The sequence below is a fragment of the Centruroides vittatus genome, unplaced genomic scaffold (genome assembly GCF_030686945.1).
Source record: "Centruroides vittatus isolate TY-2023 unplaced genomic scaffold, ASM3068694v2 contig_549, whole genome shotgun sequence".
Classification (NCBI taxonomy): domain Eukaryota; kingdom Metazoa; phylum Arthropoda; class Arachnida; order Scorpiones; family Buthidae; genus Centruroides; species Centruroides vittatus.
The window spans coordinates 6,399,227-6,471,315 of NW_027122325.1; the positions used below are offsets into that span (position 1 = coordinate 6,399,227).

The 72,089-nt window shown below is 32.1% G+C and overlaps 3 protein-coding genes, 1 long non-coding RNA gene and 1 pseudogene across 6 annotated transcripts in view; 2 read left to right on the forward strand and 3 right to left on the reverse strand.

The window, feature by feature from the left end:
• Positions 1-1,554: 1,554 nt before the first annotated feature.
• LOC136978752 (zinc finger MYM-type protein 1-like) lies at positions 1,555-4,994 on the reverse strand. Of its 2 annotated transcripts, none has more exons than XM_067274557.1 (2): positions 4,625-4,994; positions 1,555-4,237 (listed from the first exon to the last, which is right to left on the reverse strand). In XM_067274557.1, the coding sequence occupies exon 2, from the start codon at positions 4,235-4,237 to the stop codon at positions 1,697-1,699; it is 2,541 nt and encodes an 846-aa protein (XP_067130658.1). In that variant the 5' UTR covers positions 4,625-4,994; the 3' UTR covers positions 1,555-1,696. The 2 variants fall into 2 exon arrangements, with proteins under 2 accessions (XP_067130658.1, XP_067130657.1); XM_067274556.1 differs by lacking the exon at positions 4,625-4,994 and adding an exon at positions 4,352-4,481.
• Positions 4,995-5,350: 356 nt separating this feature from the next.
• Positions 5,351-6,202, forward strand: LOC136978619 (uncharacterized). The gene has a single exon (XM_067274359.1). The coding sequence runs from the start codon at positions 5,351-5,353 to the stop codon at positions 6,200-6,202; it is 852 nt and encodes a 283-aa protein (XP_067130460.1).
• An 8,378-nt stretch (positions 6,203-14,580) lies between these two features.
• On the forward strand, positions 14,581-60,459 carry LOC136978766 (probable citrate synthase 2, mitochondrial). The gene is made up of 10 exons (XM_067274590.1): positions 14,581-14,716; positions 29,926-29,976; positions 33,507-33,614; positions 33,951-34,148; positions 36,747-36,935; positions 37,672-37,871; positions 40,829-40,958; positions 46,874-46,975; positions 53,457-53,666; positions 60,098-60,459. Exons 1-10 carry the CDS (start codon positions 14,669-14,671, stop codon positions 60,260-60,262), a joined length of 1,401 nt encoding a protein of 466 aa, XP_067130691.1. The 5' UTR covers positions 14,581-14,668; the 3' UTR covers positions 60,263-60,459.
• LOC136978658 (protein GVQW3-like) lies at positions 44,304-45,394 on the reverse strand (annotated as a pseudogene).
• An 875-nt stretch (positions 60,460-61,334) lies between the features above and the next one.
• The window catches only part of LOC136978659 (uncharacterized), a 14,479-nt gene continuing 3,724 nt past the window's right edge, over positions 61,335-72,089 (reverse strand). The window contains exons 3-8 of one of the 2 annotated variants that reach the window (XR_010881264.1): positions 71,946-71,967; positions 71,754-71,778; positions 68,115-68,173; positions 67,923-67,958; positions 61,522-61,641; positions 61,335-61,414 (exon numbers count right to left, since the gene is read on the reverse strand). This is a non-coding gene — a long non-coding RNA (uncharacterized lncRNA). Of the gene's footprint in view, positions 61,415-61,521; positions 61,642-67,922; positions 67,959-68,114; positions 68,174-71,753; positions 71,968-72,089 lie in introns of both variants that reach the window. The other variant, XR_010881263.1, reaches the window with a different exon arrangement.

Below are 72,089 nucleotides of genomic sequence, written 5' to 3' on the forward strand. Positions count from 1 at the left end.
ACATCATCCAGACCCCACCACCCTCCTAACACTGCTTCAACAGGCGGAAGCACTAGCCGACTTCTTCGGGAGGACTCGCCCAATCGGAGCTTTTGCTCCCCTCTCGGCACCCTTCCAGCTTACAACGACAAGCGACGACCGCCCTTTTCACATCCGGAAACTGGTCCGCGCACTCCGCCAGATTCGCAACACCACACCTGGCTTGGACAGCATCGGCACCTGGGCCCTAAGGGCGCTCCCGATTGCCGGCCTCCACACCCTTCTGGACCTCTTCAATGAGTTCTGGATTTCCAGGACCTGTCCCCGATTGGAAAACTGCTACAATCATCTCCATCGCTAAACCGAGCCGGCCCGCTACAAGCTGCGGCTCGTACAGACCAATATCCCCGACGTCACATCTCGCCAAGATCTTTGAACACTTTGTCGTGCATCGCTTTCAGGCACACGCAATGCACACAAACCACTTCCATCCCCACCATTTCGGTTTCTTATCTTATCGCGGCGTCCAGGAAGCTCTGATCACCATACATCACCACATTGCTGTAGCTCGGGCACAGCGCCGATGGACGTATTTGATCGCCCTCGATCTGGAGGGAGCGTATGATTCTGTCTGTCACCATGGCATTCTGGCAAAGCTGTCTTCCTTGGGCGTTGGAGGCCGGACGTCACACTGGCTTTCCTCTTTCCTACTCCAGTGCACTTTCCGGGTTCGCTGGAGAGGCGCGCTGTCATCGTACCACACTCTCATACAGGGTGTCCCGCAGGGCAGCGTTCTAGCGCCTTTTCTGTTCACCAGCTACATGGCGGACCTCTGGGAGGGCATTCCTCTGAACGTCAAGGCAATCCTATACGCGGACAACCTCTTTCTTCTCGTTACGAGTACCAGCCTCACTCAGGCCACCATCCGCGCGCAAAGTGCGCTTGACCATTTGACCCACTGGGCGGCCAGATGGAGCCTCTCCTTCTCCGTAACCAAAAGCGCTGTCATGGACCTGTCACCTAAACATAACCGCCCGCCAATAGCGCTGACACTGCCTTCGGGGAGAATCCGCAACGCACCATCTATACAAGTCCTGGGTATGCATTTCTGTCATACGTTCATGTGGACGGCCCACGAGACTTTCATACGCACAAAACTGACCAGAGCGGGATCTTTCCTGAAATACTTCACATACCGCCGTGGCGGTGCTCGCACAGCAGAGCTCCTCAGGCTTTTCTTTGTGGTTCTCAGCCCAATGGCAGAGTTTGGAGCACCGCTCCTGGATGGCGCTCCGCCCACCACCATCAATCGCATTGAGAAACCCCTCCACGCCGCATTACGAATGGCGCTAGGCATGCCCAAGACGACCCCTCTCCTATCACTTTACACAGAAACTGGTTACGTGCCATTATGGCCCAGGCTACGTCTCAGAACACTCTCCCATGCGGCGGCTCAAATGTCGAGGGCAGGGCCGTTCCTAGGGTATCTGCCGCCCGGGTGGGAGAATAATTTTGCCGCCCCTTCCCCCAAAGTTGTTGAAAATTTACAAATAAAAAAGATAAAGTAAATTTAAGTTAAAAAAAAATTGTACAAATATACACAGTTTATTTAATAGAATATAATGTTACAACTTATTTGTAATGTAATAAAGAAATAAATACATAATTCATACATACAGGCAAGGATGCTAACATATCTACTATTTCTACTAATAAGTTATACAGTAAAGTTTGCTTTTCTAGCCTTTTTTAATGCAAATGTCTTAACAATGTTAGACACATCTATATTTTCTGACAGCTCTTTTTCAATACTAATAATGGATAAGTCTGAAAGCCTTTCTTGCCCCATTGTGGATCGTAGATAATTTTTTATTATTTTAAGTTTGGAAAAGCTTCTTTCCCCACTAGCTACTGTGACAGGTAATGTTAAGAAAATTCGTATAGAAATTACTAAATTTGGAAATAGATAGATGAGGTTATTTGTGAATAGGTAGTTAATAACATTCAATGCGTTCATTTCAGAGGAAATATAGGGTGCAACATTGTCAATTTCATCATATAAATCTTGAGCTAAAATATCTTTTTGATTTTTACATGGATCACATAAACTATTCTCTAGAGCTTTACATTTTGCAAATCTAATTGATTTATCCATTTGAAGGAAATTATATAGGTTGTTAAGAAAATTAAACAATGTATCATGCTGCTTTATTTGCTCGAACCTTTCTTCCAATTTTGATAATGCGGTGTCCAATATTACAAAGTAAAAATTAATTTTGAATTGGTCAGCCGGGTCTTTAGGTGCCTCGTCTTCACACTCGTAATCAAATAATCGCTTTTTTGTTCGGGGTCTCACAATATTAATCGGAGGAAACGAAGGGTCACAGTCGATATCATCGGCAATTTTTTTGGCCTCTTCTAAAATATCATTAAAACCTTCATTTGATCTAATATTAGATAAATAAGTTTTCGTCTGCTCCAAGATTAAAACGATATTAGGTAGTGTAGAATCTGACTCCTGCATCACTTTACTTGCAATATTAATTTTTGTTAACACAATATTCCATGTAATAATAGAACAAATAAATTTAAACGACTTGATTTTTAAGAGTAATGAATTTGCCATATTTCTGGTTTCAGGGTCTCTGCTATTATCAGAATAAAGTGCAAATAAAGCGTCATATATTTTTGCCAAATTGTATCTAAGAACTTTCAAAGCATCTATTCTACTTTCCCATCTAGTACTAGAAAAAGGTTTTAATGATAAAGTTGGGATTTCATCTTTTAAAACTTGCCAACGTTTAGTCGATGCAGAAAAGAAAACGTAAAGTTCCTGCACAATAGCAAAGAAATTTGTAATTTCTAAAGACGCTTTTGCAGCGTCATTAACAACTAAATTTAAGCTATGGGCCGCACAAGGCACGTAAAAAGCTCTAGGGTTTAATTCAAGAATTTTTTTTTGTAAACCATTATTGCGACCCTTCATATTCGCACCATTATCGTAACCCTGCCCCCTTAAATCTCCTAAACAAATGTTGTGAGTCTCCAAAAAATCCAATAAAACATTGGTTAAGCCTTGTCCTGTCGAATCTGATATTGAAATGAATCCCAAAAAATGCTCCCTAATTTCTATTTGCTTTGATTTATTATTTAATAAAACAAACCTTACTACAACAGTAAGTTGGTCTTTGTGACTTACATCAGGAGTCGAATCTAAAATAATAGAAAAATATTTACTAGCTTTTAACATAGATATAATTTCATGTCTTATTTTCTCTCCCAGAAGGGAAATTAGTTCGTTTTGAATATGAACACCTAAATAATGAGGCATATTTGATGGAGTTTTTCTAATCCTGTTAATATGATCGGATATCGTATCATTAAAGTTTGCAATTGTTTCAATTAATTTTAAAAAGTTTCCATTTTGTTGCTCATATATCTTGTTATTTTCACCCCTAAAACTCAAATTTTGACCGGCTAAAAATTTAACAACATAAATTATAATTTTTAAAACAGAAACCCATCTATCTTTTTCCATGTTTATTAATTTCTCATTTAGTGAATCAGTTGTCGTTTTAGAAGAAATTGATTGTTTTAGATCAATCCAAGATTTTGTATTACAAATGTGACCTTTTGATTTTTCATGTCGTTCTATAACCTGACTTAAATGTCTCCAATCATTATAACCCTCAACTAAACCACTAGAAAAAGTTTTAAATATTTTGCAAGGAAAACAATATACACAGTCTTTTGATTTAGAATACACCAGCCAAACTCTTGGAATTATTTCCCCATTACACAGTTTTTTTTTATAATAAATAGACGAGAAACCTCTATTGTATTTATTTAAAGGAAACGTTATATCAGCTTCTGTCAGTTGGGTAGGCCCTAACTCTATCAGAGTTAATTTAATTTTATCCAATAAAACACCAGGCCAATAGTTAGGATCCTCATGAACATGAAGATTTTCATTTTCAAAACTTACTTCTTCAGGACTTTGTTCTTTTAATAAAACACCTGCTTCCATTGTAGTTTTGGTATTCGACGAGTCCTCCTTTTTTTCCCCGCTACTGACCACTATGAATTCGGTCTCCGTCACATTTACATCTCGAGCTTGGGAACTTGATGGTGCCTCCTGTGATGTTGTTGAGATTAAAAACGTTTCGAGTGAACCACTAGCCTTTTTAACTAATTCTTCCTTTTCACGCTTTCTTTTTCTGTACTGTGCGCCAGAAAGCCTTTTTCGATTATCAGACATCTACCAAAAAAAAAAAAAAAATGAATCCAAGTTATGATTCGTCGAAAAAATTTTGTTTTCGAAGATTTAAAGAAGCATAAATTAATTAAGCTTTGTTTTTCGAAAAATACCAACTTTTGAAAGGAAACTTTACAAAATTTTTTATTTTGTCTGAAAATTTCAACATTTTTAATCAAAACAAAAAAATATTAAGATTATGCTAATCTTTAATTAAACTATATTTTACTAATAAAAAAAAGAAAAATGTTTTACTATTGTTATTATGTTGGTATTATTATTTAAGTTATAAATTTGTTACACAATATAAATTTAATTTAACAAAATATTATTTAAATTTTATTTAACCGCGCAAAAGCAAAATATAATCAAATTAATGTATGTACTCACCTTTAATTTTTACTGTCTCTCTAACCACGATATCAAACAAAAACTTTTTAAGCTGTTGCGATTTACACGATTACACGTTTAAAATTAAAATAAAAGAAATTATCCCGGTGCGTGCATTTCTATGCTTTGACCACAGACGAGTATTTTCCTGTAAAATCTTCCTCGCGACCGACGTGAAAAATAGCTTAAGACGAGTTAAAACAAGAAACTGTTATACTTGCCACTTGTTGTGGCCTGAATAAGTTGTGTATATAAAATTTGAATTTGAAATATAATTAATAATATTTAGAATAGTACATATATTCAAATAATATTAGAATAGTAGTATTTTAATGATAATATTTAGAATAATATTTATGTATTATATTAATTTAATGATAAATTAATTTTTCCCTTTTTTTTAAGGCGGCTCGCGCCGCCCCCTAGGCTTGCCGCCCGGGTCGGAACCTACCCCTCGACTCGAGGGGCAGGTTTAGCCCACTTCACGACCTCTACCAAAACGCCTCCAGTATGGACTTTTATCGGTGGCGCCGTCACCAGGAACCTTACGTGTACCAGGTCATATCCCGTTACCGCCGGGAAGGCCATCTTATGTTACTCATCTATCGCTAGCGTTGCGTGCCACCAAGCACTCCATTCACACATCAGTCTAGACGACTACCCCACTTCGTCCACCGACCCACCAGTTGTCACGAGCGTCCGTTTCCAGGAGACTGTCGCTGAAAAATGGCCGGCTGGCTCTGTCTAGGCGCGGACGCATCCAAGTCCAGTACTCGGAACGCCATCGGCGTGGTCTTCTCGAACACAAACAAAACAGAGACCTGGTCCCTGCACAATTACTGCTGCGTCTTCGGGGCAGAAGCCCAGAGTATCCTGCGCGCAATCCACATAGGCGCCCCGCTTGCCAAACCCACCATAATCTTCTCTGACAGCCGCTCGGTCATCCAGGCCATGGCTAGCGTCTCGTTCTCATCACCACCTATCATCATCGATCTCGCGGCCATGGTCAGCGCCCACACGGTGCCCATCGTCATCGGTTGGACACCGGGCCATACCAACATCCCGATCAACGAGGCGGCCGACAAAGCGGCCCGCCGCAACCCGCTCTGTGGCTCCATCTGGAAACCTCTCACGCCACACGACCTCACCCGGGCTTTGCAGGACACCACCATCAGCACCCTGACGGATTCCTGGTCAGTGGTGCTCCGCAACAAAGGACGGGACCACCTACGCCCTTTCGCCCCCTGGAGGTACAGTTGCGCGTCATCTCGCCACGCAGAGACGCTTTTGGCCCGGCTCCGGACCGAGACGGCCCCGTTACATGCTTTCCTTTACTCACGGCATCTACACGACTCCCCGGGGTGCCCCCATTGTGGCGCAGCGGAAACTACACTTCATTACTGGCTACATTGCCCCAAATACACTATAGCCCACAAGGACCTAGGCAACACGATGACCCTAAACATGTCTCTGGTGCGCACGCTGACACCTATCTACTGGCCGCCGGCCTCCATCACTCCTAGTCAACACGTGGCGGCGCTGGAGCGCTACATTAGCCTCACTAGCCGTTTCACTTAGCAACTGGCAACGTCGGTCAGAGAAAGAGCCGCAAAGGCTACAATCTCCATATTAAATTAAATTGAAGAAGAAGAATTAATCTCCACTCTTTTCTGACGTACGGAGGCTAGAAATTTTACAGTACTCTAATCTGTTTACTTAAAAACAAACCCGAATAAAATTAAAAATTGTAAGGCAAACAGGTAAATCTTGAGAAAGAAAAATATTTTTTATTATTCATATTATATTACCCCAAATGCATTTCGCCGTAAACGTCCTCTTCAGTAGGGCTTTTTTCCAAAGAAACTTTGATGCAAGTCATCCAACAGCAACAGAAACATCATCCACACAGTCAATACTTCGCGTACAATCTTTATATCCGATTCAGCTATTCCAACATTCCGCAGTAATCACACCATTATTCAAATTCATTATGCTGGTTTGCATAATGATTGCGTAATGTTATTTAAATTTTCGCTTAATTACATTTTTTCCCGATGTAATATTTTAATATTATTAATATCGATAGAACAATTATTAGCCCGACAATGTAAAAATATTGGAGAAGTATTAATTTTAAGACGTATCGAGGCCAGGTGTTCCCACAACCTTACTTGCAGTTTCCTTTTCGTTTCCCCCACGTAAAAGTCAGGAGTTTCACAGGAACATGGAAGTCTGTAATGTCATGGAAGTCCACACCATCTTCTTCCAATAATTCTTTTTTCACATTAGGTCTTGTCACAAGATATTAATATTTAGATAATTCTTATGTGTCAATGTTAATCAATGGGAAACTATTGATATATTAAAAGATTACTTGCTTTATCCAGGTAACACCGGGTCTGTCTGCTAATTATTTATAAACCTAGAACTGACATTAACTTTAAACTAAATATTAATAAAATTCATTTTAAAAAAATCTATTAAACTATAAATGCTAATATCTCTCCATAAATATTATATATACAGTGATGCCTATTACTTCGAATTTAATTCATGAGGGCCGTTCGAACTCCGAATCGTTTGAAGTCAGAAGCAGTTTTTCCCATTAGAAATAATGGAAATCAAATTAATGCATTCTCAGAGCCTTAGCAATATATATTTCGATAAACTTAAAATAGCAAATACATGTAATTTAAGATAAAAATAACGCAATTAAGTGACCGATAATAAATAAAAATACGAAAGCAATAAATAAAATACGTAAATAATGTATAATAAAATAAAAATTGCATTTACTGATCACACGCCGTCGAGTTTGGCATCTTAGACATGACCGCCAGATCCGCCGTACTGTACGTGTACTGCTTTCATGCTTCTCGTAAATTCCTTTTTGGACTGCAATTTGAAAATAAATGTAGACGTATAAATTCCTAGTCATCGTCAGTCCGTCTGTCATTCCTTAATCTCGAGAATGGAGTTAGATAGATGAATGCGAGACCAGATATGGAAGGATTAGAGACAGGAGACCCGATTAACTATATATGACGCAAACCCGAAGTCACGTTCTTTAAATTCAAAAATTACCCCTAAAAAGAGTTAGATGACCGGCCCGGACAGCCGGATGGTCGAGCGGTCAAGGTGACAGCCTACCACTCTAAGGAACCCGGATTCGAATCTGGACGGGTCGATAAATCCTCAGGAATTTTTGAGGTGTGGTCCGTCCAGATATGTCGGACTCTGTCCTTCACCACGTTTTCTGCCGAACCCGTAATGGGCTTGCTAAAAGAAGCCCTCTTAGTCAATTTATATGCCTTTGTGTCCTTAATATAATAATTTAATCTCGTGATAAATAAAGACTGTTTTTTCTGATATTGTTTACTTAATTTGCAGAACCAGTTATCTAGTATAATAAGTCCTAATAATAGATATGTCATATTAGAAAAAAGACCGGCACGATTCTATTGCTAATGGTAAAGTATGATGTATAGGGACAAATCACTACTAATTTGAGGTGGAGAACATATACTTTAAATCAAATAAATTAAAAATTATGACGGCATTATGACGATGTCACAATAAATTGTTGCTTATCTATTTAGCCTTTTCCAAGCCTTTCTCTTTCCAGTTAGACTTCGTTGCTTCCACACACTTCTCGGATGCCATGATTAATGTGTTTTCTTTTTTAGCTCTTTCCGCCCTGTGGGCACTACAAGGGCCTCTTTTTAGCAGACCCATTATGGGTTCAGCCAGGACCACAATGGGGCGGCCGGGTGGTGGGGGACGGAGCCCGACATATCCGAACGGACCCCCCCCCGAAATATCCCCATTCCTAGGGATATTTTGAACCCAGGTCTCCCAGAGTGGTAGGCTGCCATCTTAACCGCTCGGTCATCCGGCCCCAATGATTAATAAGTTTGTCATTCGATCCTACTGATCTTTAGAACTAAGCAGACAAACACGAACAGTAACAAAAAAACTTTATTAAAAAGGTGAGAACTGTCACCGACATCCTCGGCCAACATCCAGGCAAAAACCCGCGAACTTTCGCGCTTCTTTTTCTACAAGTTGCCAGCCAACTCTCGTTGGCAAGTGTTGCCAGGCAGTGTTCGGGATCTCTGGCGCTGGCGGCCACAGCTACTCCCCCACCAGTGTCTGCGACACGAAACGAGCGGGAAAGGTTACATGTCGGCCAGAGCGTGTGGTAGTTTGTCGCGTTGGGGCTGGATTGTCTGTGGTACGTTTAGTTGGCGCTGGTCTTGGCATTGGAGACGTTGGGGGTAACTGGTCCGACTCACTCGCTGCGAGAATAAAAGCCGGTTTCAGTCGATCAATAGAAACTACAGTTTCTTTTCCTTTTATGCATAGAGTGAATGTCTTGCTACCACGTGACACGACTTCGTAGGGTCCATCGTATGGAGGCTGCAAGGGCTTCCGTACAGCATCATTGCGAAGAAATACGTGGGAACATGACTGCAGTTCTTTGTGGATAAATGGGTTGCGGTAGGAGTGGTGCACCACAGGCACTGGTTTTAAGTTTGCCATCATCGTCCTGAGTTTTTCGACGAAAGAACATGGATTGACGTCCTGAGAACCTGGGACGAAAAACTCTCCAGGCAGTCGGAGGCTGGTGCCATAGAGCATCTCAGCCGCGGTAGTATTGGTGTCTTCACGGAGCGCAGTTCGCAATCCTAACAAGACTGTAGGTAGCACTTCCGTCCATCTTTCAGTAGAGTGACACTTGATGGCAGTTTTAAGTGAACGATGAAAGCGTTCAACAATGCCATTTGCAATTGGATGGTATGCTGTTGTCCTAACTCTTTGGGTACCAAGAAGTTGAGTGAGGGATTTAAATAAGCCAGATTCGAATTGCCGTCCTTGGTCAGATGTTATTTGGGCAGGCACTCCAAAGCGAGATATCCAGCCTGAGTACAGGGCTGAAGCTACTGTTTCAGCTGCTATATCTGGCAACGGGATTGCTTCAGGCCAACGAGAAAATCTATCGATGATTGTGAGGCAATATGTTGAGCCGTTGGAAGGTGGCAATGGACCAACAATGTCAATATGAATATTTAAAAATCTAGCGTCTGGAATAGGAAAGGTTCCCAAAGGGCTAGCGACATGTCTCTGGATCTTCGATCGTTGACAAGAAATGCAGGTGCGAGACCATGTCTGGCAGTCTTTACTGATGGATGGCCAAACAAATTTTGCTTTTACCAATCTTGTTGAGCTCCTTACACCTGGATGGGACAGGTTATGGACAGTGTTGAAAGCAGTGCGACGATAACTAGGCGGAATGTATGGACGAATGCGACCTGTCGATACATCACAGTAAATTTCGACATCACTATCAGGAAGTTTAAACTTCTTAAGTACAAGTGATGAGTCACTTGAAGTCAGGAGAGACTGGAGCTCAGGATCTTGCTGTTGGTCTTTTGCAATTTTGCTATAATCTATAGATGGGCTACTAATTGATTCAATACGGGAAAGAGCATCAGCTGGAACGTTATCGATCCCCTTTATGTGTCTGATGTCTGTTGAGAATTGTCCTATAAAATCAAGATGTCTCAACTGACGGGGTGTACACTTATCGTGTCGTTGCTGGAAGGCAAACGTTAATGGTTTATGGTCTGTGTAAATGGTGAACTGTCGTGCTTCCAGCATAAACCGGAAATGTTTCACAGCCAAATACACAGCCAGAAGTTCTCGGTCGTATGCAGAATACTGACGCTGAGAGTTACTCAGTTTGCGGGAAAAGAACGCCAGTGGCTGGAGACCTTGTGCTGTAACTTGATGAAGGGCAGCGCCCACAGCAGAATCGGATGCATCGACGTGAAGTGCAAGGGTAGCACTTGGTGAAGGATGATGTAGTAAGGTGGCATCTGCTAATTGTGACTTACATGACTCAAATGCCTGAATCGAATTGTCAGTCCATTTAATCTCGCGCTGGTCGTTTTTCTTTGCTCCTTTAAGTAGGTCGTGTAAAGGAGCTTGGTGATGGGCCGCATGGGGTAGGAACCTACGATAGAAGTTCAAGATGCCTAAGAACCTTCTCAGTTGTTTGAGGGTCTGTGGTCGCTTCTGTTGAGTTATGGCAGATACACGTTCTGGAAGTGGCATAACGCCGTGGGGAGACACCATGTATCCTAAGAATGATACATGTGGAGCAGCAAAAGTACACTTGGATGCATTGATTTGCAGACCGTACTTGTCAAGGCGTTGAAACACTTGCCGCATGTGCATCTTATGTTCCTCCCACGAAGTGCTAGCAATGAGGATGTCATCTAGGTATGAAAAACAAAAGTTTAAGCCTTTCAAAACTTCGTGCATGAATCGTTGGAATGATTGGGCTGCGTTGCAGAGACCAAAAGGGAGGAAAACGAATTCAAATAGCCCAAATGGCGTTGTAATGGCTGTCTTTGGCACATCATCTGGGTTAACTGGTATATGATGGAAGGCTCTAACCAAATCGATCTTGGAAAATATTCGGGCTCCGTGTAGACTTTGACCAAAATCGTGGATGTGTGGCACTGGATAGTGATCGGGAACAGTTATCCTATTCAGGGCACGATAGTCTCCAGTAGGTCTCCAATCGTTACAGCCCTTCGGCACCATATGGAGGGGAGAAGCCCAGTTGGACTTTGATGGTCTGCATATACCTAACTCCATCATGTGCTGGAATTCTTGCTTTGCTACTTGCAGCTGAGCCGGATGCAATCTACGGGGTTTGGCAAATACGGGTGGACCGTGTGTCTCGATATAATGCACTGTGTTGTGCCTGACTTTATCTGAAAACGGTCGAGGACGAGTGAGATGTGGAAAGTCCTTGAGGATATCCTGCATTGGGGAATTTCTGATTATAGTTTTGACTGTAGTAGGTGGTCCTGTATAATATCTTCCTCGTGTAGTAAGGGAAGTCAGGGGGTCGACCAGTAATCTGTTTCGTATGTCGAGAATGAGTCCAAAGTTGGCCAAAAAGTCTGCACCGATTATAGGCTTCTGCACATCAGCTATGGTAAATTCCCATCTGAAAGAACGTCTTAAGTTGAGGTCAAGTTCTAGCACCTTTGTTCCATACGTCGAGATTTTAGAGTCGTTGGCAGCATACAATTCAACCTTTGTAGGCTGATTCTTAGTGCGATTGGGAATGATCGATAAATCTGCTCCAGAATCAATTAAGAAATTTAGGCCAGTTTTGTTGTCATACACAAACAGACGGCTATATTTAGGAGCCAGGCTGGACCCACAGGCTGTTACTGCGGCTGGCTGCGCTCGTTTCCCTGATCAGCAGTTCGGTCGAAGGAACACGGCGAACGACATTTCCTAGCGGCTGATCCAAACTTATCATGGTAGTAACAATAATACCCCTGACGGTTGAGGCTTCTTCCTCGAGGGCGTGAACTAATGCGATACCTCGAATTCGGGTCATGTTGGTTTCTCTCTCTACTACGATAACGGGGACGAGCAGTACGCGATACATTAAGTTCTGTAACCTTCGTTGTGAGTTCTAAAATCTGCATTTCGAGATTTTTGATTACGGGATTGTCGGCTTCTAAGTTGATGCTGGCCAGTTGGGTTGGTTCTGTAAGTTCAGCAACCTTGTCAGCAAGGATGGCTAGCTTGTCTAGTTCATCACAGCTAACAGCCAGAACTGTCTGAATATTTTTGGGGAGACGTTGGAGCCACAAGTTTCTAAGAAATTCTTCGATAATCTTGCCCGCTGAAAGCTCCCTCATTTTACGGAGTAAAACGCTGGATTTCTGATCCCCTAACGCCAGATCTTCAAGCAGAATTTTAGCCTCTCTAGCAGCGGAGTTCTGAAAAATTTCGAGGAGTCGATCTTTGAGTTTAGTAAACGGAGCCTCGGCTGGACGGTCAAATACTAAGTCACTGATGTTTTTTTTTTTTTTTTTTTTTTTAACTCTTTCCGCCCTGTGGGCACTAAGAGGGCCTCTTTTAGTAGGCCCATTATGGGTTCGGCCAGGCCCACAATGGGGCGACCGGGTGGTGAGGGACGGGGCCCGACATATCCGAACGGACCACCCCCCGAAAAAATTCCTGGGGATTACTCGACCCGTTCGGATTCAATCCCGGGTCCCCCAGAGCGGTAGGCTGCCACCTTTACCGCTCGGCCATCCGGCCAGTCACTGATGTTAGATAGAATCTCCGCGTCCAGGGAATTGATTAAATAGTTATACTTAGTGTTCTCACTTGTAATCCGATTAATGGCAAAAGCTGCGTCTAGCTGCACAAAAAATAATTTGATGTTGGTTTTAGTGAAGATAGGCATTTTTGCCTGTACACGTCCGATTTCCAACTCGTTCTGTTCCGCCATTTCGGGCGCCTAACTATGCGGGTACAAGGAAAGCGGGATAGTCTTTGATTAGGCTTAGCCCGAGTCACGCACTCTTAGTCGTCTTATTGAATTTACGATTCAGAAACTGATCATACCTGCATGTCCTGTTAAAAATGTTCCTTCATAGACACAGAGTTGTTCACTATCCAATTCAGTCGAAAGTCCAGGTAGTTCGTTAATCGCATCACGTTCGGGTCACCACTTTGTCATTCGATCCTACTGATCTTTAGAACTAAGCAGACAAACACGAACAGTAACAAAAAACTTTATTAAAAAGGTGAGAACTGTCACCGACATCCTCGGCCAACATCCAGGCAAAAACCCGCGAACTTTCGCGCTTCTTTTTTCTTACAAGTTGCCCGCCAACATCTCGTTGGCAAGTGTTGCCAGGCAGTGTTCGGGATCTCTGGCGCTGGCGGCCACAATAGGTTATATTGGGTTGAACAGTTGTGAATTTTAACACATTATTGCTAATTTGAGATGATTTTCTTTGTTCATAAATTGATTTTAGGCTTTGAGTGCATTTCTGCACGCAGTTCGAAATTTGAAGCATCGTTCGAACTCCGAAGTGAATTTTTGTCGAATTTGGCGTTCCAAGTACGAGGGGCCACTGTATTACTTTCCTGGATGTTATATATAACAGAGGGGAGATATGGCAATCGGTCAAAAAATAACTCCCCAAAATTTTTACAGTTTTGAATCGTCGAGAAATGCAAAAAGTTTGGGGGGTTTTTTGTAGGTATGGATGTGTGTATTTGGGGGGCCCAAATTTTATTCACTCCTTTTGAAGCTTAATAACGCCTGTGTTTCATGTCAAAAATTTTAAAAATTTTTCAGGGAGGTTTATGTATTAGGGGAATTGATGCTATTAAATTTTGGAGGTTAAAGGTTGAGGGGTGGGGAGATAAAGCGGTGTGTCGTATCTCTAGTAGAATCTGACCTAATGGAGATTTTACTCGTTATTAGCATTTACAAGTTTACTTCTTTTTATAAAATTCATTCTAAACCTCAAAATTAAGATTTTTGCCATTTTATAACGATTAATTATATAAAAAGCTTTTTAAAATAAAAAAAAGAGAGAGAGAGAGATATTATATAACTTTATCGCCGAATAATATATCAATAAAACACTGAATATATTATGCAATGATAAAAAATAGAATTCTGGAACATGTTTTTATGATTAACCTTATTTGCGCCTAGAAATTGTAACTCCAAATACGCAGGACACATACAAATTAAAAACAAATTTAATATAGGCTTATATTACATAATAATTACTAAAATATTTCCAATATACATTAGTATACAATCTATTCCTATAATAGCTTTATATTAACAGGAAAAGAAAAGTAATTATATATTATGCATAGTCTCTTTTTTTGAATGGTTGTTTTATATTTATTCCAACAAATAATATAAATTTCTTGTATCTTCAGTGAGAATAAAATTATTAATTTTTTCCGTTTTCCGTTTTTCCTCCTAAAAAAAAATAATTGAATTTTATTATTACAATATAAAATTTCAATAAAACTATTTTATAAATAACCTTTATAATTAATAATTTTAAAAAATGATTTCAAAGTGATACGATAAGATTTGAATTGTGGGAAATGTTCGTATCGGGTATTAGAAAAGACTTTACACGTTTATCACTTGTTGATTTTCAGTAGTTCATTCCGTCGAGAAAAATGTCCATTTTACGAATAATTTCTAATAGATATTTTGTTCAATGTCAGGTAATATCGTTTTTATTTTTTATAAAAGTTATTTATAATTAAATACATTTTAATTCAAAATTTTTTTTTTAAATATTAGAAGAAAAAAAATTAAAAACATGTATGAAATTTTGTATTTAATAAACATTTTAAAGAATTTAATTATATTTAATTAATTTTGTTATTAATTGATTGTCATAAAATTAAGAAAAAATTTAAATTATAATATAATTACAATAAGCATTATTTATTTGCAATGTATTATCTCAATTAAGAATATATTTTTCTGCAGATGTCAATGTTTACTGAAGTGATCAAGTAAATTAATGGAAAACAATTTAAATTAACTGTTTCATTATATTTATTACAGGAATTATCGGTTATTAAATAATAGTAAAACTGTTTGATGTTTATAAACTTTATAGAACATTTTTGATGTACTGAAATAAAAAAAAAAATAATTGCAATAATATAGTGTGTTGCCCGAAGAGCTTTAATACGGCTGGATGAGCAAAACAATAATATAGTTCATTTCGAATAAAATGAGCTGTGTCGTTGGCTTGCTCGTCCGGCTGTATTAAATCTGCTTTACTGGGTGACGTGCTTATAATTAAACAGGTATTAAATCTGAAATATGCAATTATTATGAAACGCAATTGAAAATACAATAGAATATTAATAAATAAATGCAATCTTAGTTTGTTTTTATCGGTTACATTTTTAAATGTTTAAATTAAAGAATAAAGATTTTTTGTAAATTTTGATGTTTTAAATCATTATATATTCTTGATTTAACTTATAAATCAAAAATATATAAATATATGGTTAAATTTTCAAATTGAAATATTTAAATGTATTTTATATAGTTTAAAGTAAGGTATTTTAGAGATTTATATTAAAAATGTAGTTTTAAAGTTTATAAGAATTTTAGAGTGAATAAATTTTATAAATACCTTTTCATAAAAACATTTAAAGTGTAGCCTTCGAAATATTTTGTTTATAAACTCTAATTTTTATCTGATAAATTGAAAGAGACTAAAACTGGATGTGCATTTATATTCAAGTCTAATCAATTTCCATGTGTGACATTCTATGTTATAACCATTCAATTTCTTATGTTTTGAACCTGAGGATAGTAAATAAATGCAGCAAAGATCTTTTGCTATTTAATTATAATTAATTGTTGGATTAAAGGTTGTTGCTTATTCCAGTCAATATCTATTTTTAGACTAGCAAACGTTTATCTTCTATCTCTTTACTCATAAAGCAAATAAAGTTGAAATAACCACTTTTGTTAATTTAATGAAGTAATACATTTTAACAATAGTATGATACAATAAGTGGCTAAGTTTCCAGAAATGCTAGCATTACTATTTCTTCAACTTTAGTCACTTTAGTCACTGCATACTTTGTCATAAAACAAATTAGTATAATTCAAATCCACTTCACCTTATTTGTTTTAATAAATATCAGATTAAAATTTTGAACTGAAAATAAAACTAGATGAACTGAAGAAACTTTCTTCTTATGAATTCATAAACAAAATCACCATATTTCTTTTATCTTATTTTTTTTTAATGATATAACAATTAAATAACTCATTAAAAAAATATTTATTTAACCTGATGTTTTCATATGTTCAGTTGCATTGCCAGCTGTTACCTAAACCTCCATCCAATCTTTGCTTCCAGACGAAAAGATATAACCATACTGGTCACTTTAATTAGCCTGAATAAAAGATAGCCTGATGATAAATCTGGCTTGTTATTTGATGACTGATATTTTAATTTTTCAATCTCTTTAGGTTTAATTTTTATCAATATGGTTTCTCTTAAATACAGTTGGACTTCCATATTAAAAAGTTCCATAAAACAAATTTCTTATTTTAGAAAATTTTTTGGCTGTTGAAGTACATTATTCAATTAATTCAACTATTCAAATTGGGTATACATAAATATATTTAATATAATATTCAAAATACATTTTTGTTTTTTTTTTAATATTTGCTACCAGTGCATTATCTATATAATGAATTATTCACATTTCCTACAGGTTTAACTGTATTTCTACTTTTCAGCAATCTTGATTATCTGTTAAATTTGACTTTTTTTTTCTTTCTGATAATCTGTTCAGATTATCAAAGAAAAAAGTCAAATTTGTGTGTAAGATGTATGAATGTTTGTATCTATTAAAATGTGAAAAATAAGTGATTTTTATACATAAACATTATTTGATTTATTAATAGATTATTAACGATTAGGTTATTCGTTATTGAAACTTCCACATACCGAATGAAAGAACTTTTTATTAACCTTATCATAGTATTATTTTCTATCAATAGGTTGATAGCTCATTATTTCATAAACTTTTTGTCTTAAAAATATATTAGAATTTAAAAATTCTTTTGCTGTTCAGTTATGTTTCAATGTAAAATACTTTTAATTCAAAAAATTTCTGTTTTGTTCAGATTAAGATTATAAAGTACTTAAATTTTAGTTTTGAAAATGTGTTGCTAGCTATTATGTAATATAATTTATAACATAGGGAAATTATGGAAAGTATCTGGGGACTTCAAAATTTGACTGTCTTTTTGCATTTCTCAATGTTTTGACACTCCATGAGCCAAAAATGTAAAAACAAAAACCTCTTATAAAACTGTTGTCATCTATTTTGCATTATTTCTCAGGACTGAAGGACAGGAGGATTAAACCAAACTTTTCAAACTTGATAGGTTTATTTCTATATATAGGGCACTGATATTAAATTTTGGTAATTAAAGGCTGAAGGGGTGGGGAGATGGGTCATAGGTTATCTCAAATGGGATCAGACTTAAAGAAAGTTTCATTTGTCATTAGCATTTACAGTTTCTTTAAAAAGTCACTCCTAACACCAAAAATAGGCCTTTTGTCTTTTTATTAAAAAATCATTTTTATATTATTATTAATTATTATAAAATATCAACAGATAATTTACAAAGTTAAAGCTATATGTAACACTATGAGTGCTGGGAAAGTCATACATGAGTCCTTGTCAGCCTTTTTAATCAATCCATAATTAAAGTTTGTTTATTGATCATGGTAGCAAAAGTATCAAAATATCTTTAGGAAATTTATTCCATCATAACTTTCCAACTTATAATTAAAGAATTAAAATTGATAAGAAGAGATTTACTAAAGTGATTTAAAATAAGTTATAATTTGTCATATAACTTTTAAAATCTTGTAAAAAAATTTAATATTTATTATAATTTAAATTAACCTACCATTACTCGAGTGAATGTTGCACAGTGCTCACCTTTCATTTTCAAACACTTGTAACTTGGGCTGCTTGGAAGTTTTGTGGCCAACTTCTCATCTACCTTCTTTCCTGAGTATCATCCCCTTCAACAAGATACTGGAATCAGAAATAATAGTCATTGCTAATGCTTTCGGTGCCTCCTTTGTTTCATTTGTGTTGGACAAGTTAGTGCAGTGCTCACCCATGAGTAATCCTGTGCAGGGGCGGATCTACATAGGGACTAATAGGGCTTAAGCTCTAGGTCCCCAAGTGTCAAGGGCCCACAAAAATTGAATTATCATCATAAATTTTTAATACTTTTCCATTAACAATGAGCACTTATCAATATAAAGTTTGTCATTCGACACTATTTTATAAATAAATATATTTCAAATCTGATTTTGATGTTGTTAAAATTGAATTTTAAATCCCAATTTAAAGATTCTTAATCTAACAAAAAATAGGACCCCATTGGACTTCAATAAGCCCTAGGCCCCAAAAAACCTAGATCTGCCCCTGATCCTTGTCTTTTTTTTTTTTTTTTTTTTGAAGTGGTACAATTCTAATTGTGAAGTGATATTCTATATATGTACTATCACCAAACATTATGAAATGTTTCTGAAATGGCTTGATAAAGAATCTGAGGAAGAAAATGTAGGTTCCTTGCAGACAATGAGAGTGATCTTTGTATGAAAATACTAGAAGTGTTGAGAAAGAAACCAGATCCTTCAACAGCAACATCAGTATATCAAGAGAAAAGTGTATATTGCCCAAAAAAAAGAATAGAAAAACAGCATCCAAGAGTGTAACATGTAGCCTACTCCACTGATCTGCAGATATCACATAACAATCTGCAAAAATATTTTAAAAATCCGGACTATACGGATTCAGAACTTGTATAGAAATTATAATTAAGTTTAACAATAGTTTCAGATACCATATTTGTTTTTACATTGATATCTGATCAGATATAAATTTTCTGTTTCTATATCAAAATTACTTTTAATGGATTCTAGCTAAAGTAAAGTGAAGTAAACATTAAAATGTGTTATTCATAACAAAGCTTCCTGATCTAACAAGGGGATGGCATGATGTTGGAGTCACTGATTTTGATCAAACTTGGTGAGGTTCTAGTCATCCTTAACAACTGACATGTGCTAAGCAGTAAGGTATAATACTCAAAATTAAAGGAGAAAATTGAGGATGAAATGCAAATCACTTAAAACCTTTAGAATTTTTTAGACAAAAGCATTTTCAGCTTGCACTGTGATTGATCAAAACTTGCCATGTCCAAACTGCTATTGAAGAGTGCTAAAACTGTTTAACTTTTAAACAAGCAACTACTTTATTTACAGCTAGCTGTTACCTGCAACTTCACCTGTGTGGATTTTGCAAGAAAACGCCATTTATATTCAGTATTTCAACAACCATAGTAATTGTTATATAACACCTACCACTGAGAATGATAATTGCTGAGAATCAAATGAACTGTTTTCAATTTGATCAATTTTCTGGAATGTTTACAATTGTTCTATAATCGAACCAATATGCAATAACAAATTTGAATTTAAAACAGTTCGAACATTTGGTTAAAAAATAGAAATATATATAAAAAAATTTTATAACAACGTCTGAAATGTTATCAATTTAATACTCCTAAGTACTCAATGAAGACTAAATGTAGTTGAAAACAAAAAATTGCGTCTAAAATAGTACAGTTCTTCAGGTTAATGCTATCCCTCTCACCCCGCGAGGGAATTTCGAAAAATCCCTTCTTAGTGTGCATTTTCCCGACATACCCTAACTGTGTACCAAATTTCATCTCTTTAGGTTCAGTGGTTTGCTCTGGGCGATGATGAATCAGTCACTCAGTCAGGACAAGTAATTTTATATATTTAGATTTATATTTTTTCAAATGCATCATTGTTTTGTTTGTAAGAGATCTATCACTGAAATGTTTACAAATTTTTTTAATGAGTTTTATATTAAATTGTTATATAAATATAATATATATTTATGTTTTAATTAACGGATGTTTTACAAAATTTTATAAAATTAAAAATAAAAGCCATTTTTAATTTTGGGAATTTATACTGGTATACTTAATATGCACAAACTTCCATATATTCAATTTTATTTTTATGATTATGTAAAACTGACAAAGCAAAGCTGAATCAGCCATGCAATAATCAAAATATTGTAGCATTTTTATCTAATTACAAAAATATAATTTTTTCAAGTAATTAAGAAATGCTTATCCAGTAAAAACAGGATAAATTATATTAAATATTTTCCACTATTTTTCATAATTGTTTAATTTTTTTATGACATAAATGTCTATCCACTTTTATCTGGTATTTATATTTATAAGCAAACACACTGATGGATTTTTTTATTTTCTATCTTTACAATTTATCTTATTTTATACTCTAATATTTAATTAAACTTACTCAATAATTTACAATACTTTTTAAAATTGTATTTGCTTATTTTTAATGTATTGTGGTGATAATGTTAAAACTATATAACCATGTGGCCAAGCTGTGGCTCATGAGCCACATGCATCTCTTCTATCAATAGACTTCTATTGTTGCTTTTATGTATAGAACACACTCCTAAAATCAGACCCCTACTCCTTATATATATTTGCTACATCTATATGTGTTTATGGAGGAATAACACCAAATCCCTAATATATATATATATATATAGTATAAAGGTTATATAAAAGAACAATCCAGGATGTGACTCTTGTGTATTTCTGATAAATGATTCATGGCTCCTATTGTGACAAGGTTTGGCCATCCTGCTATATAAGATGATGCCTGCAGGTTTATCTAATGATTCTTCATTTTTAGAATACTAAGTTTTATACTTTTATTATAATGCTTTTTAATTAAGTATTTTTGAAAGTGGACAGGCATGGCACTTTAATAAAAAGTAATAAACATTACAGATGGATACTAGTCCAATCTTCTCTGCTTGCCATGTCCAATCACCAGGAACAACTATTTCCATTACAGAGACAACCTTTCTTTAGAGGCTATGCCTCTGCACAAATATGCAAAACAGTTTAAAATGTCCACAGGTGACAATCCCAACACAATTAAAAATATAATTTTCTTTGTACAAATGGGCTGGTAGAATTACAATTTTTAATTGTGTTGGGATTGTCACCTGTGGACATTTTAAACTGTTTTGCATATTTGTGCAGAGGCATAGCCTCTAAAGAAAGGTTGTCTCTGCAACGGAAATAGTTGTTCCTGGTGATTGGACATGGCAAGCAGAGAAGATTGGACTAGTATCCATCTGTAATGTTTATTACTTTTTATTAAATTGTAATTCTGCCAGCCCATTTCTACAAAGGCATGGCACTTCTTTATTAAATACAATTTATAGACAAAGTATAAAAAAACAAGCTATGTGTGAATTTATTTTTATTTTTTTTTTAATTTTCTTTTATACATAAACATTTGTTAAATTTAAAGCAAGTTTATGTAATATTCAGTACCTAAAATAAGATTTATGTGTTAAGCGTATTCTGTTATGATGTGTGGATTAGGGTTTCTCATTTCCCGGTCTTTTGCTTGTCCCAGATCCCGGGATATAATTAATTATTTTTAAAATATTAAAAATATCTTGAAATTGAATAATATAATTATTTTTCATTTTTAAAATTAATTTAATATGTTCTTTAACCTCCAAAAATCATAGTATTAATAATGCTGTGTGAAATATATATTAAGCAATCAAAAAAAATAATGATGGACCATCAAAAATTCGGCAATTTACGACATGATGTCAAATGCATAAATTCATTTATTTATAACTGAAAATATTCTTGAAATTTCATAAAAAAAATGCATTTGCACAATACCTAAATGAAATTCTTACGCAAGAAACAAAAATTGTACAATTAGTGCAATTTGTATTTGCAAAATTAATTTTGAAAATTTTTGTCGCTGTTATTTCTCGCGCGTTACAACATAACTTCTCGCAGAGTATAATGAGACTTTGCTAAGTTTAATAATCAGTTTCAATATCTCTCTTCAAAATTGGGCTAGAATCAATCTTTTTCATGAAATAAAAAAAAAATTATTGGGAGAAAAGAATTGATAGCGAAAAAGATGATCACGATCGACGATAGTGGTTTATCGCGAGCGTGTTTTTCCTCCGAATTTTTCCTACCCGAAAGCTCGTGGAGTCTGTGAGACGCCATCACTTTTTCGACTTTTTTTCTGAGTAAACTTGGCACGCAATAAAAACGTTATTTATTGCATTTTTCGCAGCTCGAAGAAATTAGAGAACTTGAATTTTTTGAAAAATTTCGGAAAAAATGTGACTAAAAAAAAGCCATGTGACTAACAAAGGGTTTTAACTTAATGCATTTAAGAGAAGACAGATGCTGTGTGTTTTTCACCTGTAGCCTGGAAGATTTCTAGTTCGTTTTTGAGATTATAGTACTTCTTTTGCTCTCTAGTATTCTTAATTTGTCTACCTCAGCTGCTTTAATAGCAGTGTCAAGCTTATAGCCCAATAATTCGGAGGTTCATTTAGCTTTAATAATCATGTTTATGAAGAAAAACTTCATACTTGCAGACTTCGTACTTATTTCTATCCTTGCCCAATTCACACAATCTGGCATAATGCAGTTATTGAAGCTACTGGGCATAGTTAAAATTAAGACAGCATCTGTGCAATTATTCAAGATATTACAGGTTCTGACAAGTAAAGAATTTTCAGAGTCCTGCCACAAATACATATTGATTATTTCATATACCTGTGAGATGTCATAACAACCAAAAATTTGAAAAACGAATAAGCAGGCTTAAAATTAATAAATACAACTGTATTCTGATAGTTTATGAGTTAATTATACTTTCTATTTGCAAAATTTCCTCAACCCTAACACAAAATAAGAAAAAAGTGAATTTTTAAAAAATTTACAGGATTTCCCAGGTTAAAAATACAGCAGGGATCCTGAGATCCTGTTTGAGAAACTCTAGTGTGGATCTGTAATTTTCAATGAAAATCTTTATTATTTATAATAAAAATTGATTTTAGTGTCTAAAATAAATAGTAAATTTTATGAATATTGATTTAGATGTTTACAAGGAAAATAAAAATAAATAAGGGAAATAAATTACACATTGAATATTATTGGATATGGAAAAAACTTTTTGAACTTTAATTTGGTTTACTCTTTATACAATAAATATTTCTTAAATAATGTTTTTGTAATTGTCATATCATTTATAGATGTACTATATTTTTAAAGTATTCTTTTGTAGACAAATGAATTCATGTAACCTGTATGTTAAATTAATCTAGGTTTTATTTATTTATTTATAAATTATTTAAACTTTTTAAATAATGTTATCTCCATGTTGTTTAATAATATAGATTTGTTTCCATTTTTATAGATTAAATTTTTCTGATATCAGTTTATTACAATAATATTCAACTTGAGAGAATTTATTAAAATCAAATTTTTCTAACTAATTATGAAGGGAAACATTCTAAATTTAGTTCTAAGATAAAGTAATCTTATCATTAAGATAATGAATTTTGTTACAAAATTTAAGTTTTTGCAATAGTAAGCTTGAATTTAATCATAAGTTTTAATTAAATTATTATTTTATTTGTGAATGTATTTGTGTAATTTCTGCTAAAAAATATATGTAAAAATTGACTCATAAATGTTAGTATTCATTTTATTATTGTTAATGATTTACCTAAAAATTTATTTATCTTTAAAATAAAATCTAATTATCATATGACAATTGAGGTATTATTATAATTAAATATTTATTTAATTTGTTAGTCATATTTTAGGAATATCACTTATAATTATAGATTTCAAATGCTATAAAAAAAAATTATCATAAGTTTTCAGATTTGTACTGTTTGACTTCTGAACCATTCATGATTTTAATGTTGTTACTATTATTTTAGGATTGCTTTTTTCTGAAAATTTTAGAAATATTTAAATAAGTATAATTTTAAGCTTTTTCTTTTAGTTTTCTATATTTTCTCTTTCAAATAAAGTAGAATACTGACATCAATTCATTTCATTCATTTACAAACATAAATATTATTTCTTGTTCATTAATGTTTCTTAGTTTATCATATTATCTATTAAAAAGTGATTCAAAAAATTTTTTTTCTTCATACCTATAATCTCAATTTTCTTCAGCTTTGATTTATAACAACAGTACTGTAGGTATGGGTGTGTGTGATAGTTATATATTTAAAATAATATTATATACAGTAAAAGTAAATAAAATATAATACACATGTGTATATATATATTAAAAGTTAAGTTACTTTTTTTATTCCATTTTATCATATTTCATAAAGTAAAACGATGATTACCTATGATATAAAATGGCTATAGAAACTTATTGCTAAAGTGTGTGTTCAAAAAGTTCCAAGAATGGGCATGCAAGATCAAAAAAGTATCAAGGATACACTTTTTTGTGATTTTATACATGATCATTCTCATGTATTTATGTAATATTAATCATAGAACTCACTCACCTGCATGTTTGGGCTGCAATTTGAAAAAATGTAGACCCATAAACTCCCACTGTTGTCTATTTCTTTCCTTAATCTCAAGAATGGAGTTAGTTAGATGAAAGACAAGACCAGATATGGAAATATTAGGGACAGAAGGCCTCGATTAACTATAGGCTATATGAATTTTTAATGTAAACTAGAAGTTATTTCAATTCAAAAAATTTTTCCTTAAAGGTGTTAGATAAGTGACTGGCATGACTGTGTTGTTTAAGGAAAAGTATGATGTACAGGGGCAAGACACTACTAATTTGAGATGGAGAGCATATATTTTAAATGAAATAAATTAAAAATATGACTAAAAATTGCAGCCTGGCATTGTGATGATGTCACAATAAATAATAGCTTGTTATAATAGTTTTTATTTTCATAAAAAGATCAGATATTGAAACTTTTTAAAATTTGTCATGGAGGGTTTATGAAGAATAGAGAATGTGCATCAAATTTTATGATAAATTGCATTTATCACGATAAAACAAGCTTTCTAGGAGGGAGCTCTACTAAGATCAAGCTGTTATGAATGGCATAAATCTAGATAAACACCTATGATTTAGTAATGATCAGTTTGTGAAATACATAAATTGATGATCAGTTTAGTGGATGACCGTTAACTGCAAGAAATGACAATGTTCAAAAATCAAGACAAATGTATGTAAACATTTCAAAGCCTGATAATTATATTAAAGTCAAATGATTGCCAGATTAAGTTGGGCTAAATTACCACTACTATTAATAATTAAATACTGAATAATTTGACACTAGAGGTAGATGTTGGGCATTATTTCCTATTAAATTTAATAATTATAATTAAATTAAAATTTTAAAATAATTTAGAAGGATTGGACAGAGGTTTGAGTAATGTAACTGACATTGTATCCACTCAGTAAGTGGCTGTTGTGAGTTCAAGTCCTGCTCCAGGCTGATTCTTTTCTTCCAGAATTTTCTTAATTCTTTATTAAATATTAATTTAATTATAATTATTAAATTTAATAAGAGATGGTGCCTAACACCTATCTCTAATGCTAGGTTACTCAGTATTTAATTATTAATAGTAGTGGTAATGTAGCTCAATTTAATCCAACAATTGTTTGGCTTTAATTGAGATAAAATATTGATTAATATTTTACAGTGATTGTATGAAGCAATTTGCCTGAAATCACTTTAAAAATGGCAATAATACATTGGATATTCCATTAAGATTGTGTCAAAGCCACACATAGCCATTATAATATTGTCAGTCTGATGGAGAGACAGCAGAGGTTCCGGTAAAAATATCAAATGTGAAAAGTAACAAGAGCATGCTGTTTGCAATGTGACCTGCTTGTCACTTCTCACGTTTTTCAATCATGAAAAACAAAGCTCGTGAAAATGGCAAACTCTTTTTTATTCAAAGGCGCATAAATATTTTAATGTTAAAAGTTCAATTTTGAATTCATGTAAGTCCATTTGTAGATTTTGACCTCCTAATTGCTTTATTTATTTATGTTTCTTTGGAATAACAGGAATCATCTGAAATACACTTATGTCCAAAAGTTAAGCAAAAAGTGAAAAATTAGCATATTTGGCAAAAGTAATATGTAGCTGAAAAATTTGTTTATATGAGAGGTGTATGCATGCAGAAACTCTACCCCACAGAAAAATTTTACATATCAACATTTTTAACAAGGAAACATGGCAAGTATAAAAATGGCTTGTATCTCTGCTTTATGGATCCTATCAGGAAACTCAAGATAGCCAAATTTTGAAAAATGAGTAGATGACATCATTTGAGTACCAGCAAATGATGGGAGGCAATGGACATCTCAAAGAGAACCAGCATTCAAACAGAAAAAACTGCACATCATTCAAACCTACTCCAGCACATGAAAATTTAATGCAGGGGTGTCCAACCGTTGTTTCTCTGGGCCACATTAGAAAGTAGTCATGGAGTTTTGGATCACAAGTATATTGTATATATTGATATTTGTGGCAAAACCTTATATATACAAGTATATTTAAGGATTAACATGTCTAGATTATAGTAATAAGTATTAAAATGTTATCAAGAAAAAGGATATTTTAAAAAATTACTTCTACAGACACTTTCAATTTTTACTTTGAAATAGATAAATTCATTTATTATAAAGGAGATAAACAAAAATTTATTTGATAAACACAAATATTTGTTTTATTTGAGTCTCTAAATAATAAAAAATGATGAAATGCCATTTTAAAGTACATTTTTATTCAGTTAATATATTTATAAATAATATGCAGCCCAAAAAGTACCCAATGTGCCAAATAATATTTTTTATGTTGAACTGAAAAAAGGTAGCCAAATCTTGTAACGCTGGAAAGAATACTAAATAAAGCTGGAGTTGGGACTCAAAGGATTATAGATCGAAATTCGAGGAAAGGAGAGAAAGGGCAAAAGATAAAGAAGTGAGGAAGGTTGGAAAATTAAGGGTCACTATTTGTATAGCAGGAAGTCTATTTAACCTTTCTCACTACTTTTTATCTTTTGGCCTTTCTCTCCTTTTTCCGAATTTGGGTCTATAATCCTTTTGAGTCATAACTCCAGATTCCTTCCTTATTCACACATTTCCAAGTATTTGAAAATATTTCCTTTCCACTCAAAAATAAAATATGTGTAAAGGTTTATGGCTTTGTGAAACTTCTTTTTTTAGTTTATGCCGTTAAAATGAATAAATAAAAATAAAATTTAAAAATTTATTGGTTTTGTTTACACGTTTATTGGGCTGCATTGGAACTTGCCTTGGGCCGCATGCGGGCCATGGGTTGGACATCCGTGATTTAATGGAAGCACAAATGTTTTCAGCCATTTTTTTAAATGGCTTTCATTAGGCGAGAGTGATATTTTTTACATCAAATAAGTTAAAAAAAATATTTAAAATGGAACATTCCATATGTGCAATGATGCAGTACATATGATATATATATATATATATATATTTGATTATGGTTTATTATTATTATTATTATTATTATTAAAATTTAAGTTTTATAAGAAAATTTTTGAGGTCTTTGTCAATCATAAAATGTACAAATTATGATAATCTGATTTTAAGAAGCTATTATGTAATATTGAATTATAATTTTAAAACATTAGTATTATATTTTAATAATTGTAATTCTGATAAAATTCATACAATTTAATCTAGGCTTTAACCTGACCTTTAATATCTAGATAGTTTGTTTAATTACATTCAAGGACAATAAAAAGACATATTGCTATATTTCAAATATATACTCTTACATAAAAATTATATTAAAGTTTTCACAAGAAATTTACTAAAGTATTTTTAATAATATGAAATTTTTGTGCATATTTAATTTTTTGTTATTATTATGGTAATATGCTTTGTACTTTTTGAAGATTTGTATCTGTAATTGTAATTATATTACAGATATAAAAGGTTTCATTTTCAATAAAATGATTATAAATTTAATACCAATTAATATTCTAGAAATTTTATTTTTAATCAAATGAATCATAATATAACAAATTTTTTCATTCTTATTTTAATTTGAAAATAGAATTTTTTAAGATACATTTCTCAAATTTTTACATATTAAATTATATTCTACCACAATTTATAAAACTTCTGGTGAAATACACTTTTTTTTCAAAATTGGTTTTAAAATATTTGGTACTTTATACATATAATTAAAAAGATTGTTTTCAATTATTTTTTTTTATTACTAAAGTTTATCAAAATATTTCTAAATTATTAATTTTGTTTAAAAATGGAGTTGATAATCAATTTGTCAAATTAGATATATATATTATATATGATATGATATATAATATTTATTCGATTATTTTGTTTTTCCTGTGATTATGTTTTTATCTTTTTATATGAAAGTGTCTTTATCTTGAAAGTAATTTTGATGATGATTTATATATATATATATTTAAATATAACTGTTATATACAGGGTGAATCAAAAGTCCCTTGTATCTTTTCATCCCAAAAGTATGGAAGCTGTATTAATTTTATTAATTCAGTTACATAGGAAGCCATATGTGGAGAATTGGATGAGACTTTTTTGTTGACCTTAAATGATTTTCAAAATAACAATAGATGAGTTCATTCCACACTGCCTATTTGTGATCAATCAATTCCATATCCCACAACCAATATTTTTCCTTTACCATACCTTTGTATAGAAGAGGAAAAATATTAATTTGATTTTTAACATACTCCAATAAAAACATATTGATTGCAATCTGAAAAGTTATGAATAACTGTTTTTTACAGCTTTAAGATAATGCATCATTAATTTTTTTAAAATTCTGTTACTATTTCATGTACAGACATCACGTTTGAAAAATTGATTTTGTCTTTTTCAAATAATAAACTTGTATTTCATGTAATAGCAAATAATAATAGATAAATTTTAAAAATATTCAGTTTTTTAAATAATAATGATATGAATTATTATAAATGAAATTTCTAATATTTATAATGCTAAAGCTACATTTATTATTAATGTAATTTTCATTTGTTAAGATTTTTTTCTTTCTTTACTTATTTTTTTCTTAAATATTAAGTTTAAAAAAGATGCAATATGTACATAAAAAAATTTTTTCTCAAATGATTAATCAGAATATATAATTAATATAGAGTGGAACCTCTATATTTGTCATTAATCTGTTCCTAAGGACCTAACGAACATGGAATATGACGAATATAGAAACAATTTTTCTCATAATAAATAACTGATATTCAATTAATTCGTTCCCATCCTAAAAAATAAGGTAAAAGAATAAAAATTATGTTGTTTGTAAAACTTTATTGTTATTGTACTATATAAATACAGTATAGTAGTAGAAGGTTTTCCATCAATTAAAACATTAGGTAATTCCAATTATGATCATGTAGTCTGTTTTGCCAATGATTCAGTAGCACTTGATTTAATAAAGAACTTGTCCAGTATTATCTGTTTTTGTCTGCTTTTTAAAACCTTTCTGAAGTAGGCAGCAATAATTTCTTTTTTTACCTTTATTGTTGTTCTAACATCTTAGCTTTTTAGCTGTTTTTCTTCAGTGCACTTTGTTGGAGCCATTGGAACTTGAGTTTTTGAAAATAATCAACGTGAGAAACCAAGAACACACACGACAACTGCACAAAGCAGACTGATTAACTACAGTTAGCTAATAAGCCTAGCTGATCGATTTTAATATGTAACACCAAATAAATTGGTTAACTTAATAATTTCCTAATTGTACAATATCTTAACTTTTATGTACTTCTTTTTTACTTACACATTATACTTAAATATATTTTTAATATTGCCATTTTTTAATTATACATTTAAAAAAAATAATAATAATGTAATATAAACCGTTAATATATATATTTTTTTCTTTTACAGAAATCTCTTCCTTTATTATGTATTTCTTCTCGTTATTACGCAGATAGTACTGTAAGTATATTATTTTTAGTAGTTTATCAAAATAATATAAACATTCTGTGAATCATATTTTTAATAATTTCCTATTGTTTTAACTAATATATTTTTGAAAATATCTGTTTTTTTATCAGAATTTATTTATAGAAAAATTTGTAATTTTATAAATTTTCTGTTAATAAGAATCAAAGTACATTAGCAAATATTTATTAGTAATTTGTTAAAATATAAATGAGATCAGGAGATATTTCAATGGGATAAACATATATCTTCTAATAACATATTATTTTACTGTATGTTAATGAAAAATATTTTCAAATGAAGTCATCATTTGAAACAAAGCTTAAACATAAAAGTTTATGTAAAATTTATTTAAAAGTTTAATTGAATTATATTATCTTTTATCATTTAGTTCTGATACATTACTGATATTTACATTAACAATAATATATATTGTTTATTAAAAATGGTCAGTGGTAAATTGCATATTAAAAATACATAAATACAAAAGATTTGTCATAACATAACACCAGCAATGAATCAACAAACACACAACACAAACTTGTAACAATGGATTGTGAAGACAAAATTTTTGTATTCTTCAGTATATTTTTAATATGTAAAATACTGTCGATCATTTTTAATGAACTATTTGTTTTAACTTATGGCATCATCACCTGAAGACTTTTTAAAACCAATTTGCATTTTTTCTACAGAGGTATAACCTCAAATAAAAGGTCATCTCTGTAATTGAAGATTGTATGTTTATTGGTTTGTTGCTGGTGTGTTTGTTCTCAAAATCTGATTGATTTTGATTAAACTTTGCCATTTTTTATTAATTGCGGCAAGAAATCCAAAAATGTAATAAAAACTGGAGGATATATGACTGTTTTTGTGATATAAAGTCAGAGCGTGAGCACATATGACAAAGCGATATTGCGCAACTTTGTCATGCAATGTTCCATGATCATTAGCTTGGGCTTACAGAATGGAGTTCATTCTCAAAATTTAATGGGCTGATTTTGATAAAACTGTCATTTTTTATTAATTGTGATGAGGAATCTGAAAATGTAAAAAAGGTTTATTTGAATGTAAAAAATAGGTCCACAACTTAGTTTTTGACATACAGAAGTAGCCTATTAAAGCAGGGTTTCCCAATGGGGTTGGTTTTGACTCATAATGAGTCAATGAAAGTTTGAGGAGGTCACTAAAACTAAATATTTTAAATTTTTTTTTAATTTGTAAAATTTTACACTTTGTTTTTTTTGCTCTTAAATAAATGTAGAAAGATGTCTTTTATTAATTATGTAAGAGACTATGGCATATATATATATATATATATATATATTATACAATATACTCAAATTCTCCCATCAAGCATGATGGAATATTTTTTATGAGAAAGTAGAGATTGAAGAATTGAAAACAGCTTCAAGTCAAGCTTGACAGTGTGATGCTGTTTCTGCAGCCCTTGACAAAGCCATTCTTATTTGATGTTGCTCAAGTTGGACTTCACAGCCTTCAGGGGTCTTAGTTGTTCTTATTCTTTTAGGTCTAGAATTTACCTGTCCATTTTTATTCTTATGCTTTTCCCTAGGCAATTTTTTGACAAAATAGCAAGTATTTTTAATTCCACATTGATAAAACAAAGATGAATTATACATGCGTTAATTAGATAAACAATAATGTTTTCTAAATAATGGGTACATTAGATTGTTACTTCAGATTGGATAATAGAATGTCATGTGGTCATTAAGAAAAGATTTATTTTTTTAAATTTGTCATAGAAGTGACATGATGCAGCTATCATTTTTAAAGTTTAAATTTTAAATTTAATGAAGCAAGTTTAAAATATGCCATTTGCAAAAATATTTAAAAATGCAATTTAAGGGAAGTTTTCTTGTTAAGCATGAATGTCATATTGTCACTGAGGTCACTGCAATGCAAGTGCAATCACCAATCTGAAATTGATAAACAATAAAACGTTTATTTTATAACTGTATTTCCACAATTCTTATTCTATATTTCTGCAAACCAAGTAGCCTATACTTTCTGTCAGAACATTAAACAAATATAACCAAAATTTCATCTGGATTGGACAAAGATTGCAGGAGTTATAAGAAATTCACATGCACAACGGCTTTTATATTAGAAATAATATAATATTGAAGGGGGTTGACGGAAAAAAAATTTCTTAAAAGGGATCAATACACAAAGTTGAGAACCCTTGTATTAAAGTGGCAATGCATATGGTCTGATGTGACTGAGCTCACCTGAAATTTAGACCTAGGGGTCAAAAATAAAGATAGCATTGTGTACACCTAATGGAAAATAGGCTTGAAAAATGAACAAAATACAAAAACAAAGCAATCGTCATCGATTGTTTTGTTCTTGAATTGCCTATCTGTTGGCAAGTGCAAGGATCATGTCTCCCATAGCCAGCAGGTACAAGGATAGTCTCTTTTGTGTTGGCAAGTGCAAAGTTTATCTGGTCATGTTCATCAGGTACAAAGATTGCCTCTTTGTGCCTAACAAGTGCATGGATTGCTTCTTTCTTTCTGGCTTTGCCTCAGTTCTATCGCAATATGACAGTCACGCAATGGCTACTTTTATATATTTTTGTATTCTTTTACTATTTTATAAACAAAATACATCATTATTAATTCTGATTTTATGAAGCTATATGTTTCATAAATCAGATTACTGCAGAGTTATTATTTTGATTTTATTCATTTTATCCTGGTGATCTTTAGTTTCCAATGGCTCTAATTTTTTAACTTTGCTTTTGAAATCAATTAAATTTTGATACATTGATTTTTGATTTAGTATCAAAATTTTTATATATAGTCCACCATTAGTTATGAAATAATAGAACCATTTTACATTCCCACTTTTATATCTAATTTGAATCTGTTGTTAAAATCTTTATGAATGAATGTAGTCAACTGACTGACCTTTCTGTATATATTTATTATTTATCATGTTTTTTTTTACATTTTCTTTTAGTTCACCAGTGACTGAGTTCATAAAAACCATCAAACACTGGTAGTTGGTTTCGAATTTTTGCTTCACAAACTGGCTTGCCACAGAGTTTTCCAATGTGTTAACACCTAAATAGGTGCCAGTTTCCCATAAAAGATTTCCTGGAAAGCATCTTTCTCTTGGCAAATTGCCCATGTGTAGCATTGTCTTAAGCCATCATTGTTCTAATTGTAATTCTTTTTCAGAAAATACAAACATAAAGCACTTCTCACAGAATAAATTTTTTGTCAAGAAATTTAATATTAAAAGGTTTTCTTAATTTAATTGCTTTTATCATGTTTAGCTTATTAATAACTTAAGATTGACTTGTTGCCTATCTTCAAGTTTTTTAAAATTTTCTATTGATGTAAGAATCTCCATTTGTGATTAACTTCTCTCAATAAATTTATTTTAGAAGTTAAGTCTTTTATTTTTTAAATGCTTGATTTCCTATAAATTTTTTTTTAAAATCACATAAAATGTTTATAAATTTATAACGATATTTTCAACAATTTTATTTCTAGGATTTAAAATCAGTCGTGGCACAAAGAGTTATAGAGCATCAAAAACGAGTTAAAGAATTCAGAGAAGTATATGGAAGTAAAGTAATTGGTGAAATAACTATTGAGCAGGTATTATTATTACTACTACTACAATTGCTTTTATTTAACTGTTAAAAGTAGAAATTTTTGGTAATCTTAAATATATGAAATTATGTATTTATAATTCTAATAATGTGCAATTTATTCTAAAAATTAACAACAGGATATCAAATGTGGTTTGAAATTTTTTAATCTAAATAAAATATATTAGCTCAGATGTATTTTTTGTTGTAAAACATCTTTACCAGATTTAAATATGTTCAGTATTTAGGTGTCCAAATGCTGGACATATTTAACACTGGTTTGGAAACTCAATAACAATTTTTTAAATTATTTATATCAAATTAAATATATTTTTTAATATAGGTTTATGGTGGAATGAGAGGAATGAGAAGTTTAGTTACTGAAACATCACATTTAGATCCAGAAGATGGAATAGAATTCAGAGATTTCACAATTCCACAAATCAGAAAATTAATTCCAAAACCTCCTGGTGGTGGTGAACCTTTACCTGAAGGTCTTTTCTGGTTGTTGCTTACTGAAGACATTCCTACACCTGAACAAGTGAGTTTTAAAAGAATTTGTGAACTTATAAATTAAATTTTAAATTGTAAATAAAAATAACAATAATACAGATGAAATAAGAAGCATACTTAGTTTCTTTTGATGTATTCATGCATTTTTAGCTCCTTCTGTATTTTTAATATTAAATTTATTTTAATTATAACAAAGTTTTAAATAATTCAAACAATTTAGTGATTTTTGTATAAAATATTTAAAGTATTCAAATGAATTTTTATTTTTGACAGCTCTCAGATGATTCTGGTATGTTCAAATATAATATAACAAAGATTAACTTATTTTCTAGAATTTAGATAACATTTTGTTTCTTTTATTTGATTTTTTAACAATTTTAAGAAATAGCTAGTTAATTATTAAAAATTTGTATTTTCACTTATAACTCTATATAATCTTAAATTTAGTTAAAATTGAAACAAAAATATTAAGCTATTTTAAAAAATTTTATTAATATTTTTATTTCCCATTTACTTTCAAGATTGCTCTGAAATATAATTGTTCTCTTGAAATATGTCATTTTAAATTGTTACAGATTGTTTTAAAAATAATTACTTTTTTCATCATTTGAGTGATTTCTTAAGCTTTGCAAATATTTCTGTAAAATACAAAGGAACAATTTTAAGCAAAGATATATAAATAAAATAAATTTTATTTTATTAGCACGTTAACTGCCATCTGACGCGCTGGCGGTCGTACTAATTAGGGCCGTACAGAGCCATCCGACCGCCCGTCATCGCTATAACCAATGTAGTTTCACTCAAGGTTAAATTATCCTGGCTTTGTAAGATGTTGTTTTACATCCTAGTGGTGGCCTCTCGCGGACGTCTATGAAGTTCGTTTCTGACTGCCAGCCGTCGTATGGCCTCACAAAGTGGTCCGACGGCCGGCTGTCATAGTTTTTTTTAAATAAAAAGCTATTTTATATCTAATAGTGTTTTTTTAATAGTGAATTGTTAAAAAAAGGAAAAAATATCGAAAACTAGTTTAATTATTCTCTTTTGTTACATATAAAGTAATTAATATTAAATATTACATGGTCTTATAGTCTCCGGTTTCAGGCCATACGATGGCCAGTCATCGTTGATATATTTTTTTAATTTTCACTCTACCGACTGTTATATAATGACCCTTCTATTTATATCATAATAAAATATTAAATATCAAATTTTCTCATTGTGGCCTGAAAAGATGGAAAATATCATATTACAGGTGGCAGTTAACGTGTTAAGAGAGGATTATCAAAAGAAACATGACAAAATTTGTTGACACCATGATGGAAGCAATTATTCAATGTCTATAATCACCAACTAACAAAACCATGCATAATTTTCAAAACTGTTTGATGTTTCTGTACCAGTGTTTTAAATTTTTTTTTCTCTTGGTGTATTCCCAAGAAGAACAATTGTTGAATCTTTGAAATTTCTTTTCCTCTCAAATTTTATGAAATTATCATCAGAGATATCTAGTGTTGCCCAGGTGAAAAGTTATAAGAACAAACATTAAAATTAAAACTATATTTAAATGTTTAATTATTATTTTAGCCCAGGTAGAGCTAGATATATTTGCTAGTTATGATATTATCTTAATTCCCACAACTTCACCTTATTTCACTGAGAATTATTTATTAACTTTAATAAATGTTTTCAACCTGTTCTACAGGCTATCTTCAGGCTTTTAAAAATCATAGAATATTGATAACTGTTTTTTATTTTTTTATTTTAATTGAACAGTTAAGAACATATTTAAAATACAAAAGTCTTTGGAATATTGAGCTATTTGAATCCAAAGAATAAATTACATTATATATATATACAATGTAAGATAACAAAATAATGAAAAAGAAAAAAATTACATTCACAATATCGGTTTTTGATTGTATGGGCATTATACTCTAATCTCTTCTCTAATAAGTTCTTTTCAACCATATATTTCCATGTTGTGGGTAATAATGTGGCATCCTTATAGTTCATACATCTGCCCAAAATCTTCTATAAATTTCAACTTTTTCCAAATTTATTGCTAATGTTGGTGAGTGTACTGGTTTTATAATGCTAGCTTCCTCTCATTCTATTACTGATCCTTTGCTTTGTGCCATTCTAGACAAAGCCATACAATACTCCCCTTTCTCAATGTTACACATGTGTTCTTTAAGACATTTATTAAGGTTTCTATTTGGGACCCCTATGTATTCTTTCTCCAAACCCAATTGTTCATTTTTATATGGGATTTTCTATACTCCAGCCTGCTCTCCTTTTTTAACTTTATCATTCCTTAAAAGGCTTAACTTTAACAAACGTTTTCAACCTGTTCTACAAATAGGTTGAAAACATTTGTTAAAGTTAATAAATAATTCTCAGTGAGATCAGGTGTTGTTGTGAAATTAAGAAGAATCTAGTTGGATGTTAATTATGATATAATCATAATTTTGGTTCATGAACTTGAAAATATAATCATAGAATATTGATAAATATAATTATATATTCATTACCTTTAATTTGTATAACTTGATAAAATGTAATTGCTTCAAATTATTATTTTTAGTTTTTGTTTTGCTGGATTCTAATTAAAAACAATTTTCTTTAGGTTAGGTCAGTTTCAAGAACATGGGCAGAACGTGCTGATGTACCTTCTCATGTTGTGACCATGCTGAATAATTTTCCAGCACATCTCCATCCAATGTCACAGTTTAGTGCAGCTATTACAGCCTGTAATACAGAAAGTGTTTTTGCAAAGGCTTATGCTGATGGTGTCCCAAAAGCTGTTTATTGGGAGGTAAGTCTAAATAATTAAAACAGATTTAATCTCAGAAAAAATTTGTATATATACACATATATACAGTATTTTAGTTGCTGTTTTTTTAATAAGGAATTAAAAATGTTTTTCTATTTTCATAAAATGTCTTTTGGATTCAATTGTGATTTTTAACACTAAAGACAGTTTAAATTAAATTTAATGGTATATCTCTGTCTGGATCTCCATTATCTTTTATCTTTGACTTGGTGATGTAACAAAGTAAAATGATTTTAGAGCCATTTTTCTTAATGTGGAAAAATTGTTGCAGGTTATATCTAGCAGTCTATAATATGCACTCTTTAACAAATAAGTCAGAAGACTTTTAACACATGATCATTTGAATTATAGGCTGGAAATTTGGGTTGGTTTTTTTAATATTTTTACATTAAAATTCTTCTTTGTTGTTGGTTTTAGTGTTTTTAGTGCATTTGTTAGATTTTAATTTAGCTCTCTAACAAAGCAGATTTTACTAATAATAGAAATTAGAGATTAGTCTTGGCTTTACTCTAAATTAAATTTAAAACTAAGCATAATTTTATGTACATCTTAAAAGTCAAAATAAAAATTTCATTCAAATATTCATCTTGTTAAATGAAATCTAAACATTTTAAAAAATTTTATTATATTGTGTACATTTACAATTTAACATATGAAATGAATGAATTAATAATGAAATTTATAAATTTTTATTTTTTACTTTTTTTTTTATTGACAGTATGTTTATGAAGATGCTATGAATCTTATTGCAAAATTAACTCCTATTGCTGCAATCATATATCGAAATTTATATAGAGATGGTAGCAGCATAGGTGCATTAGATGTAAATAAAGATTGGTCTGCCAATTTTGCTTCAATGCTTGGTTATGATGATTCTGATTTCACAGATCTGATTCGTTTGTACTTAACCATTCACAGGTAATATAAAACATTTTTTAATGTCCTTTGTAAGTTAAAAAGTAGAATATTATTCACAAAAAGTACAGTTGAACTTGTCTATCACAAATCTCACAGGAATGAGAAAAAAATTCAATGTAGACAGGTTTAAAGATATGGAGGTAACTACACAGTAAACAGTAATAGAGTTGATTGGAAGTATGATATTTTATTAATACAATAGCAGGTAGAGTACATACTTGTATTAAGTATAAATAAAACATTCTTGACATACCTTAACAGAAATAATTTGTCAATAGTTTCTGATATGAGACTTTCTTTGACTAATAAGACACAAGCCAAACTCATAGCCAATTAGAGAAAAGCAATGTTAATTGTAACTATATAGAAAGAAATGTTTCTCAACTACAATTTATGCTATTAAAATACAGAACTTTGAATTTATAATTGCCACTTTAGTCCATAATTTGAGAAATAGAGGTTTTGGAGAAAATTTTGAGATAGACCAGGCATGGGCAAATGCAGCTCTTGCTGAAAGTGCTATCCTTTCCAGCCTTATCATATTATCTGCCACAACAGTACAGAACTGCGGCTCCCATGCATTTTGCAAAATCTACATTTCGGCTCCCACTGAACTCTTGCTTGCCCACCTCTGAGATAGACTGTTCAACTGTATACACACAAATATAACTGAAAAAGTTTCTTCAATGCTCTAAAGAAATTGTAGAAAGAAATAGAAAGAATTGATTACATTTCTGAATTAAAAATATTCTTTATGATTTGTATTTTCTTGCAGATTTTACATCCAGTTAGGTTTATATATATATTTTTTTTTTAAAAATAAAATATCTGAAAATAAAATGTGGAAAAATTTGCTTTCGAATACAGTTTTTATACTTGTTTACCTGTTTTGTACAAAATTTTTATTTTATTCATATGTAATGATTCAAAAATTTAAATCTATTTAACAACAAAAATTGCTAAAGAGGGTGCACAGATTTAATGAGTAACTCAATGTTTCATCAATATAGATTAATACAATGTAGAAACATTTGTATCAAATGCATTTATTCATTAAAAATTATTGTTTATTTTCTCAAGTACTAAAATAAAGCAGACTTATAAGCCTTTATAGATATAACTTTGGAAAAATAAGAAAGTTGTTGTGCAGATTTGATTTAATAATGTCAAAGTGCATAAATAAGATTAAAATTTTTTCTTATTATTGATGAAAGTTAAAATAAAGTTGAAAGATGGCAGATATTTATTATCCATTTAAAAGAAAACAAACTTCATTTTTTTTCTGTTACTTTATACAATACATTATGAAACCTTTTTGTTTGTCCTCAAATCAACATAAATTTTAGTTGAAAAACTAATCTAAAAATATTTACTAAAATTTTATTAATTTTATAAATTTTAAAATAATAATAATTATTATAATTACTAAACCTTTATTATTATTAAGTTATATGGTCAGAAGGGGTAAGTGTACCCATGGGGTAACTGCACCTGTCCATAATACCTCATCAGCAAATAAAAATTAAGCTGATATAATACATTGATTTGTAGCTCATAGGTACAGGTATTGCAGTATTCAAGCTGGTTTCAACATGGCTACTTCTATGATTACAACAGTTATTTGAAAAGGTTTGATAAGTTTGGTCTTTTCTTCTGACAGATTGTAAGTAGGTAATTTTGTATTTAAAATCTAGTATTTGTGATTTTACAAAACAATAATTAGATGAATATTATAGAATGATAGGTTACAAATACTCTAAGTTATGAAGTTTTTTTTTTCACCCACATGCTTTGTCACTACAGGTCAAGGTGAATTTATCCTTTGAAATTTTGATCATTGAGGTAAGTGCACCTGTTTGTGTTGTACATATATATACTCCTCAAGATAAGTCTGTGTGTGGCAGAAGAAAGCACCATACTAGCAGTTGATTATTCCATCATTGCAAAATTCTCAATAAAAATCAAGTGTTTGCTATTGTTGGACAAGTTGTCATCATTGATTTTGATAAGCACAGGGCAAAGTTTATGTACCTTGTCAAGAAGAAATCTGGAAAAAAGACTTGTTTTCTAATTCCCAGAAGTGGAAGATTATTGCAAACATTCCTTTCTAAGACATTGTCAAGTTTCTTGGCAAAATGTACTATGTTGGAAGACGTGGTTTAATCATTTTTTGTTGCAACTTCAGGTCTTACTATAACTTGCTGTAAGATGGTTCAAAAGTTGTCCTAAATTTTCTTTTCAACAGAAAGTAATTTCATCTTGTTTTATAAATCATCTTACATTTCTGTTGTAACTAGGGTTGTAAATTACAGTAAATAACACTGATGTTACTGTCACCTTTTTAGTATGTCATAATTATTTCATTTTCTATGCCCACACTTTCAATTGAGTGTACTGAAGTCTGTGTATAAACAAAAGGTTATTATCACAGTTTTGGCACACTTACTCAGCATTTGATTTTATTTGAATTATCCTAGCTATTACAGAATTAAAGATTACAATAATCTTTATTTCACTGGCTGAAACGTTTCTTTCAAATTCTAAAATTGAAGGTGCACTTATTCCATCTGACCTTACATTTTGAAATTGGTTTTAACAAGTCTTTTTAATGCCTGTCAGTAAAATCTTAACGTTGTTGATCAGTTATTATTATTATTATTATTATTATTAAAGGCAATTCCCAAAGTTGTTATAAGTGGAATCTACTGTATCTTGGTTACATCATGCCGAATTTTACATAAACAAAATAATAAATTGAATACTTCTGATACATAGTTTAATCAGTAATATTTATTAAGAAAATTTTATTTTAACAGTTTCATTATTCATTTGAGGAGCAATATGGTAGTTTTCATGTGCATTAATTAGTAAAATAATTCATAATATTTTTAAAATTATTTTTTTGTAAACAGAACAAATTAACATAATAAATATTTCATAATTGTAATTTTTTTCAGTGATCATGAAGGAGGAAATGTGAGTGCACATGCAACACATCTTGTTGGTAGTGCTCTAACTGACCCATATTTATCATTTTCTGCTGGAATGAATGGTTTAGCTGGACCATTGCATGGATTAGCTAATCAAGTAAGAAAAAACATTACATGAAGTATTTATATAGTTTATAATAATGTTTCATTAATGATCATTTCTGTCAATACAATAATTTTTAATTACATATATGTAATTATCAAATTATGATTCAAAATACCCAAAAGATATAGAAATTTTTTACAGAAGAGTTATGTTTATAATAATAATTTAACAACTAAAATGCTGAAATTCTAAATTTTTATATATATACAGTAGAGTGTCGTTAATCTGAATCAATTGGGGACTGGGGTTGTTCGGATTAGTGATTTGTTCGGATAACCGATTATGTACGAAACAATATATTAACCTTTCCGATGTTCAAATTTTTCTCCGCTGCGTGTTGCTTCGTGTTGAATTTTCGTCGATTTTAAGCCTAATGAAAATTTTTATAATAATAATTGAGGCTACTGTATCATTAAAAATTATTTCTTTATTTTGTACAAGCAAAATAAATATATTGAAAAATATAAATTATAAATAAATTATAACATATTATTAATAAATGAAAATTATACTTTAGATGTAAATCTAGTATCAAAAACGTTCAATTCAGCACGACACAGTCCTACTGAAAATTGTTCGGATAACCGGCGATTCGGATTACCGGGGTTCGGATTAATGACTCTCTACTGTATATATATATTTATTTATTTTTAAATTCTGTATTAGTTGTTAAAAATTTTTTTATTTTAAATTATAATAGTTTGAAGTTAAAATTATAATTGTAAAAAAAAGATCAAATAAATTGTTTCAATAATTTGATTATTGTTCAGCTACTCTTATGGATGCATATAACAATTTATTGATATTGTTTTTATTACTTAAGCATAAATTCAGAAATTAATTTCTCAAAATATCACAATTTAATTTAAAATGATGCAGATAATTAGTGGTATTCTTTCTGGTTTTAATTATATAGTATAATTAAATTTCTAATTGACTCATAATAATTGACATAGACTAAGAATTAAAATTTTTATAACAGCAAGACAGTAAGATGAGCTGTTAGGATGCACAGCATATCCTTTTCAAACCTCTACATTTCAAAACATTACAATAAAGAAATTTATGAAGGATATAAAAACAAAATTATACAAAACACAAGAACATATCAAAACATTTATTTAGCACCCTTTAGTGAATCTCTACATGTACAAATAAGATCAAGCCTGTATTCTATTTCTTGCCAAGTTCTTTTCAACATGTCCATTGTCACAAGAACTTGCTTCCATGATATGATTGTTACTAACATATTGATGTTATCCACTTTAGTCACATATATGCAGTCCATCTAGTGCCTTCATAAAAGAAATCCCTGCTGGATTTCTTTTACGAGGATTTCTTCTTTTCTTTAATATCCAGAAAATGTGTTGGTCAGAAAATGGGTGCATCACATCCAATCCAGCAATTAGAAAATTTGTTAGTAAAGAACTTGTAAACATCTGTAGTCCAGTGGGAAAGTGCCATCCTGCTGAAAGATAATGCTGAATTATAAGTCATCACACTGAGGATACACAAAAAGTTAAAAATGTCAAGATACATGCACCATTCATTTTTTTTTTTTTTTTCAGCAAAGAATGGTCTGATTATCCTATCTTTTATTAGCTCACAGCAAACATTTCAGTTCCAGATTATCCCAAACATGTTCCATGATAGAATACAGAATTTGCAAGCCCCAAATTTAAACATTATGTCAATTGACTAGTACTGAAAAATTAAATGCTGCTGCATCTGAGAACAAAATGTTTCCAAGAAAGTCTGTATTCATTTTGATATGATGCATAATAAAAATAATAAACTGATATGATGCAGCATCTCTATAGTGTTGGCATGACTTGTCATGTGGCTTTAATTCTTGCAAAAATTGAAATTTGTAAGGATACAAATGAAGCCTTTTGTGTACTACGCAATGTAATGGTGGCACAATGTATACGGCACATTAAATTGTTTTGATTCTTGACAAATGGACTTGCATGGGCTTATGAGAAACTCTTTTTGAATCTCCTCCACTTTTTCTTCCGAAATACTAAAACATTCACTCCCAGGGTTTCAGTACATCTGGTAGCCAGGAACTTATGGAACCATACCTTAATTGTTTTCAAATTACTGGATCAGTTCCATACACTCTTTGGTAATTTCTTTTGAATTGTAGTTGTCAATTTTTTTTTCACAAACCACACTACCACTTGCACTTTCTGCTGTGGAGTTGCCATTTTACTTAAGTTTACTACTGTGATGCTTCCTGGTGAACAAAGTGTTAACTTTTTTACCACTTGAATAGAAATTCTTTAGGTCGCTGTTTCATTAGATATGAACCACATTTAAAATTACAGTGATAAGAAAATATACAGTGTGTTCATGGAAAGTTGTGCATATGATTTGAGTATTGTACAGTACATTGCATGTAAATTTCGATTTAGCAGTTATCATAAACCAACAGATCTTTAATTTGGTTCCAATAATCATATCTGCAGAAACCCTAGGGAAAAGTAAAATTATAATTGAAATTTTTCTTCTATCAGATAAAGTTGTTCATTTCCAAATAGTAAAACATCATTTTTATTTTAATCAGCTTTCTTTATAAAGTTTTGAGAAGAAAAGACATGAAAAGTATAGCTTTGTAACATATTAACAATTCATTAAAAAATTGTGGGCACACAAACACAAATGCAAACCTTTGAACATAGTGAAAAAATAAACTTAACTATATTAAATGGAATGCAACTTTGCACTTCATTCAAAGGTTTGCTTTTCCGTTTGTCCTAAAACCAAGAATTTTCTTGTTGCATTGACAAAACTATGCCAAGATGATGAACTTTTCATGCCTTTTCTTCTAAAAACTTTATAAGGAAAGATGATTAAAATAAATACTGAAAAGCTGATAAAAAATATTTTTTTTTTATTATTTGGACAACAAAGCAAAATTCCAGAGTTCTGGATATAATTTTTCAAACTTTTTCCTAGGGTTCCTGGGATGCAACTACTGGGACCAAAATAAAAGCTCTTGTCAATTTTAAATAACTGCTAGGTCAAAATTTGCATGCACTATACCATACTCAAACAAATCACAATTTTCACAATTTACAGATGTACAATTTTCCATGTATATTATCTATTTTAATTCATTTTTTCCTGTGATTGAAGAGAGTATACATGGGAAGAAGTGGTTCACCCAGGGAGGTCAAGGGACCTGGCCTCCTCCAAAGAAAAAGGAAAACAAACAGGAAAAGATTTTTGGAAATTTTTCTAATTAAAATTCATTTTTTTTATTTGTATTCTTGGTGTCTTCTATTTCTATGCAAATTTAACACATCACTCAATAAGTCTCCGGTCTAACTAAGAAAAACAATTTTTTTTTTAGAAATTCAACTTTATTCATCAACATACTCTCCTTCACGAGTGATAGGACATTCCAACGCTCCTTTAACTTTTCGATGCCTTTTTTTGTAGAACGATTTGTCTTTGCTCTCAAAATAGGCCTCGGTTTCGGCAATAATTTCTTCATTTGAGCCAAATTTCTTTCCCTGGAGCATCTTTTTAATGTCTGCAAAAAGCCAGTAGTCGCTGGGGGCCAAATCTGGAGAGTACAGTGGGTGAGGAAGCAATTCGAAGTGTAATTCATTCAATTTAACTATCGTTTTCATCGACTTGTGACACGGGGCATTGTCTTCGTGGAACAGCACTTTTTTCTTTTGCATGTGAGGGCTTTTTTTTTTTTAATTTTATTTCTACACTCAGTCGATCCAATAGTGCCATGTAATATTCGCTATTGATAGTTTTACCTTTCTCAAGATAGTCGATGAACAAAATACCATGCACATCCCAAAATACGGATGCCATAACCTTGCCTGCTGACTTTTGAGTTTTTGGTCGCTTTGGACGACTTTCACCAGCTGCTGTCCACTCAGCTGACGATCTTTTTGATTCAGGTGTGTAATAATAGATCCATGTTTCATCCATTGTCACATACCGACGCAAGAAATCCTTTTCATCTCGCTTGAACAGCTCCAAACAGTGCTCTGAATCGTCGATGCATTGTTGTTTTTGGTCCGGTGTGAGAAAACGCAGCACCCACTTCGAAAGCAACTTACGCATGCTCAAATTTTCATGTAAAATTGTAAAAACACTACCTTCTGATATCTTTAAGGTGTCAGCTATCTCACGCAACTTCACTTTACGGTCTTTCAAAACTATTTTGTAGACTTTTTTTTATGTTTTCTGGAACAACTGCTGATATTGGGTGACCAGAGCGTTCAGCATCATCGGTGTTTGTCCAACTGCGCTTAAATTCAGCATACCAGTCAATAACAGTTGATTTTCCTGGTGCAGAGTCTCCATAGTGCTTATCAAGCCACTGTTTGGCTTCAACAGTATTTTTCCCCATTAAAAAAACAATGTTTAATCAGCACACGAAATTCTCTTTTATCCATTGTTTTGAAAATTAAAAAACTGGGGTCACTAAAACTAATGTAACTTGTAAAATAATTTGTCAGAATATCACAAAATTTTGACATGTATCGTTTGAAGGTTGGTACTATCCAGAAATCATATGGGTCTGTCAACAGTGTTGCCAGATCAGTGTCAGACCAGAGACTTATTGAGTGATGTGTTATGAGTGAATCACATAAGGGAAATTTTATTGAATTTGCATTAAAAATTTTTATCTATTAAACTGTGCTTCCCAAGAGTAAATCTTGAGTGTGCCATTGGTGGGAAGCATGGGAAGGTCAAGGTAAAGGAAGGTAAAGGAAGATCAAGAAAGTCTTGATTGGAACAAGTGGATGAGTATCTGAATGTTAAAGGTGTTTGAGTCAGAGGAATATGAGGAAGTATGCTAGGAGATGCATGAGTGTGTCTGACAGGAAGCTGTGGAGAATGTTGCTGCATGGATGACTTATAGGATTGTAGTCTCCTTCTGCTTGTTGCTAACCCATTTTGGATCATGAGCTTGAAGATATGCATGTTCAATTAAATTAAACTATCTTTTAACAACACTTTATTGATGTTCTTAAAAATTGTTTGGAATATGTTGTAAGTTTCATACAAAGTGTAAGTACATTGCCAATCTCTCTCTCTAGCCCAGAGATTTGCAGGTCCAACAATCCACTTTGACTACCGAGCCCACCACAGAAAAAATCCCAAGAGATTTGTTACAGTCTGATTATTTTTTTAATTTTTAAACTGTTACCATGCAAACAGGATGTCAAAATATCACATATTAGTAGTGAAATAATGTTGAAAGTATTAAAGCATCAGTATATATGAATAATTATTTTATAAAAAATGTAAATACGCTTTATTATAATTATGATGATTACAGTTTTATTTAATTAGTAGCGTAAACTTAATAAGTATTAATATATATACAGTAGAGCGTCAAAAATTGGAACGTCGGTAATTGAAATGGCCGGAAACTGGAACGATTTTCAGTCAGACTGTGTCGTGCTGAATCGAACGTTTTTGATACTAAATTTACTTCTAAAGTATAATTTTCATGTTTCTTATATTCTTCAATATATTTATTTTGTTTGTACAAAATAAAGAAATAATTTTTAACGATACGATAGCCTTGATTATTATAAAAATTTTCGTTAGGCTTAAAATTGACGAAAATTCAACACGAAGTGACACGCAACAGAGAAAAATTCAACAGGAAGCGGTACGCAACAAAGAAAAATTTGAACATCGGACAGGTTAATATATTTTTTCGTACATAATCGGAAATTGGAAAAAATCACTACTTGGAACGACCCCAGTCCCCAATTGGTTCCAGTTATCGACGCTCTACTGTATATATATATATATATATATATAATTTAGCTTCAATTTGATAATTTCATTAATATATGTTTGATATAAATGTCAAATATAAAAACAAATAATTCAAATTAAATATCACCTTTGTATAGGAAGTACTAGTTTGGTTAACAAAATTACAAAAAGATTTAGGACCTAATACCACAGATGATGACGTACGGGATTTTGTTTGGAAAACATTAAAAGCTGGACAGGTAAATTATATTATTTTGTTATTTGTTGTTTAAATTAAGATTGATTAAAGTAAATGTTCTAGAAGTTCCTTCTTTAAATTTAAACTCCATTTCAATGTATTTATATTGTATAATAATATAGAATTTTTAAAACTCAAAAATTTATTCTAAATAAATTTTATTTCTAATATTTCTAAGTTAATTGTATACAAGCTTCCATGACATCCGTCTTTATCCATTAGTTTTTATCTGAAACTAATTATTTTTTTTTTTTTATTGCTCATATAAAATTAAATTCTTAATTGCAAATAGTTCAAATTTGACATTAATTTTTATGCCAAACAATTGCATAAAAATCAGTGTTCTAATGCAGATTTATTTCATAAAATAACAAATTCACTTTCATTCAAATAATTCCATCAGATTTTTTTACTTTCAGAAAAGTGTTTGAAAATAACTTATAAAATCTTAATATATATTTGAAAAGACATTCCATTAGTAATTGCTCAATTAACATTTCCCAAAAGTGATACCAATTGCACATCTCTTAAATTTTCTTTCTATATTAACGATTATATTTACAGGAAAATTTTTCACTAGCAACACTTTTTCAATACTTGGATAGTGAATGCTATTATAAATTTTTGGTAACACTTATTATTGGATGTTCATTGTTATAAAAAGTAAAAAATCCAGCAATGAGTTGTGTAACTTTTCCAGCTGTTATTATAAAAATTACCTTTTACATAAAAATTCTTATCTTATTATTATTATGTTGGGTTAAGTGAGATATACTCGGTTAACACCGGTGGCTGTGTACTATGCCAGACCAAAGTCAAGGCATAGTAACCAAAACAGAAATTAAAGAAGTGTATCAGTGTGTGTGTCTGTATTCAGGAATTTTCTCACAATATGACATGTATTCAATATAGTGGCCTTCTGTAGAGTGATGTATGTGTTTCTATTCAATTCTAATGTGCCCAGGCTTTTGTGTAGTGTGTGTGGTATGACACCTGTAGAGGAGAGAACAACAGGTACAATAAGCACCCTATCCATCCTCCACAGATGCCTTATTTCCTGGGTGAGTTCTGTGTACTTGTTAATTTTTTCAGTGCATGCGTTTTGTATATTGTGAGTGTTTGGAATGGATATGTCTATAATGTATGTGATTTTATTGTGTTTGTCAATGAGTGTGATGTCTGGTCTGTTGTGGTAAATTGTTTTATCTGTGATTATGGCTCTGTCGTAGTACATTTTGTGCGTGTTGTTTTCCAATACTGTCTGTGGAATGTATTTGTAGTATGGTTCGTGGATGTCTGCTAATTTGTGTTTCTTTGCAAGCTCTTGGTGTATTATATTTGCTACTTGGTTATGTCTGTGTAAATAATCTGTCTGTGCCAAGAGCTTGCAACCAGAGGTGACGTGTTGTATAGTTTCTGGCATGATGTGACATTTTCTGCATGTGTCATTTGTGAGTGTTGCATCTTTGAGTATGTGTTTTCTGTAGTTTTTAGTATTTATGACCTGATCCTGTATGGCAATCATGAATCCTTCCGTCTCTCCAAAGAGGCATCCTTGAGCTAACCAGCTGTTTGACGCAGTTTTGTCAACAAAATCCTGGGCCAGATCGTAAGGATGCCTGCCATGGAGTGCCTTTCGAGCCCACGATTGCTTAATGGTGTCTATGCTTTTTATATGTTGTGTTGTGTCCATATGATGTGAGTGTAAGTTTAATGGTGTGTTATTCGAGTCTGCTAGAGTTACTGCTTTATGTAATTGTGATGTTTCTTGTTTTTTGTAGAAAAACTCTCGCAGTGACTGTATTTGTTTTTAGTGAAGGTTAACTACGTCAATCAGGCCACGTCCGCCATCTTTACGTGGAAGGGTTAATCTTTCTGTGGCAGATTTAGGATGATGTTGTTTATGCTTAGTAAGTGTTGTTCTTGTTTTCCTTTGGAGTTGCTCAAGATCAGTGTGAGTCCAATGTATAACTCCAAAAGAATATGTGAGTACTGGGATGACATATGTGTTTATTGCTTTAACTGTGTGTTTTGCATTTAATTGTGTTCTGAGAATAGCATTTAACCTACTTTGGTATTCTTTAATTAATCTTTGCTTTATTTGTGTATGTTCTGTTAGTTTGGCCTGTTGGAATCCTAAATACTTGTAGAACTCGCCCTCTTCCATGGATTCAATAATGTCTCCATTTCCAAGTGCAAAATCTTCTTTCTTCAGGATTCCTTTTTTTATGTGACCTGTTTTGCATTTATCTAGGTCAAATTTCATTTGTATGTCCTTGGTGTATGAATGTGTGATTTGTAGGAGTTGATGAAGTTGTTTTTGCGTGGATGCATAAAGTTTTATGTCATCCATGTACATGAGATGTGACAGTGTAAACTGTGTTGTTTTTTCGTGTCTGATATTGTAACCATATTGCGTGTTGTTTAACATGTTGGATAATGGGTTCAGGGCTAAGCAGAACCAGAGAGGACTCAAGGAATCTCCTTGAAAAATTCCTCGCCTAATAAAAATTTGGTTTGTTTGTATGGAAGTGTTACTAACCCTGAGATGTAGTGTTGTTCTCCAGTGCTGCATAGTGTTTTGAAAGAATGCAATGAGTGATGGATGTATTTTGTACATGTGTAGAATATGTAGCAGCCAACTGTGTGGAACACTGTCGAATGCTTTTCTGTAGTCTATATATGCCATGTGTATGTTTCTGTGTTGTTTGTGTGCTTGCCGTAGAATGACTGAATCTATGAGTAACTGTTCTTTGCATCCCCTGTGGTTTCTACGACAACCTTTTTGTTGTTCTGTTAGAATGTCGTGTTCTTCAATATGTTTGTATATTTTGTTTGCAATACAGGATGTCAATAATTTGTAGAGTGTTGGAAGACATGTAATTGGTCTGTATTGTGTGGGGTCTGTGGTATTGTTGTTTTTAGGTTTCATGTAGGTGATGCCCTGGGTAAGAAAATTTGGCATGTCTTGTGGATTGATGATGATGTGTGTTAGGTGTTTAGCTAGTTCCTGGTGCAGTGATGTAAACTTTTTGTACCAGAAATTGTGAATGTTGTCTACACCAGGTGTCTTCCAGTTGTGTGTTCTGTTAACAGTGTATTGGAAATCATGTATGTTTATTTCAACACAGGGCATAGTTGGTATGTTGTGCAAGTTTCTGTTCTCCTCCTCAATCCAGCCTGCATCAGCATTATGCGTGACAGCACTGGACCAAAAAGAAGACCAATATGTTGTGAGTTCTTCTTCTGTTGGTGTGCCACTGTGCTGTGTATCAGTGTTTGCTTTGTTATTAATTTGTCTGTAAAAGAGTTTTTCATTGTTTGTAAATAATTTATTTTGTTGTTTTCGTAGTGTACATGTTTTGTAACGTTTGAGTCTACGTGCTTTGGCAGCAAGTTTTTGTTTTAGTGTATCAATGTATTCTGTAATGTGTGTGTTGTGATGTTCATGTTTTGTATGTGTTTTTATTTTCTTGAAAATGTTGTTGAGCTGTTTCCTTAATTTGGGTGTTATGTTGCTTTTAGTGTATTGTGTCAGCCTGCCTAATTGCTGTCTAATGTCATTTATTTGTATTTCTATTCTTCTCTGCCAGGCAGGCTTGTGATAGAATTGTGTTTTCTGTGTATTTGTCTGTGACTTGTACTTTCAGTCCATGGTGTGTCACTACTGTGACTGCCCCAGCGTAAACTAATGTATGAATGTCTGCGAGTGTAGAAATTGAATGAATGTAGTGTGGTATTAAGTGAGTGTTTACATAATTTAGTGTTTTTCCTACTTCCTTTGACGTGTTGATTTTTGGTATTCGTGGTCATTGTGTGGGATCTGTGCCTGTATATTTAGTGAGTGTTTCCTGAAATATAAGTGAGAGCGTATTAACTAAATCCATGTCTATGTTATCAGTGATGGACGAGGAAGTGTCTGTAGTATCATTAGTGGTAATTGTTGTATGTGTGTTGTTATCAATGCTTGTTACTGGATTATCCTGACAGGTTACGTGATCTTCATTAATGTTAGATGTTTCTGTCTGTTGATGTATTTGATCAGCAACCTGTTGTTTGATAAGTTCAAGTGTTGTTTGTGGAATAAGGTTGTTGTGTATAATTGTTCTTTTTTGATCAACAACCCTTTGTTCGGTAACAGTGAGGTGAGGATATTGTTGTGTGAATTTATGGTGTAGTTGTTGTCTGTATGCTGTCATGTTTGTTTCGAGTTTTGTGATGGTGTAATAATTACGGATGATAAACTCGTTCATTTCTACTGTCCATTTCATCCGTTGGCATGGTTTTCCAGCCTTTGTGGTCTGTGGATGCATTGCCACAGAAACACTAAGGCTGGGTTGATTCCTCACATCTGTTGAGGGCATTGCAGTAGCCATGCTTGGGCCGGTGCTGCTTTCGCCACCGGTAACCAAGGGAGACTGTGGCCTATTTTTCGAACGTGAGCCTCTGCCTAACCCACGAACGCGGACCTTGTTAACCCGGGCGACGTCTGAGCCGGTATCACATTTAGATCTGGTTACTACCATGATACATATCTCCACAGAATGTGGGTGTGTGGTCACTCTTAGCTTCATTTCTCCCCATAGACCTTACTGGCATGGGTGTCCCTACCAGGAGCTTGTGCTCCAGCCTGCATTGCCCTATGGATCAGTAAAATTACTGGGCTCTCCCACCACGACCAGGTGGTGACCCTGGGAGAGTTATCATTATTATTAGTATTATTATTATTATTATTATTATCAGCCCATCTCGATTTATATTATAAGTGCAGAGCCCAAACAGTTGAATTGGAATTTGGTACACAGTTAGGGTATGTCATGAGAACATACACTAAGAAGGGATTTTTCAAAATCCCCCCTGTGGGGAGAGGGAGAGGTTTATAGCTTGTCCTAAGAAACAGCTTCTACTGTACTATTTAGATGCAGTTTTTTATTTTTAACTGCGCTCTAGTAGGGTACGCCATGAGAATGTACCCTAATAAAAAATTTTTGGAAATCCCCCGCGGTGTAGAGGCAGAGGGTTAAGGATTGCCTTGAAGAACTCGACTTCTATTGTATTATTTCAGATACAGTTTTTTTGTGTTTTTGACTGTGTTTTAGTAAAGTATGCCATATGCCATGAGAATGCAAATTAAGAAGGGATTTTTGGAAATTCAACTCTCCCAGGGAAAAGGTGGAGAGAGTTAGTTTTAGTCAGTGTAAAGTGTAAATAATAAAAAAGGAAAGTAAATAGTAGCATATATTTATTAATTTCCAAAATGTATACTGTGTTTTAATCATTTCCACTGTTTGGGTAACCCAGAAACAATAAATCCAAAATAAAAAAATTTGAACAAATATTTGAATTCATTCCAAATTTGAAATAATGTTCCAAACAAGTTTTCTTAGATTTTAGAATTTAAAATTAATCATTTTATTCAAGTAAGGTTATCATAGTTCTTGCACCCAGTGAAAATGGGCAAGATCAGCTATAATCTAATAGTCTTAATCTTTGCTAGTTTCTGCCCAAGCAATGCCAGGTTCATTTGTTAGTTATTATAAAATGGCAAATTTTAATTTGAGGGTAGATATGTTAATTTTCAGGATAGAGATGAATTTTATAAAAAAAATTATACATGCTAATAGAGAATTTTTTTACTAAATCCAACCCCTATGGAAATATGGTCCCTATCTCCCACTCCAACTTTTAACCACCAAAATTTAATAGCATTAATGCTCCTTATACACAAGCTACCATGACAAATTTCATTTCTTAATCATTACCCCATCCTGAGATATTATACAAAATAGATACCAAGATACATTTATTTTTGTACAAATATTGTTAGAATTAGGTAAAGTCAAAACATGAATATTTGCAAAAAACCAAGACAAATTTGACAAAATTCCATTACTTCCCAGAACTTTTAGCATTGTACTGTACATACCATGGAAACCAAACTCTTCGTGCAACTGGAAACCACTACATCTGTAATACTGAAAATGTTAATTTACCTTTAAATGCTCAATGTACTCAAAAGAAATTTATGGATTATCCAAAATTTTGTTTTTGTTTTATATGAGATCTCTGGTCCCATCTAGTTCCGATTAACAAATACAATGGAAACTTATTTTAGTATTAATGAAAACTGAGCAGCATTTTCAATACATACAAAAGTTTCAGTTCCATTCATTCTCAATACTGTGAATAAATTATGGATTAATTTAAATGTTTTATTCTGAATTCTATTTTTCAAAATTTTATTCTAAATAATTGAATATATATAATTACATTTAGGTTTAATGATTGATTAAATTTGTATTAAATACCTTTCATTTAAGAATTTAATAAATATGGTAAGTTTAATATAGAAATTAAATCATTGTATGGTTTTCTTAAAACTTTACTATTTATTCAAAGTATTTTCAATATAATTACAAATAAGATACTTTTTTATATATTAAACAAAACTTTAATAGTTTTTTTTTTCTAACTGATATTAGGTTGTTCCTGGTTATGGACATGCTGTCTTACGAAGAACCGATCCAAGATACATTGTACAGAGAGATTTTGCCTTGAAGCATCTACCAGAAGACCCATTATTTAAACTTGTTTCTCAGTTGTATAAAATTGTTCCACAAATATTGTTGGAATTAGGTAAAGTAAAAAACCCATGGCCAAATGTTGATGCTCACAGTGGAGTTCTTTTACAGGTAACTAGTTGCATAGTTAACTAGGTAACATTGTATATAAATGTATAAAATTACTAATATACTATTCATTATTTAGTTTAGATTAATATACTATGTAATATTACAAATTTTAATAATACAACAATTAAACTAAAAAGTAAGGCAATCACAAGAACAGATGACTTCAACGTCCGTTACACACATGTCCAGTCTAAAAAGTGGTGACCTTTCTTTCCTCTCTCTCCTGTCCAAGCTCTTCCTTCCCCTTCGTGACCCCTCAGTTCTCTGAATTCTCGACCATTGCAGATGTGGAGTTAATGGGGAGGGGTGCTAATGAATAGCAGATTTTAAACTCTGCTTACACCCCCCTTCTTAGCCCTGTCATCACCCCTGTTATGATACAATTTTATATTGGTAAGGTGAGCTATCTTTTTAGTTCCACTTTCCGTTCTATACATCACATTTTTAGGCACGTTGTCGTAGTATATTATTTTATCGACACGATACGGTCCTTTAATGTTTGGATGTTTTCCGCTCATACCACTCTGAACTAAAATCCAGGATCCAACTTTAATGTTTACCAAAGGTCCTGCATGCTTCCTATCATATTTTTTGATAGATTTTCTATATTTCCTTCGTTCTTCAGTACGCTCCTTTTCATACGATTGTAAATCTATAATTCCGAATTCGCTGTCAGTCTCCAGCTTAACAACTGTTCGTTGCCATTTGAATAATGGAGAGCAACCTAAATAAGAGTTGTAGCTTCAGTTTTCGTGGCAAACTGCAGCATCCAAGCAAATTTTTCCACCCACCTTTGAAATCTGGATAGCAATTAAGGAATTTCTTGAGATCCCGTATCTTTCTCTTACATACTCCATTCCCGGCAGCATGATAAGGTGATGTGGTTTTTAATGTGATATTCCTGTCTCTGGCCCATTGCTTGAAGCTGTCCGATTTAAAGGTAAATCCACAATCGCTGATGATAGTAGTTACATTATTGAATAATGGTAAATTATCCAAATAACGGATGACACTACACACATCCTCCTTCATAGCTTTGGCATAAGTTATCCATGTAGCTTCGTCTATGACTACTAGAAATGATTTAGTCATTCTTACCCCTTCACTGCGTTTCTGAAGCTCCACAAAATCAACCAACCATATTGAAGGGTATTTTCAATTGTGGGGGAAAATAGAGTTGGTCTTGACGGGGTCAGTATTTAAACTTGACGGATTGTCATATCGGACAGGTCTGCACGTAATGTTGGGATACTTTGTCTCATGTTAGGCCACCAGAACCATGCCCTTAACTTGTAATAAGTCCTCCAAAACCCATCATGACCCCCACTGTCCAGATCATCATGATACTGCTTCATAATGCTGTTTTGAATATTTTTCGGGACAATCAATTCTTGGTCTTTTGTCACTTGTGTTTGTCGATTTGGTGGACTGGCATCGATTTCACGCGGGGACACAATCTGGAGATGGCATCTGTGTCTGTTAATTCTTTTCCAGTGCAATGGTTAATTTTCATATCATAGGTTTGTAAAAAGACTTGCCACCGGCCTAACCTTCCTTTCAGTTCTTTTAATCCCATTAAAAAGGTAAGTGCTTGGTGATCGGTATGCACGGTGAATTTTCTTCCCTCCAAGAAACTTTGAAAATATTTAATCGCCAAGCACTCCTTTTCAGTTGTGCTGTAGTTAACCTCCGCTGATGTAAAAGTATATGATTGGTATCCTATAACTTGTAGTTGTCTTCCTCGCATCTCGTCAGTGTCCCGCTGATATAATATAGAGCTGCTGCCATAATGGGAAGCATCGGTACAAAGCTCTAAGTTCAGCCTCTAATCAGGAATTTGTAATATAGGATTCAATGTAATTCTTTGAATCAATTCTTGATATGCTTGCTCACATTCTTTCATCCACTCGAAGAGAATGTCTTTCTGTTTAAGTCGATCTAAAGGTCAAACAATAGCGGCATAATTTGGAATAAATGCATGGAAGTGTCCAGTCAGTCCCGTGAAACACCTTACCGTATGAAGATCATGGGGCCGAGGCATATTACGAACTTTTTCGATCAACTCTGTTGCCGTAGTTTTGCTAAAACCGTCTATAACTCTTCCCAAGAATTTGATTTTATTTACATTACATTCTGATTTATTTAGGTTTATAACAAAGTTTGCATTGTATAACCTCTCTAATACTTGATATGTGAGCTCCGCATTACTTATTTCATTGTCAGCCCCTGTGCTTATATTATTGATATAATTCCAAACTTTTTCATTTTCCAACAGATCCCACAGTACCTTATTCATAACTTTTTGAAATAATGCCGGAGAATTTTTCCAACCTTGAGGCAAACGAGTATACTGATAATGTCCAAATGGGGTGACAAATGCCGTATACTTCAGTCTCCTCACTAATTTCAATCTGCCAAAATCCATCTTTTAAGTCCAATTTCGTAAAATATTTGCATCCTCCGAATCCATTGATAATATCGTCTATTAAGGGAAAGGGATAAGGATCCAATTCAGTCACTTTGTTGATTTTCATATAATTGTGAGCCAATCTGTAATCGCCATTCCCTTTGGGAAGAACAACACAAGGAGAAGCGTAAAGAGATGATGTTTCTTCTATTATGCCTTGTGCTAACAAGTCTTTTATTTTGGTCCTTAACCACTGATATTTGTCACGAGACAACCAATAGGGTTTACATTTGATCACTTTCGTATCTGTTATATTAAAATCGACAGTGAACTTAGGGGGTCTGGTATAATCGGGTTGATCGATGCCCGGAAAATGCCACAAAACGTCTTCTTTCTGTAATATAATTCTGTTGGTTTTAACTAATAAAACTTCCTGCTTACCAAAATTCCAGCAGATGTTAAGTTTTCCTAATGTGTGAATCCCTAACAAAAGATCGTAGTCCATTTCCTTAACGATAATTGCTTCTATGAGTTGGGTACGGTCTCTAAACTTTATAGTAGCCAAAACACCCTCCCTATATACAGTAAGTGCTCCATTAAATGATTTTAAGACTATATGTATAGGATGGGATTCTAGTTTCCATTTATCTGCCAATTTCGGACTAATAAGGTTGACTGTGGATCCTGGATCTAGAAAAACTGAGCAATACATGTTGTTCACTTCCATTGAGAATATTTGGGGATCATTATGATCTGTGACTAGACAATGATCCGATTGTGTCAGAGGGATCGGTAAACCCTTCCTTACTCGTTTTTTGGAGCATTATCGATTTCATTCACGGAGGTAAAACTTCGGTTACCATGAATATTATTATTCCTTCTTTCGATTTTCCTCGGTACCAAGTTTTTTGTAGGTACCAATTTGCTCAATCTGACACAAGTTTTCTTTGTCATTTAAATTGTGTTGAAGAAGAATAGCTTGCATATCCGCCGGTAGTCCACGTATTACCATGGTGATAAAGCTTTGTTCCCCAATATCCGGATATGCAAGTTGGATACGCCCTTGTTTTTCAAAATAATATTCCAATAGTGAACCACCACGATATTCCCACATATCCGCTAATATGGAAAGTTGGATCCGATTCTGTCCGAATGCACTAAGAAGAGAGTTTTTCCATTCCTCCCAATTATCACCGACCTTATCTAATACTCGAGAATTGTACCATTTCACAACAATTCCTTCCAAATAATTTCGAAGGTTACGGATCTTTTGTTTGTCTGTAATCCAATTGTGAGATGCACACGCGTGTTCGTATGAAATTATCCAAACACGCGCTTCTTCCGATTTTCCATCATATTTTTATATGTTGATCGTATCGCGAGATGAGTTTAATGACATTTTTTCGATGGTTTGCCGAAAAGAGTTCATAATCTTCAACATCTCGGCTTGTTGGTTCATGTACAGCTTTTGCAACTGAACCATTTGCGCCAACACATCCGACTTCGGGTCAGACAAACTGTCTGTAGGAGGAGAACTGTCCGAGGCGACCGGTTGTATTAAAGTTTTGTTAAGATAGAGCTCACCTTCTGTCTCCGATAATGAAATAGTGTTCGGTAATTTGTCATCGTCCAGACAGCAGTTTGAAAAACTGACAAGGTCAAAATTGCGGGATGATTTTCGATTCCTTGAAATTCTTGGTCTATTTCCGTCCATTCGTCTTCCCCTTCTAGTTGATATCGGGAGATAATGTAGGAGTCTTCGGTCTTCTGAACCAAGAATTTGAAAAGCATGATTCTACTTCAAGACTATATAAATACAGCTGTGTACTGAAATCCTGTCGACTGTGCCAATTTAATAATACAACAATTAAACTAAAAAGTAAGGCGATCACAAGAACAGATGACTTCAACGTCCGTTACACACATGTCCAGTCTAAAAAGTGGTGACCTTTCTCTCCTCTCTCCCCTGTCCAAGCTCTTCCTTCCCCTTTGTGACCCCTCAGTTCTCCAAATTCTCGACCATCGCAGATGTGGAGTTAAGGGGGAGGGGTGCTAATGAATAGCAGATTTTAAACTCTGCTTACATACTACATGAAATATGTATTACAGAATGGTCTTTTAATAAACTCTGAATATCAATGGATAATTTGAGATAAAAGATTCAAAATAATTATTTTTCTGAAAATAGATTCTATGATTATATACTAATGAATCTGAAAATGTGTTTAAACTAGAACACTCTATATAAAAAAACCCTCTCAAAATAATGATTGTTAAAATAACAATGAATTTGGCAGTTAATTGATACTAGATTACCATACAATGTTAAAACAACGTCTGTCCAAAAAGGAACCACCATTTATTTCTTGCGTTTGTAGACAATTCACACACTCGGCAACCGACCTTCCTTTTTAGGCTGCTCTGTTGCCGAAAGTTAAAAATGTCCGTTTAAAAAACAAAAAACGTTCAATTAAAATTACAAAAATTTCTAATTTTAATTGAACGTTTTTTGTGTTTTAAACGGACATTTTTAACTTTCGGCAACAGAGCAGCCTAAAAAGGAAGGTCGGTTGCCGAGTGTGTGAATTGTCTACAAACGCAAGAAATAAATGGTGGTTCCTTTTTGGACAGACGTTGTTTTAATATTGTAAAAATAATTCTCCAATCCGACGAAAAATTCAAACTAGATTACCATACTAATTTGTATTTATATAGAAAAATTGAATATTTATTTCATTGTCGTCAAATATGATGATAATTATAAATTATTAATCACTTTAATTAAAGTTGCTACTAATAAGTGTAACCAGTTTTATAAAAACTGTATGAAATTTCACTTAAGGAAGAGCCATCTCATATTATATTGTTAACCCAGTAGTATGAAACTCTTAGATAAATTTCTTTGCATAAAAGCTATTCTTTTTTTCCATATAAGTATAAATATTAATTACAATTATGTTCACTGTAAATTAGTTTAAATTTAAGTTTAGAGAGAAAACATGAAATTATTTAAAATTAAATTAATCTTTGAACATATTTTCTTTGATTATTTTTTGTTTAATACTTGAATGCAATTCAATTTATTTTCATTTATAAAAAAAATCGTTAAAATATAAATTTTCTTTTGTTTTGTGTTTTATATTAGTAATCACATACCAAAAATATTTTTTTAGATCAGTCAGGAAATATAGCGGCTTATTTTTATTTGACACAATCTGGCAGAAAAACAGACTTATGCTTTATTTTCAATTTTGAGTTGACTAGAGCAATTTTTTAAACTAATTCGAAGACACAAGATTAAATTACTGTATTTACTCACATATAGGATGAGGTGTGACTTTGTTTGATCTAATCTTTATAAAGAAAATTAGATTTAATCTCAAATAAAATATCAAATGCACATAAATGCACACATTGTCCCGCAAAAATTACTGGCATTTTAATCTTTGTTGTCGATTTTACAAGATTTTTCCTTTATTTGTTCATGAAATCAGAAACCTTTTTTTTTTTGCCAATTCTTAAGTCGAATCCACACTTGAGAGTTTCTCCGAATAATTATTTTCACATGGGAATGGACTTGGGCTCCCGCATGATTTTGCAATTTGGAATTCAATTCAAAAGTTTTGCTTTTCCTATTGCAATACGCAAGAACAATTGAAATGACCCGATATAATACCTACGATGTTTAAAAACATAAGTGATAAGTGATCATCCAGTAAAAACTGCAAATACAAGGATTCACAAAAATTATGCAAAAACCTAAATCCTTTGCTCATGTGTATAGGACAACCTAGGTTTTTAAGCAGTGAAAAATGAATAAAAACCTTGTCTTATATGCAAGTAAATGCAGTTAATACTTGCAAGAAATATTTATGAACTGTTATCTAACAATTTAGTTATTTTGATCATTTATATAAAAAAACATCTATTATACAATTTGAATCTTTAATATCTTGTTAATATGAAATTTTGCAATTTAGTTTTAAACTTATTGTATGTAATTATCTTGTTCTTTTATTTTCAGTATTATGGAATGAAAGAAATGCAATATTATACTGTGCTATTTGGAGTTTCTAGAGCTCTCGGTGTAATGGCATCACTGATATGGGATAGAGCCCTTGGACTGCCAATTGAAAGGCCAAAATCTATGACTACAGATGATCTAATGAAACTAGTGGGAGCAATTTAAACACATTCTAATAATTAATACAACATAATTCTTTCCATTAAAATATATTGGTGGTAAATTTAATTAAAAATTAATTTTGGTTGTATATGTATTTTGTAATTTTTGTATATACTTAACAAATCAATGTTTTTTATGCATCAAATATGTCACCTTTATAAATAAATTCATGGAAAAATAAAGCATTTCTTAAACATTTACTAGTTGTTTGATCCAAAATTTTGTGAATAATCCAGTGATAAAAATCATCTTGTGTAACATTTGTCCCATCTGTATTTACAAATTTAATTAACATAATATTATTGCAATTTAGAACAAACAAAAGTTTGACAAAGAAAAAGAAGTAAAGTTACACTATAGTAAAGTAAAACATTTTCTGGTATACCATAATCATTCAGTTTCAAATTATTATATTAAAAGCATTTATCTACCCAATGAATACAGATTAAAGTGAAAAAGTAGTGTAGTCCAACAGATTCATTAACTGTTTTATATGATTTAATGGTGCTACTGAAAATAACTGTTGAAGGTTGTTCATATTACTGTTTATATAAACAACTTAAGATATTGGTAACTTTCTCCTGAAATAAACTGGTAAATGCTCAAATCAAGAAATGACATGGTGACATTTTAACATAAAATTTAATTATATTATTTAATTATCACATGGTGATTATCATCATACTGTATCATTTAAGGCAAAAATCACTTATGCATTTAAAGTCATTTTTGTGTTCTTCCACTTGTCTCAGAATACTGTCCTTTAAGGCTGCAAATTTTCAGAGATAGTGAGAATATGTGGCAAGAAGCGATAAATATAAAACCCTGTTAGATACATGCGAGAACCAGAAATTCGCTCTCACCAGCGATATTTCTCGCTTTTCGCTTGTGCATGTTTTCCTTTGCAACCTCGTGTCTACATAGTCGCACCCTAACTGTTGAACCCTCACTAAAGTAATTCTTTTAATGATTCACTTAGTGAAATGGTTAAGCACTTTTGATACAATAGCTGATAAATGTTAAAAAAGATGTAGATTAATTGTAACAACATTTAATAAATAATTACACAAATTGGATTTATTTGCAATTTTAAACATTGATATAACAAATTTTCACACTGCCCAAGTAGAGTCAATGTCAACAATATTTAGTAACCTGAAATAGTATTACAAATAATAAATTTTGATGCAATGAAGTGAAAAGCAAGAATGAACAACTAATTTATTTGTGATTATATTGTTTATATTAAAGAAATAACTTACCAAATAAAAACTTCTGTAATAGTAGTTCTTGTTTAAATCTCTTCTACAATTGATTTATGCATGGCTATTTGAAACTCTGCATCGGATCAAACAGGAAGATAAATCCAATAGTCGATAAAACTAGAAAGAGGAAAAAAAATGTTTGTTTTTCTAATAGAAAAAGATTTAAATAAAATTTAAAACAAAAAAAAAATCAGTAATTTCATTTATCACCATTGTGATTCAGCCAGGGATAACATGGTCATCACTAAGTAATGACTTGAAACAAATTTATGATCACTTTGCTTTAAAACAGTATCCAAATATACAAGGAAGGCATCTTGCAGTATAGTAAAGATGCTTTGATTTTATTTAAGATGAGAGTTTTTACATTATTAGAAATTTTTGCAACATTTTTTTTAAAAAATTGCTGACATTTTTTTAAAGTCTAATAAGACTGTTTCTTTTGTTTTCTTGTGGATCTAAACCTTAAATTGAAATGATTTATAGATTGTTCTGATTAATGAAGCATTTTGCCATGCTGTGCACAAAGTTGTTTTTTTGTTGAACAATTATGAAAATAATGTGGTAAACATCCTGATAAGAGATTTTTCAATCTGTTCTAAAATTAAACTCTCTCTCCTTTAGATCAGAAGAGTGCATCAAATTCCTTCTAACACCCTTTTGCTAGTCTATATTCTTAGTCCATCATATTACCTCAACTTTTGTGTTTTCTTGCTTCCACCATATATCTACTGGAATCAGTGCCACTCCCTCACCAAAAGGCTTTGAAGTCAAAAATGACAGTGATCTTTGGAAAGAACTTACAAGAACCACATTGAACAGAGGGAACCTGTTTCTAAGGGTGCTTTTTTCCCTTTTATTCTGAAACCTCTAGAACAATGAATTGTTAAGTGCATGCACAAAAATAACTTAGTTCACGTCACTACAATTGTAAAATTACCATAAATTCTCTAAGGGTTTGTTTCTAACTAAAGACGTGTATGAAAAGAAAATGTGCCTTGGTTTACAAAAAAGTAGAAATTATTTGAATGTTAGAATGTGGTTCTAAATATGTCAGCGTGTAGTGTAGTATTTTTTTAGCCTTCTGACAGTATTGACATTACAGAAAAATAAAGCAATCTACATATCAGCACTGGAGAAAAATATAACTGAAACAAGAAAAATTTAGAAAGTGAGCATGCAAACATCAATACTGCTTCTGTTTCAATAGTTAGTACACAAAGTGTTGAATTTTCAATAGACCAAGACCAATCTTGAAAGCTCAAGCAGAAAAATTTGCTAGACAATTTAGATGATATGATCTTTTATGCAACAATGGTTGGTTGGATCAATTCAATAACCAACATAACAATGTTTACTCAAAAATTAGTGAGAATATCAATCTGACAAATGAATGGATTGACTATTTGAGCAGAAATGAGAAAAGATTTTAATCACAAAGATATTTGAAATGCCAATGAAACTGGACATTTTAATCCAATACCTGCCTACACATTAAATTCAAAGAGAAAATGTGTGTTGATGGAAAAAAATCAATTTGCTTGATGGTGCTTTTATGTGAAAATATGGTAAGAAAAACTGTTAGTTATTGGAATCATTAATATCATGGTGTTTTAAGAATATAAGCAATCTTTCTGTGTCAGAAAAGTCTGGATGACTTAGATACTGCCAAAAAATATCTGTGGAGTTATTGGAACAAGCAAAAAGAAAAAATGTTTATTGATAGTTAAGTGTCCTGCACATACAGATTCAAATTTATCCAACATCAAGCTAGTGTTTTCTGCCCCCCAATGTCAATTTTACAATTGATGGACATGGATGCAGTGGCATAGTGTAGTGGGGGTGGCCCGCCCTGGGCGGCACTTTTTCACAATAAATAATATCATCTTGTAAAAATTTGAACCATTTCATTTCATATTTTTGTCGCACCTACGATTCGGACCGATTGAAATGAGCACGGAATTTTTCATTACTTATTCTGTGATGAAACTGGGGAATCCCCTTTCTTTAAATGAATGTATAATAATGACATCTTGCTCATTGTAGCGACTGAACAGTCTGTAGTGACTTGTAGGGATACCCCGTATTTTATTTTGTGCTTGGATTGTTTATGACTAATATTCAGCGAGAATGCCATCTATCATTCTATCAATATTTTATAACAACACCTGCAAATTAGATTACAGTATGGATAAGTCCCTTCAGGGAAGTCCGTGAGTGATGCTTTGACAATTCAAAGAAAGTTTCATTAATGGATCATCAGTCGTCCAATTCACATTAACTTAATTGTATACAGTATATGTATGCACTTTCCAAACTGTGATTTTAGTGCTCGTAAGTACGTGTAGTGATTGTTAAATTATTGAACTTTATTGAAAAATTGGGTTAAATTTCAGATATGTATACTGTCATGGTGGTGCTTCTGTTAGGTTAGGTTAACTATATATTTAGTAGATGTTTCCTTTTTCTTCTTTTGTCTAATAACTAGTGACGTTTAGTACATGGCGGCTCTCCTCCGGGAGGTCAGTCAAGCGCGCGAACAGTCGGAAGCGCGGCCATAGCACCATCATGACAGTATACATATCTGAAGTTCAACTAAAAATTGTATTGTTCGTGCACGTATACATTCGACTATGTGAGTATTAAATATTTTATTTACGTTTTTTATTTTTGTAATTGTATGTTTGACTGTCTGCTACATTGTTCAAGCTTTAATTTATTAGTAATTATTTTAAAATGTTCTATGATACTTCGTTTATGAATCCAACTTGTACTTTTATTATTTATTATAAGTGTCAATAATTATATAGTTTTTTGTTTTAACATCAAAAATGAAAAGAGTAAAAGAAAGTGGGGCATCTTACCGTCATAAAAGAAAAGCTAAGTTGAAAAACATTAGAAAAAATGAAGGGGCATTACTTAAATACGTGAAAAGTCCTGTTCCTGAGAAGTCAGATTCCACGTTGGACTTAAATTCATCAAAGATAACTGGATCTTCAAACCCAGAACAAGCTAAAAAAATACAAGAACTTGACACTGTTGATCTGGTACCTGTTAGAAATGTTGACATTGTTCCTGAAGATCAAATTCCAACAATATCTACTCAATTAGCGTCTGCATCTGTATGCCTAGACATGGGCCTCGATAGCTTAGAAACAGAAACTGATACAGCATCGGCATTGTCTGTTATTCAATACCGAAACTTGGACAATATCGGAAACTGGCCTGAACACATAGATGAAAATATGCGATTGCATCTCATTCAGCAAGGCCATTTAGTTGTTCAGCATATCAATACTAACTTCGCGGTAGCATCAACAGTAACACGTTTAGATTTGTGTTCTTTAACATCAAAAGGAAAGACAAGACGGCTTACCCAGGAATGGTTTTACCGCACATTAACTAATGGCGAAAAAGTTTTACATACTTGGATGGCTTATTCTCCTTCCAAAGCATCATTATTTTGCTTTTGCTGTCGTTTATTTGAGAACGTAAACACACCGAATGGATCAAAGTTCTGCTCATCTGATAGATTAAATACTTGGTGGAAATTAAATCCTAAGGTTTCAAGTCACGAACCAAGTGCACATGACCAAAATTATTGCAAATGGAAGGAGTTGGAGATCAGACTTAAAAAAGGACAGACTATTGACAAGAAAGAGCAAAACTTAGTGGCAGGGGAAACAAAAAAATGGCAAGAAATTCTTATCAGAATGTTTGATATTATACATTTCCTTGCCAAACAAAATTTGGCTTTACGTGGCCATACAGAAAACGACACCAGTACTAATAGAGGAAACTTTTTAGAATTTGTGCATTTAATTGCAAAGTACGATCCTGTACTTCGTGAACATCTTGTAAGATCTAAAATGTGTGGCAAAATTTCAATCACGTATATGTCACCAGAAATCCAAAACGAATTTATTGCAATTTTGGGAAATAAAGTTCGCCAGCATATCATTGGACAAATAAAAAAGGCCAAGTATTATTCGATTATATTCGACAGCACTCCAGACATTTCTCATAAAGACCAAACAAGCCAGGTATTAAGATACATATTGATTGAAAATCAGGAAGTGCAAGTAGTGGAATCTTTTATAGATTTCATTGAAACAAAAGATAAAACTACTGAAGGAATTTCAAAGACGATTTTGAGCAAGCTTGAAGCTGATGGCTTCGATATAAGCAACTGTAGAGGCCAAGCATATGTTAATGCTGCTGTTATGGCTGGAAAGCATTCAGGAGTTCAGCAAGGAATTAAAGAAATAAATCCCAAAGTTGAATTCGTACCTTGCTCAAATCATTCCTTAAACCTGGTTTGTTTACATGCTGCCTCAGTTGAGGAGAGTTCAGTAACTTTTTTCGGCACATTAGAACGTTGCTATTCATTTTTTTCCATGTCCACACATCGTTGGGAAGTTCTGATAGCAGCTACAGACAAAAGTTTAAAAAGGGTTCAAGATACACAGTGGAGTGCAAGAGGCGATGCCGTAAAATAACATTCCATCATTACAAAGACATTCTCGTCGCTTTGGAAAAACTAAGAGACAGGCGAAAGCTTAAACACAAGAACGAATGCAGGAACTTTGCTAGTTACGATGCAGTCATGTTTCTTGGGCCTCTGCAACCGGTGCTATATGAAGTGAATGATGCACAAAAATATTTACAAACAAAGGAACTTGACATAAGACTGTGCGCTCAGAAAGTAAATGCTTTGCAGATGGTACTGATAGAAAAACGAGAAAAATGGGCAGATGGCACTGTAAGTTATGCAAAAAAATGTGTGTGAAGAACTTGGAATTTCCATGGAACCTCAGAGGCGCATAACGAGAAGGCATATGATGACGGAACCAGAGATACCAACTTGTCTTGTGAAAATGAGTTGAGAAGGAAGCTGTTTTCTTCGTTAAATAGAATAATTGTAGGAATTCATGAGCATTTTCAGCAGCTACAGAATTTGGCGGATAAGTTTGCTTATCTAATGCCGGCTATATTACTAGATTTGGACGATACTAAATGTAATCTAGACTAGTTATCTGCCGAAATTGACGAGCAGGACTTCAAGCTGGAGTGACTTTGACCGCGGACTTTTATTGCTGCCACAGGCAACGAAAATTAATTAATTAATGTCCACTTGAATTATTAAAATTTATTGTGAAAATCCAAGCTGGAAGATACTCTGCCCACTATTATAATAATGCTCCAAATATTCCTCACAATTGTCATAAGCAATGCCAGCTGTGAGGAGTTTTTCAAAATGGAAATTGATCAAAACTTATTTAAGAACAACAATGAGTACTTTAAGGCTAACCAATCTGGCTATCTTGTCTATTGAACAAAAGGTATGTGATGTTATAGACATTGATAGTGCAATAAAAGACTTTGCTCTTAAAAAAGTAGACGAATAAAGTTTTAGTTAAAGACAGAAATTTTGTTTTTAATTCTAACAATTATATTATTTTTCAATAAAAATATAAATAGTAACAGTATCGTTCTAGTTCTAATTGGAAGTCAATTTGTGTTTTATATTCAATTCGTTAATAACTTAATCTTGTCAATCGTCAAGGTATAATCATAAGTTTTTATACCTGTTATATCAATGTAAGTGGCATACGTGTAAAAATTTTTGTAATAAATGTGATTATTATATTGTAAAACATATATACATGACATTTTTTTATTTGTAACCTGTACAATACACAATAATAATGATTGTTCTTGCCGAAAAGTTCTTTAAAATTACTGTATATTTTAGTCTTTTAAATTGAAATACCTAATAAGGGGGCGGCGAAATTTTCCTCTGCCCCGGGCGGCTGACATCCACGCTACGCCGCTGCATGGATGTTTCAAAAGATTTTATAAAAGATTTAGTTTTGCATTTAATCCATCAAAACAAACAGAAATATCTATATTGGATGGCATAAATTTGTTAAGTTCATGCACTAAACAATGTACTTTGACAATCATATTAATTGTTTAAAAAAAATTTGCAAAAAAAATTCAATTGTTAAAAATAAAAAAAAATCATATCAATTGTTAAAAAATACCACAGGATGGTGATAAAAACAAAGAATGGAACATACCTTTATCTGAATATTTGTAATGCAACATTAATGATTTTAAATACATTTGAATTGATATTTATAAATTTTTAAGTTGAAGGCAATTTGTTAACTAGTAGTATATTCCTACTGAAATTAACATCATGGAAGCTCTGCTATAGATGACGGTAATGATGACAAATGTGATATAATTTAAGTAAAATTGAATAAAAATCTGACAATTTTTTCCTTTACAATATTTACAATTTCAGATTAAGATCAGTATAATTCAATTGAAATTCTCATCTTTATATATTAGATACATATTTTAAAGAAAAAAATATTAAACATACATACCAACTATCAATTCAAGGTAATCTTCTTAAAATAATCCTGGAAAAAAAAAATTAAGATATAGCTTGCATGATAAGATTTTTATGGTAAGAGTTCTTTTATTTTTTTTCAGTTACTTTTTTAATCATTGATCATACGAACGAGACAAAAAATCATCATATTTAATCAAACATTTAATTTTATTTTTTAACTTACCAGATCTAAGCACAAAGATCCAAATTGAAAAGAACAAAGTTACATTTCTTAAATAATACCTGGAAAAAATGATGAAATTATTGCAAACTACTTTTCCAAAAATTTTATTCAATTACTTAAACTATTTAATAAGTATTACCTACATATAAATTGTTATAATTATTTAAGATACACCCTTCTTGGGACAAAAACAGATTGTGATTTAAAAATAAAAGCTGTCCACTGGGGCATTTAAAATGACCCAAAAACATTAGAAACAGTAAAATTGGCAATGCATTTAAAGGTATAAATGGTTGTTTTTGTAGTTTATAATGAATGCAGTTTTCTGAATAGTTCAAATTCGGTAGTAAAGATATGCAAAAATTTAATTACTTTTTTTCTATAAGTAACATATGTAATATGAATGGTGCTGCTTCTTTATTGTTTAAGATTCAATTTCTTAAAAAAAGCAAGTAAACCAACAGAAAAGCAGTTAGAAATGCCTTAGGGGACGAAACATCAACACCTCGTAACCAAATGTCTAAATGTAAAAAAAAATGAAATTTAACACCTGATGAGGGGTGCAAGTTAGACCAAAAGATTGCACCCAAAATGCATAGTAAAATAAAGAATAATGAAGATAAAACCTAGTAATCTTTGTCTCTGATGAAATGCTGTCCAGATAAAATAACAACGGTTGAACTTATCGTTCTTAACCGTGAAGTTTCATCAATTATTTTTAAGAAAGATCTTTTTTAAAGAAATTGAATCTCTTATTTTTATTGAAAATGGTGATGTACTGTCAACTAAATTACATGAACATATGAATTGTTTTTATATTTATATATCTGAAATCAAGTTAATACAAATCTCTAGCAAAACAGTAGTTAGTTCACTTTCAAAACTTTGTATTAATGATTTTCAGGGTCACCTCATAATTTAGGGAGTAAGGCTTAATAGGCAATTGAGATCTCTAAATTATATTTTGAATTAATTCACTAAAATTTATTTACAAAAGCAAATTAATATTCTAATGATTTTCAAATCAAATGAGATTATTCATTGGAGATATGTGGTGCAGAATGTCAGCAGTTAAAACAAAGCAATGTTTTTTTTTTCTGTTGAAGACTGAAAAAGTAGAAATATATATATTTCAATCGTAAATGTCATATTTAGATATCAGGGCTTAAAGCAGTCATAGCAGTGCAGCATTTCGTAGTCTAGTGGCTTCTTCAAACATTCTAGACCCAATTTTCCTTTGTATTTCTTCGGCTCAGCTTCAAGAGTCTAGGCATGCATGTATCTAGCAAATAAATTTTTTTTTAATTATTGAATTTCTCAAAAATAAACAACAGTTATGAAGTGCAGGCTTTCTAGTACTCCTCAACTGATATGTTCTGAAGCAATTCCTACAGTAGTTTTCAAATTTGACCATTTTTTTCAGATAAATTTTACAAAAACAATTACCTTACCACCACCTGCATGCAGTAAATTCTCTTGCAGCATGAGCACTGCACTTTCATGATTTAATAAAACAATAGAATATTTAACCTTTACCACATTCTACCTTTTTCTCCTGGACAGGATCAATCCAAATAAATCATTGCAGCTGTTTTGACAAAGCAATTTTGTTTCAGTGTTATCTGAAGCAAGAAAATCAGTCTCTGGATCAGTTGCACGATAAGAAATTTAACTTTCAAATTTTGCAATAATTAAAATTTATGTTCTTTACATAGCCATACCATTTAGTAATTGCAACCCAAACATTTATTTGGTAATTTATAAATATTTTTTAAATGATTGAAAATAAAATTATAGAATTCATTACTGGCAATACTAGTCAAATGTGAAAAGAAAACAATCTGAACAGTCATTGGACCCACAACTGACAGAGAAAGGAGTTTATGAAAACAAAGTAATAAAATGATTAGCAGTTTGTTGTTCAGTGGGGGACCAGCAGTCTATTACTTTTGTGGGAAAAAATGTAAAAGCTTTACTATCCTGTAGTTGAAAATACAATCCTGTGAAATTCAACAAATCTGATATCATTAAATGTTCAAATTATTTATTTGATAAGTTTAGTTTTTTTGCATTTACAGATCAAATTACAGAATAGATAAAAATCTTTTTTAAAATTAAAATCATTAAAGAAATATTTTATTTCTTTTAACCCCTCCTTATCTAAAGTTTTTAATTGAGTTAATACAAATGTTGGCGTGACATCCAAGCTAAGTATTTAGTATACCTAACAACATTTATTAAACTTTAAATGTTTGACAATAACAAAAAACGAAGAGCATGTATCAAATCAGGGAGTCAACACCATGTCAGCACATGTCATTTGACAACCCACTATCATAAATCACAACTTTGAACATCTGGGATTCATTCTTTTGAAGCTAGAATGATGCTGTTTGTTTTGTTACACAAATACTTCAGCTTTGTAACCAGTATGTTAAACAATAAAATTTTTTAAGTTAACTTTTTTAAAATAAAAATACGTCAAACGTCAAACTATCTTTTTAAACATTTCTTCTCATCAATTATAAAAAGAATTATGATAAGAGAGACAAATGTTTGTAGATAAAATAAAAAGACAAGTCTCTAGTGCAAAATTTAAGAGAAATATGGCAATTTTAAATTATATTACAAAAAACTAACTGAAATTTGATTTTTTTTTAAAAACTTTGCTGTCAAAACGTCAAATAAAATCTATTTCTTTCTTCTGTCCACTGCACTTAAATAAATACAAATGTTAAATATAATGCTGTACAAAAATCACTTATAGCCAAACCATCGGTGTACATGCGCCTTAGTGCAGTATATCAAAGCACTGCATAGATCAGTATTTCACAAGGATACAAGCAAGGAGGTTCTTACTTGTATCCTTGCACAAATTCTGGCAGTATATGCAGAATAGCAAATCTTGGGAAGCTCCTCGTTATGTTAGTCTATATACATGTACAGTACAGTACAACATGTGTAGAGGGCAGTGTGGTGCACAGTCACATGATAAGGCATATGGGAGCATGCTGGTCACTATTTTGCTCCTAAGCACATTTTCAAAAACAAAATCCTTCCAAACTGCAGATAGAAACATGGTGTCTACTGTTTCCATTGAATCCTTGAAAGTTTAGATGGCTGATCATTGTGATTCTTGCCATTATTTACAGAACATCACTTTCATTGAGCAACATTCTGACCAGTCCTGACATTATTGTGCAGAGTAGGACACCAGTGAGTTTTATGGTGTGAAAATTAACATTGTGACAAGTTTTTCCAGAGCAATGGCAAAATTTGCTTTAATGCAAGAATTTACTTTATTGGTGTTTTAAAATAAATGGACTGTATATGTAATTATAAATACAGTAGAAAATTTCTAAATTAGTATTGATAAAATAAATTTTTGAAAGTTATGTAAATATAACTAAGTGGTTTATAGTTTTAATAATGTAACAAACTACTCTACAAGTACATATTGTCAAAATCAAATTTTTTATGTCCATTATAACCAGACCAATTTTGATAATACTGTATATTAACAAAATTGGTAGGATCATGTCAGCACCCATTATAAATTAGGTTCGGCACAACACCTCCAAAAGATTATTATTCTATAATAAACTATTATAAAATAAATGCAAATATAATTTTACTTACCATCATAAGTAAGTTCAGCATACACCTGTAAAAAACATTAATATTTTTAACACATATTCATATTTTATTAAAAAGAAATCAAGCTATCATATTTTACATTTTCAGATCTCTGTTCCTCATTAGTTAATAAGACATGTGCTTGGAAGTCATCATTAAATACAATATAAGAGAAAAAGAAAAAATGCTACTTACTAGTAAAACTCCTCTCTTGAAACTGAAAAATAAAAATTCTTTTAATTTCATAATATAATTAGAATTTTTCATCTTTACAGAGTACTCATTCAGAAAATCCGTTCTTTTATCTACATTACACTTATCAGACAGGGATAACTTTGA

What these genes read in the sequence shown, in the direction of transcription:
- LOC136978752 (XM_067274557.1), bottom strand. Translation starts at nt 4,237, where the DNA reads ATGTCTGATAATCGAAAAAGGCTTTCTGGCGCACAGTACAGAAAAAGA.
- LOC136978766 (XM_067274590.1), top strand. Translation starts at nt 14,669, where the DNA reads ATGTCCATTTTACGAATAATTTCTAATAGATATTTTGTTCAATGTCAG. An exon ending in GTTATTACGCAGATAGTACT is followed by an intron (nt 29,977 to 33,506) that starts GTAAGTATATTA and finishes TTTTATTTCTAG; the next exon opens with GATTTAAAATCAGTCGTGGC. An exon ending in GTGAAATAACTATTGAGCAG is followed by an intron (nt 33,615 to 33,950) that starts GTATTATTATTA and finishes TTTTTAATATAG; the next exon opens with GTTTATGGTGGAATGAGAGG.
- LOC136978619 (XM_067274359.1), top strand. Translation starts at nt 5,351, where the DNA reads ATGGCCGGCTGGCTCTGTCTAGGCGCGGACGCATCCAAGTCCAGTACT.